Genomic DNA, 53,267 nt, shown 5'->3' with positions numbered 1-53,267 from the left:
TGCATATGAGCTCTTTGAAGCAGGTATTGGAAAGCGATATTATCATTTAGTACTCTGTACAGCGCTTAGCACAATTCTTGGTTAGTCTTTCCGAACATAATCATCGCCGTGCAGGACTGGAAGGGACCTCAATAGGTCGTTTAATTCAGTCCTCTGCACTGAGGCAGGACTAAGTAATAACTAGGCCACAATCATACAATCCTAGCACTGGAAGGGACCACAAGAGGTCCTCTAGTCCATCCCCCTGCACTCAAGGCAGGACTAAGTATTATCTAGTACCTATAATGAATTATAGGTAATAATAGCGGAGTACTAAGTATTAGCATTATTAGCACCCGAGATTATCACAACTGAAACCATTTTTAAAATCTAGTTTAATTTTCTGTGTTTATGCTGTTTCCTTACTGCATTTCTTCCCATTTTGAAAATGGAAACAGACACCTGGGGTTCATTTTTGTTTTCAGGCTGACAAAATTCTCATTTTCCCATCCAGAATAATTTATTTTCAAAAATAATGTCTGCAAAATATAATTCCTCCCCTCCCCCAAATATTATCACTAGCTGCTTAGATTTTCATGACAATCTTGCAAGACTTCCTACCCAGTTTAGGGCCATATCTACACGAGAGAGCTTACAGTGGCACAGCTGTACCGATGCAGCTACACTGCTGTAAGACTGCTGGTGTAGCCACTCTAGGCCAACGGGAAAGAGCTCTCCCATGGCCATCGACATAATGAAACCACCTCCAACAAGCAATGGTAGCTATGTCAGCAGGAGAGCGTCTCACACTGACATAGCACTGTCCACGCTGGCACCTCTGTTTGTGTAACTTCTGTCACTCAGGGTGCGTTTTTTTCACACCCCTGAGCGACATAAATTATGCTGACAAAAGTGCTAGTGTTGACATAGCCTCACTGTCTTCTTCTAATACACTAGGGCAAGGCTGCAAATGCCTTGAGTATCTGGGTTGCAGATGCTCATCTACGCCCGCTCTGACATCCAAATAATAAATGGTGAAATCTTGTTTATGAGCTATTAAGTGTCATAAAACATAATTCAACAATAGCCACAATGTCTATGCTTTGGACTTAGGCTCCCTGGCAATTTCTCTTTTACTTAAATTAACTCCATATGCTCACAACTTCAGGCAGCCTCGGTAGTTTTTGGTTGTACCCCTGGTTTTCAGTATCCCATTTCTTATTTGGTGTGACATCTAGGGGCCACACTCCCCAAGAAGTCCTGAGCACCTGCCTGTTCACCCCCACCCCTTTGTTCTATAATCACCCCAAATTTCCTGTCCCCTCCGCCACCATCATCCACCCACCCGCCTCTTAAACGCTGGGTGCGCCCGCCCCATGCAGCTGCCCGTGTCACTGCGCCGCGTCCAGATCGCTTGAGCTATGGGGGACTCCCTTCCCCAGCCACTTGTTCTGTGCTTGCGCTGCTGGGCCTGGAGGTGGCTCTTTACAGACGCTCCCTAGAAAAAGATCCACCGGAAGTGACTTACTCCCTCCCCGGAGGGTGAGGTTCGCTTCCGGTGGTCGCCAAGCGGGTGCGTTTCCTCGCCTCGACCCTTGGCGTCTCACCGCGCATGCGCTGTGTCCCCGTCTCACCAGCAGCGGCGAAGGAGTTTGGAAGTTCAAAATGGCCGCCGCGGTGGAGTCCGTGCTGCGGGAGCCCGAGTAAGAGAGAGGGTGGCCCCTTTGGGAAGGTGCCTCTCGGGGGGGAAGTGGGAGGGAGAAGCTGTGAGGCGTCTTGTGGCGGGAGGTGGCTGTAACGGTCGCCAAGGCTCATTTGCCGGGGGGGGGGGGGGAGGAGTCGCGAGGGCCCTGGCTGGGCCTTTGGCCTGAGACCCAGCGCGGGCCTGGGCGGTGGGACTGCACGCGGCGTCCGTTTCCCCGGCCCCATTGAGCACGAGCCAGGCCGCGACGGGGAGAGGCCGTGCACGCGCTTGGAGTTCGGGGCTCCTCGTGCTCCTCCCTTCCCGCCTCGGGCGCCCAGGGGTGGTTGCTAAGGTGCCGAGGGGGAGGGTCAGTCCCGATGTTCGTGGTTTTTTTTCATATGGGCGCGTTTTAAACCCCCCCCCCCCCGCCCCCGCGCCGCTATCCCGATTTTTCACACTGGCTGTCTGCTCACTCCAAGGAGGGGTGTTGCTCACCCTCTCCCGCCCTAGGGCTGCTGCTCGCCGGCCTGCTCTCCCCTAGTGAAAGTGAGGCCGGCTCCCGCCGGGTGGGGGTATCCAGAAGCTTGGAGGCTGGTCCATACCCACTGCACTGGCAGCTGCCTTTGGGGAACGCAGGCCGTGCAGCGTTCTGGGGTGAGGAGGGCCAGGGCCAGGCTTGACTTGTGTTTAGTACTGTGGGCGTTAGAGTCAGGGTGCAAAGCATTTTGTGAGAGAGCAAGGAGCTCTTGGACTTTGTTCTTCATCAAAGGCAATCAATTAACCAGACCCTATCCTCCTCCTCCTCCCTTCCCCCCCCCCAACTCCTCCCATGTGGACATAGAGCTAATTTAAATTGGCAATTTAAAATCTGCACCCTTGAGAGACGTGATTATGCCAACCTAACCCCCAGTGCAGACAACACTAGATCGATAGAAATCTTCTGTCGACCTAGCTATTGCTTCGCAGGGAGGTGGCTTGCCTAGGCTGACTGGAGAACCCCTCCTGTAAGTGTAGGTAGTGTTTTCACTAAAATACTACAGTAGTGCAGCTCAGATATGCTGGTGTAGTGATTTAAGGTCTGGGCTACTCTAAAAAGATAGGGGGATCCAGCTACGTTGATTAGGGGTGTGTAAAATCCACAACCCTGAGTAGTGTAGTTAAGCAGACCTAGCCCTCAGTGTAGACAGTATGAGGTAAATGGAAGAATTCCTCTGCTGACCTAGCTATCCTTTCTCAGGAAAAGGAATAACCTACACTGATTGGCAGAACCCCTCCCATTGGTATAGGTGATGAAGTGCTAGAGCAGTGTAGCAGCAGTATTTTATGCGTAGACAAGCCCTAAGTATAAATATATAGCCATACATCAGCCATGCCCTCCCAATCTCTTAAATCCTGCAGTGGTCACTTACTCTGGTGATTTTACCCATCATGAGATGGGTTCATGAGGGCTTCATGGGCCGCAATTTGGGAACTACTAGCTTCATATAAAGGGGAAGGGATTCAGTCAAGGCGTTTTAGACATAGTGTTGGACCTGTCTTAAATTGTAATCTGATTTTCTGGCTGTAATAGTTTGAAGGGCTTTTTCTACCAGTTGCTTTTCAAAGAAATAAAAAACAATACATACTGTTTCTGGGTCACATGAAAATTCATTTTAAAAACGTTATAATGGCGCAAAAATGTTTTATTGTAATACCTAGTTAATAGCAAAATATGTTGACTTTAGTAGGCCCAAGCTTTGTGTATAATATTAGCTATGTGTTCTCATAGTAAAGTAAATTTCCTAAGTATATTAAAAGAATTGGCACAAGAAATTGCAAGCCCATTAGCAAGAATTTTTAATTAATCTGTAAACTCAGGGGTTGTACCGTATGATTGGAGAATTGCTAACATAGTTCCTATTTTTAAGAAAGGGAAAAAAAGTGATCCAAGTAATTATAGGCCTGTTAGTTTGACATCTGTAGTATGCAAGGTCTTGGAAAAAATTTTGAAGGAGAAGGTAGTTAAGGACATTGAAGTCAATGGTAAATGGGACAAAATACAACATGGTTTTACAAAAGGTAGATCGTGCCAAACCAACCTGATCTCCTTCTTTGAGAGAGTAACAGATTTTTTAGATAAAGGAAACGCAGTGGATCTAATTTACTTAGATTTTAGTAAGGTGTTTGATACTGTGCCACATGGGGAATTATTAGTTAAATTGGATAAGATGGGCATCAATAGGAAAATTGAAAGGTGGATAGGGAATTGGTTAAAGGGGAGACTACAACGGGTCCTACTGAAAGGTGAACTGTCAAGTTGGAGGGAGGTTACCAGTGGAGTTCCTCAAGGATCAGTTTTGGGACCAATCTTATTTAATCTTTTTATTACTGACCTGGGCACAAAAAGTGGGAGTGTGCTAATAAAGTTTGCAGATGATACAAAGCTGGGAGGTATTGCTAATTTAGAGAAGGACAGGGATACCCTACAGGAGGATCTGGATGACCTTGTAAACTGGAGTAATAGGAATAGGATGAAATTTAATAGTGAGAAGTGTAAGGTCATGCATTTAGGGATTAATAACAAGAATTTTAGTTATAAGCTAGGGACGCATCAACTAGAAGTAACGGAGGAGGAAAAGGACCTTGGAGTATTGGTTGATCATAGGATGACTATGAGCTGCCAATGTGATATGGCTGTGAAAAAAGCTAATGTCGTCTTGGGATGCATCAGGAGAGGTATTTCCAGTAGGGATAAGGAGGTTTTAGTACCGTTATATAAGGCACTGGTGAGACCTCACCTGGAATACTGTGTGCAGTTCTGGTCTCCCATGTTTAAGAAGGATGAATTCAAACTGGAACAGGTACAGAGAAGGGCTACTAGGATGATCCGAGGAATGGAAAACTTGTCTTATGAAAGGAGACTCAGGGAGCTTGGCTTGTTTAGCCTAACTAAAAGAAGGTTGAGGGGAGATATGATTGCTCTCTATAAATATATCAGAGGGATAAATACCAGAGAGGGAGAGGAATTATTTAAACTCAGTACCAATGTGGACACAAGAACAAATGGATATAAACTGGCCACTAGGAAATTTAGATTAGAAATTAGACGAAGGTTTCTAACCATCAGAGGAGTGAAGTTTTGGAATAGCCTTCCGAGGGAAGTAGTGGGGGCAAAAGATCTATCTTGCTTTAAGATTAAACTCGATAAGTTTATGGAGGAGATGGTATGATGGGATAACATGGTTTTGGTAATTAAATATTCATGGTAAATAGGCCCAATGGCCTGTGATGGGTTTTTAGATGGGGTAAGATCCAAGTTACCTGGGAAAGAATTTTCTGTAGTATCTGGCTGATGAATCTTGCCCATATGCTCAGGGTTTAGCTGATCGCCATATTTGGGGTCGGGAAGGAATTTTCCTCCAGGGCAGATTGGAAGGCCCTGGAGGTTTTTCGCCTTCCTCTGTAGCATGGGGCACGGGTCACTTGCTGGAGGATTCTCTGCTCCTTGAGGTCTTCAAACTACAATTTGAGGACTTCAATAGCACAGATATAGGTGTGAGGTCTTTTTTAGGAGTGGTGGGTGAAATTCTGTGGCCTGCATTGTGCGGGAGGTCGGACTGGATGATCATAATGGTCCCTTCTGGCCTAAATATCTATGAAAAGTATTCTCTATGGGTGTATATATAAAAGGTTAGCTTACTTAAACCTTTTTGCCCAATCTGTGATATTCTAATCTTATAAAATTGGGGCAACACCCCTCCCATCAGAACTACTTTGGGATTTTTTGCCAGAATCCATAGAATTTAGTTAGCAAGAGTTTGCTGGACTGTTTATTTATTTATTATCTTCTTTCTCTCTTTGGTCCTATTCCAACATTTTCCAGTTGGTATTATAAGACAGGAGTTTTTAATTAGGTTATTTTAGTGCCTGTTGTTCTGTACAAAACTTCATAGAAATTCCGTAACACTATGCAAAACCCAGCACAGGAGCCCAAAATCTGGTGACTGAGTACAATGCACACAACGCTTTCATTAACTGAAATATTTACCTAAATTCTTCAAGATTATTTTATTTAAATTATGGGGGCTGTCTGTCTGCTTGTTTTTGTCTCCGGTTAGTACATTGCCCTCCTATGCAAGAGAGCTGAATTCTGTTCTCTTGCTTCCTTATGTTTGACAGGGCCTGGGTGCACTGGAGAAGCAATAGGATCAGGCTGTGCCGAGAAGGTATCATGTTCCCCTGAAGCAGTCAGGATAGCAAAACAACGAGCAGGGTTGATGGGCCCTGGGGTCCCTTCAGCCTTTTAAGTCAGAGGAAAAGATGATGAAAGCAAAGGAGGGCATGAGGATTTTTGGGAGCAGGTGCTTAGGTTGGGAGAACACAGGAGTGTTTGAGTGGTGGTGGGGGCACATCTTAATATGGAAGATCAAGTCGAGGGTTCTCTCTGCTTGGTGTTCTTCCTGGCTTTCCAGTTTCCATCCTTTTACATTCTGTGACTCCTCCTACCACTATTCTGTTTTCTTCTATCTCATTGGGGACCAAGAGTCCACATGCTTTGGAGACAGAACCTGCCAAACTTTCTGCTGATTTAAATTGTGTACTGAAGTCCTAGTCTTTCTCTGCATCAGACTGAGAAACATCAGTCAGCAGATAAAGGTTCAAAACAGTAAATTTAAAGGTTGACAAATGGTACAAATGTCAATTCGTATAAGGTTCCTGGGATAGTGTGGAGATAGAGACTGACAGAAAAGTTCTGTGTTGGGAGTAGAACTTACTAGAACAGAAGTGGGCAAACTAAGGCCCATGTGCCGTATTCAGCCCCTCAGGGCTTTGGGTCCAGCCCGCAGGATTGCCATTCGTGTGACGCCGCAGGCCTCGTGCTGCTCCTGCAAGCTGCCGGCACCACGTCCCAGAGGGAGCAGAGGGCTCCGCGTGCTGCCCTCGCCTGTAGGTACCGCCCCCAAAGCTCCCATTGGCCACGGTTCCCTGTTCCCAGCCAATGGGAGCTTTGGGTTTGGAACCCACAGGTGAGGGCAGCGCTTGGAGCCCTCTGCTTCCCTGCACCCCACCCCCATGGGCCACAGGGATGTGGTGCCGGCCATTTCTGGGAGTGGCTTGGGGCCGGGGCAGGCAGGGAGCCTGCCTTAGTGGCACAGCGCCACTGCCACCCTGGAGCCGCTCCAGGTAAGTGGCGCTGGGCCGGAGCCCACACCCCTGCCCTGATCCCCATCCTGCACCCTGAACCCTTGCCCTGAGTCCACTGCCACACCCCACGCCCCTTCTGCACCCCAACCCCCTGCCCTGAGCCCCTTCCTGCACATCACACCCGCTCCCGCACTCCCTCCTGCCCCAGCCCTACATTCATGCCCTGCATGCAATTTCCCCACCCAGATGTGGTCCTCATGCCAAAAAGTTTGCCCATCCATGTACTAGAACATACATTTGTAGCTAAAATTTGTAGGGCTATGTCTACACTACAGCCTATGCCGGCAAAACTTATGTCACTCAGGGACGTGAATATTCCACTCCCCTGAGTGACATAAGTTGCACCAATATAAGCACTCATGCGCACAGCCTTATGTTGGTGGGAGAGCTTCTCCCACCAACATAGCTTATGCCACTCGCAGAGGTGGGGGTTTTTTCACACTCTTGATGGGATGGGAGATGACGATGGGAGAGCTCTCTCCATAGGCATAGAACATCTTCACTACACGTGCTGCAGATGTACCGGTATACCTGTACCACTGCAGCGCTATATGTATAGACATGGCCTTAAATTCATGTGGATTGTGCATTAGAATGAATGGAAAATATAACCCCCTGGATATACTTGAACCTGTTAGTTCGGTGGTTTCTGCTAAGTGGTTAATGCTGACCTTTAATTCTCATTCGTGGCTTCCTGGTGATCACTGTTGAGATGAATGTAGTGGTTGACACTTCTCCGAGTTTAATTCCCTGCCTATTGAAGTTAATGGAAGGGCTTCCACTGATTTGAATAATCTCTGAATTAGGCCCTAAAACTTGTTGTTTCAGGCTATGTCTATACAGCGCATCTTACAATGGCATGGCTGTGCCGCTGCGGCCACACCATTGTAAGGTGCTCAGGGTAGCCACTCTTTGTCACTGGGAGAGAGCTCTCCTGGTGACAAAATAAAACCACCTCAAATGAGGGGGTATTAGCTTTGTCGCCGGGAGAGAGTCGCTGCCAGATAAGCGCAGTTCACACCAGTTCTTTTTGCCGTTAAAACTTTTGTTGTTCAGGGGTGTGGTTTTTTCACACCCTTGAGTGGCAAAAGTTTTAATGACGAGAGTGCGAACATAGCCTTTGTCTGTCTGCAGATTTGGACAGAAGCATATTACATACTACATGGGGGTTAAATATTGCTTTATTTCAGTGAAGCATATCTACGTTATCCACAGTATGCATCTGATGAAGTGAGCTGTAGCTCACGAAAGCTTATGCTCAAATAAATTGGTGAGTCTCTAAGGTGACACAAGTACTCCTTTTCTTTTTGCGAATACAGACTAACACGGCTGTTACTCTGAAACCTACATTAGGGTTTGCTCTGGTGTAACTACTTAATGAAATTACAATAGTGCATTTGTGAAAACTTTTCTGATATAGACAGATCTCTGATAGTCAGAAGGGCTAGAAAATTATAAACAAAACCTTAATTTTGTAGAGAGCATTTTGTGCATACCAAAAATTATAGGGGAAGATCTGCTTGCATAGAAATTTGCATGCATGGAAAGAGTAAAAGAAAAAACTATGTATAGTTTGAGTAATCAGTGATGGAGAAGGAGGGAGAAAAAGACAGGTAATGTAACAACTGTGACAAATATATAAAGTAAATACACAGCAAGGAGTGGGAGGAAATGTTTAAGGTAGTACAGAGAACTGCAACAAAAAGTAATAGAGTTAAAATAAAGGAACTCTTAACATGAATATCAGGAAAATCTTTCTCATGGTGAAATCTATTAGTCTGGAGTAATTTTCCAAAGAGATTAGTGGAAAATCCACTGTTCATTTAAAAAAGAACTGGAAAAGAAGTTTCTGAAATACCCACTCTCTCCATGAGAGATACCAATACTTATATCATACTCATCCGCAGATTTTTTAAAATGTTATTTTATAAAAGTTTCTAGCCTTTATGAGTCCACATGTGAACTATGTGAAATAAAAGATCAGTCTTTCAAATTGGAAATATTTGGCTGATTCAGTTTACATACTCTCTTATACAAAGAAACACTTCTGACAATTTAATACAAGCACCAGTCAATTTTATGGCAGACTTCTAAATCAGGAGTGCATAAAGGAAAATAGCAGTCAGATCACTATCTACAGTAGAGTGAAGGAAACTGATATACTTTCCTTTCCAACCCAGTTCGTGCGTTACTTTTGTATACAAAGTAATGAAAGCTTATAACTGGGATTGTCAAATGATTAAAAAAATGAATTGCGAATAATCACAGTTTTAATTGCACTGTTAAACAATAACAGACTACCATTTATTTAATTTTTTTTGGATGTTTTCTACATTTTCAAATATATTGAATTCTGTTACAGCAGAGAATGCAAAATGTACCGTGCTCACTTTATATTATTTTTAGTACAAATATTCGCACTGTAAAAAAGATAAACTAAATAAATAGTATTTCTCAGTTCTCATACAAGTACTGTAGTGCAATCTCTTTACTGTGAAAGTGCAATTTACAAATGTAGACTTTTTTTTGCATAACTGCACTCAAATAAAACAATGTAAAACTTTAGAGCCTATAAGTCCACACAGTCCTACTACTTGTTCAGCCAATCACTAAGATAAACAGTGTTTACATTTATGGGGGATAATGCTGCCCACTTCTTAGTTACAATGTCACCTGAAAGTGAGAACAGGCATTCCCGTGACACTGTTGTAGCCGACGTTGCAAGGTGTTTATGTGCTAGATATGCTAAACATTCATATGCCCCTTCATGCTTTGACCATCACGCCAGAGGACATGCGTCCAGGCAGATAACGGGTTCTGCTTGATAATGATCCAAAGCAGAGTGCACTGATGTACGTTCATTTTCATCATCTGAGTTTAGATGTCACCACCAAAAAGTTGATTTCCTTTTTTGGTGGTTTGGGTTCTGTAGTTTCTGCATTGGAGTGTTGCTCTTTTAAGGCTTCTGACAGCATGTTCCACACCTTGTCCCTGTAAGATTTTGGAAGGTACTTCAGATTCTTAAACCTTGGCTCGAGTGCTATAGCTATCTTTAAAATCTCACGTTGGTACCTTTGCGTTTTGTCAAACCTGCAATGAAAGTGGTCTTAAATCAAACAACATGTTCTGGGTCATCATCCAAGACTGCCATAACACAAAATATATGGCAGAATGTAGTATAACCACAGAGCAGGAGACATACAATTCTCCCCCAAGGAGTTCAGTCACAAATGTAATTAATGCCTTATATTTTTAACAAGTGTCATCAGTATGGAAGCATGTCCTCTGGAATGGTGGCTGAAGCATGAAGGGGCATATGAGTGTTTAGCGTTGTCGGCTATCCCTCGAGGTTGAGGATGATCTCTTTCACAGGTTTTATTTTTCATGGGTCCTTTGGTGACTGCGAAGTCCGATTGTTGAGCCACAGGCTCGTTGGCAGACGTTGCAGGTGGTGTTGGAAGACAGGGTTGGGCCGCCATTGCTGCGTGACAGCTGTCTTTCCTTTCTTTTCTGGCGTTTTTCTGCAACCTGGGCAAGGCAATTTTCCTCAAAAGTGGATGTTCCCTCTCTGACAAGTCTTTGCCAGTTATCCCTATCCTGGGCTGCTGTCTCCCAGTGTGTGCCACACCTTTTGATGTTATCCTGAGGGTGTCTTTGAAGCATTTATTTTGTCCTCCCCATTTCCTTTCTCCTTTGGGAAGATGGGCATACAGCAGTTGTTTCGGTAAGCATACATCAGGCATGCGCACACACTGCCCGCTCCACCTCAGCTGGTGCTGGATAGTAGGTCCTTAGCACTGAAGATATTGTTCTCTGTGAGGGCACTGACATTAGTGCGATGATCCTCCCACTTTATATTGAGGATCTTCTGAAGAAAGTGCTGGTGTTCCAGGTTTTTCAAGTGTTATCTGTAGGTCACCCAAGTCTCGCAGCCATAGAGAAGAGTTTGGATTACCACCACTTTATAAACAGCCCTTGATTGCTTCTCTGAATGTTTAGCCTAACTGGCACGTAAATACCTTACAACACTGACTACAAAAGTGCCATGCGAATGCCTGTTCTCACTTTCAGGCGACATTGTAAATAAGTGGGCTACATTATTTCCTGTAAATGTAAACAAACTTGTTTGTCTTAGCGATTGACTGAACAAGTAGGACTGAGTGGACTTGTAGGCTCTAAAGAAGCGTGTCTCAAATGCGGCCACCAGTGGTTTTTCCTGTGGTCACGACAGCCTCTTGTGCAGAGATGAATGAGGGAGGAGGCAAAGCAGCGGTCCCTCCCTGCAGCACCTAGGGGCTCCAGGGGCAGGCTTCAGCCCCCATCCCCTGGTTCAGCTGGAGCCTCCGCCGGTGGGCTTCAGTCCCATCGTCCCATCCCCCCCCACACACACACACTCAAGCCATAGGACTCTGGTGGTGAGCTTCAGCGTCCCTGCCCAGCTTCAGCTGCCGGGCTCCAGGCTCCGGGTTTTAGCATAACCGGGGTGGCAGGGCTCTGGCGTTGGGCTCCAGGCCACACCCTCTTGTCTCCAGCCGTGGGGCTCTGGCTCTGGGCTTCAGCAGGACTGGCCTTACCGGGTGTTGTGGTCAAGAGGCAAGGAGTGGGGTGAGCCTGGGGTGAAGGCCTTCAGAAGGGAGTCTGGGGCAATGGGGGGTTGGGGCAGGGGGGTGAGGGAGGTAGTGGGGGCCAGGGGCACCAAAATACAACTCCAAATTATTTTTATTGAGTCTGCAAAAAACAACAACCCTACATAAATCAATTCCAATGTTTTGGACATGTATATATGCATATTTATTTGTTAATTTAGTATTTTAGGATAATTTGTCAGAGTTGACAACCAGCAAGAGTTGGTGGCTGCACTCTGAGGCCACCAAAAAATTGGTTGTGAGAACTCCTGCTCTAAAGTTTTACATTGGTTTGATATTGAGTGCGGTTTTGTAACCAAAAAAAATCTGCATTTGTAAATTGCGCTTTCATGATAAAGAGATTGCCCTACATTACTTGTATGAGATGAACTGGAAAATACTATTTCTTTTGTTTATCTTTTTACGTTTATATTATTTTTATTACAAATATTTGAAGTGAGCACTATATGCTTTGTATTCTGTGTTGTAATTGAAATCAATATATTTGAAAATATAGAACATCCAAATATATTTGTAATACATTTCAATTAGTATTCTATTATTGTTAAACAGTACAATTAAAATTGAAAATAATTGTGATTAATTTTTTTAATTGAGTTAATTTGTTTTGAGTTAATCGCTATTAATTGACAGCCCTACTTATTACGTATCACAACATGAAAAGTAAGGTCAACCACAGAGTGACCCACATGATGTTGTTAGACTGGTACCTAATTTCATTGTCCAGACCAAAAAAAAGATTTATCCAGTGCAGCACGAATTAATATAGCTGTTTTTGTTGTATTGTTGCTTTTTAATAAGATTATGTAGTACTATTAAAATATTAAGAAACTACTACACTCACTATCTTGCTAGTAGAAAATATTATGATTATATCTTCCAATGAAGAAGTCATTTTTGATATTTCTACACTTATTAATCATACTTAAGGCTATGTATTAGTCTTGGGTATTTTTAGTAAAAGACATGGACAGATCATAGGCAGTAAATAAAAATTCACAGCCTGTGACCTGTCTGACTTGTACTATATACCCTGACTAAATCCTGTGGGGGAGGGAGAGTGTGTCATGGTTGGTGGGGGGTGGTTGAGGGGATGCTGCAGGTGCTCTGGGGGGGAGTGGGGGTGGCCCAGGGGATGCCGCGGGTGCTCGGGGGGAGAGGTCCAGGGGGTGCACAGCCTGGGTGGGCAGGGGCTGGATATTCCACACCTCCCTGGAAACAGAGACATCCCCCTCCCTCAGCTCCTAGGCGGAGGTGTGGCCAGGCAGCCCTGCACACTGCCTCAGCCCTGAGCTTCAGCTCAGCAGCTGTCATTGGCTGAGAACCATGGCCAGTGGTAGCTGTGGGGCCGGTGCCTGCAGGTGGAGGCAATGTGCAGAGCTGCCAGGCCATGCCCCCGAGCTAGGAGCTGAGGGAGGGGGATGTTGCTGTTTCTGGGGAGCCCCCCAAGCTAAGCACCGCCTAGAGCCCTCACACCCTCCCTTGCCCCAGCCCTGAGCCCACTTCCACACCCAAACTCCTGCTGCTGCTGGGGGAGGTGGGTGCGGTGGCGCAGGGGCTGCCTGAGATGCTCAGGCGGCACCTGGGCCAGGCGTACTGGCGGCTGCAGAAGTCACTGAGGTCATGGAATCTATGACCTCCGTCACAAACTTGCAGCCTTAATCATACCATATAGTTCTTGCTTCCTCTCTGAACCTCTTGAATAGCAGTGTCTGATTTGGATTGTAGCTTTTTCTATTCAAATTCCAATTTGCCACTAGGAATTTTAAAAAGTTGTAAACTAGATTTTTTTTCCTTTTTGGCATCTATTGAGGCAGATGTAGTGTAAAATTTGTTTCTCTTGTTATGACCAGTTTCTCCACTTTCTCCGACAAAATTTGCTGCTGTCACAAATTCACAAGCATGTGGAAGAAGCTGATAAGAAATAGAGAGCTGCTCATTTACATACAAGTACCTTGATAATCAGTGGTAATGGGAAAGAATATATAGAGAAAATATGTGATTGAGGTGTGGCTGTAGTCAGATGTTCACATATATAAGTAGTATGTTTTTAACTCTGCTGATATGCTCACTTGTAGCTATACTGGCTGTTTAGTTCTCAAAGTAATAACTGTTACTGACTAAAATTGTTACAGCTTTTTATCATTTTTCTCCTGTTAAAATTAAAGAACCAATACAGCTATTGGAAAGTAATCTGGACTTTTCCATCACTTGTATTAAAAAGAATTGTTAACTAAGTTTTAGCTCTTGGTAAGGGGAACAGTAGTGGGATTTATACCAGGGCTATCTTTGGACCCTATTTGAAAGCTCCATCTTTCATATAAACCTCTGGCTAGTAGGTGTCTTCTGTATTTGGACCTCCGTTCCCCTTTAGCTGTAGAAATATAAAAGGTACTTTGTGTTTTTCCAGCATCCTCAAAAGCCTCTTGTCTGCTAAAATGGGTAGTGGTGGAGAGAGACTTCTGTTATTCTACACTTCTCCCAGCCTTTACTTCTTGGGTTTTCCTCCCCAGTCAATAACTCTAGGATTTGCCTCTGATGCTGTCCCCTGGATTTTCAATACCAGACATAAAATAGTTTTGTTAATTTCACTCTACCTTCACTTGGCAAAACTAATAGCAACAGCAGAGGCACTGGAGCAGTCTGTCTTCAAACTCAGGAGGATAACACTACATTGGTTTGGACTCTGTTACTATTTGTGTTTGTCTAAACTTTTAAAGTGTTGGCTAACACGTTTTAAAATCCTAGCTTACGCAGGGCAAGTTGTGTGATCCCTAAGTCAACCACCTACATGACGACATGTTAAAATAGGATTTGCTTTGTTTACAATAAAGTTTAAGTGTGTTAGCTAACATAATTTTTTGAAAACACCTTTTATCCTCATCTAGACAAGGCCTTGGTGGAAGGTTATCTTTGTCAGTCATAAGGTCCAGAAACTTTTTTAAATAGAAGTTTAGATTCTGCAGAAAGGGATAATGTAGGTTCCTTCCCTTGCTAGGACAAGTGGGTACGTTGATTTTTAAGGTCTGCGTTTATTTATTGCAGTCTAAAATATACTACTGTCTAAGTCTAATATGCAGTTTAAAAAACAACTACAGAATAGCAGTGCTAGCTTAAGTATGTTTAAATAGCCTGGCTAGAAAATAGTTAGGGTATATATATTGCTTCAGAATGACTTATTGGTGGCAAATATTAGTCTTATTTATTGTTAGGGCATGTATTTATGTAAATTGCAAAATTAATAAATGTAGTAATTAAAGTGTTACATTTGCACAGTTAAAGACAGGAAATGTAAATCTTAACTTACCCAACAAATATTTTAACTTTCACAATGTGCATAATACAGCTTCCTGGTTAAATGTGTATCTTACTGTATATATAATAAAACATATACAATATAATGATATATGCAGTATGGCAGAGTTACTGTTGCTTTTTTAATCTTTTCTGTTTTCTGACTTAAATTTTAACAATGTAAGCTTAGTGTTGTATGAGTGATTGTTGGGGGATAGGGTTGCAATTAATAAATAATACATAAAAACTATGAATGAACCCATTTCAGCTTCTAAATAGAATAAAATGGGAGAAAAAACTGTCATCCAGAGTTTTATCAGACTCAGGATGTGCAGAGTATAAAATTGAGTGAGGTTATATAAGAAGCTTGTGGAAAAGCAGTTATAAGAACTATAACTGTATGATAATACAGTGTGTGGTAATGTTCAAAATTTGCCATATTGACACAATTGTAAAAAATTGAAGCAATATTGACAGGATGGTGGCAGTTATTAGAAGGTTCAAGTTTAGAAGTTTCATGACATGGTCAAGCCAGACATGAGAACAAGTAGCATCACAAATGTAACAAAAGTCAAATTGAGTCTGGCATCACTTCTAATGACTGCTGCAACCGATATTACTATTCTGGGGAAAGATCTTTCCTGAAGTGGACTGCAGTAGAGGCTTAGGACTTGTCTACACAGGGAAATTTACCTGCATAACTATAATGGTTTTGTTGAATTTTATGTTAAATGCAATCCTGTTCCCCCAAATCAATATAATTAATCTGGTATAGTTATGCTTGTAAATTTCCCAGTGTAGGCATGCCTATAGTTATTTCTGATTCTGTGGGTTGAAGCTTGCCTGATGAGCTTATCTCTTCAACACTATTAAGGGTATTATATACATTCCTTTTTGTTGTTTGGAGTCCAGAATAATTGCGACTCATTTTGTTCATCCAAAATTCTGTGTTCCTCATTGTGTGAGTAAAGTAAGAAGAAAATTAAGTCCGTGTATAGCTGAGGGTATGAGCAGGACAGGGTCTCCCTTCCTCCACCCCTGTAGGGAGCTATTAATTTTTGTTTTAATTGATGTGATTGCCAGGAAAATTTTTTGCCTACTTTCAGTCAAGAGTGACTGTTTATTTTAAATAATCATATAGTATTTTGTGCAGTCCAGCTTTAAGTGTCCAAAGATTTCACCCTTTACTTGGGAGACAGATAAGCAGATTCATGTGGCTTGCTGTTAGGAAGGTTTTTCTGATACTCATTCTAAATTGTCCTTTTCTTAATTTATCCTGGTCCTTATACTCATTTCTGCCACTTGACAGAAAAGCCTTTGCTTTCGTAGTATTTACATTCTTTATATGCCAAGCTATGTGCACACTTAGGAAGAAAGATTAACACTGCTAAATAAATCAATCCATATAGGATAGTGCAAGAATGGCTTAATCAGGTGCCTTGTACAGTCCTTTGAAACAGAAACATACAGATTATGCATTTTATCATTTGAAAATAATATACATACTTTTAAAAGTTTTAGCCTTGAATACACATGTGGGTGGAATAGTAAGTAAGATACTCTTGGGGGAATTCTGCACCAAAAATTAAAAATTCTGAGCACAATATTTTAAAATTCTGCATATTTTATTTGTCAAAATAACACAATATAATCATGCCAATTTCAATTATTTTTGTAAATTATTTCAAAATACCTGTCAGCAAGTATGTCTGTAACAATACGGACAACAAAAAAAGATTCAGGAAATGTTTTTTGGCAAATAAATCTTTTACTAGGCATATTAATACTGAACTTTGGGTAGTCATTTAAATTACAATACAGAAATGTATTTCCTGCACCCCTCAGAAGCAGTGCAAAGGTTTGGGGAAGTCAGGTTTCATGGAGGGGCCAAGGGAGAGGGAGGTAATTGCTGGGAAGGAGCCTGGGGTGAACCTGGAGAATTATTTGGGTATAGGTGGGAGAAATAAGGAACAGGTTTTTTTTTGGTGGGGGAGGGATTGTCGGGGAGCCTCATCCATGCAGATTCTGGCTAACCCCTAGACTCTCCCATTCAGTCAGGCACGTATGTCCCTGACCCATGTGTCCCTGCACCCCCACTCTCCGTTCAGCCAGGCATATCTGCACATGTCCCCATGTGTCTCTGCATCCTCCCCCAGCCAGACACAGCTGCCCCTGTCTCTGTGTGTCCCTGCCCCCCCACTCAGCCAGGCATAGTTCCGTCCTCCCTCCGTCCTGTCCTCACATGGCCCGTACTCCGGCTCCCATTCAGCCCCTGGTTCAATGTTGTCACCCTACTAGCTCCTGTGTCCCTGCCCTGGTCTGGTCCCTCCCAGCGCTTCTGAACCCCAGTCTGTGTGATTTTCCCCATCCAGCAGCCTTATGTGCCCTGCTCTGTCCGTGCCCCCATATCCCATGCCTTCATACTTGGCTTTACAGACAGGGCCCTTTGAGGAAGGCAGCCTCTGCCCCCTCCCCCTTCATGGCTGGCTGCTCTGGCCCATGAGCCAGCTGCCCTCTCTTCGGCATCACATCAATCCCTGGTGAGCGAAAGGTGTAATTGCAGCTTCCCTTCACCTTCACATCAGAATCAATTATTCTGCAGGGGAGGGAAATAATCTCTGGGGGGACATCAATTCTGCGCTTGTGCAGTGGTGCAGAATTCCCTTAGTAGTAGTAAGAGCTTAATAAAGATAATATTAAGGTGATGCGTAAAAATACTTTGCAGCACAGATGAGTAATGCTAACATATGGGTGCTACTATAAATATGAAGCTTGAAAACTGACACAATTTGGCATTATAAACATGTATGATATGTATCTGCTAATATACTTGCTGGATCTCCCATCATCAGTACCATTTGGACATCAAAATAACCTGTATGGACGTGACGTTTACTTGCCATTACAACTTGGTTTTATGATGCACTCAAGTATGATTCCATAGACAGAAAATAACTTCTCAGTATCCTGAAATTTGAGTGTAATCTAGATTTCTTTATTTTTGGAAAGTTTATACAAGTATCATGTAAATGAAATTATGTCAAGATGCTAAAAGTATAACAACATAATAAGTAGAAATATTTGATAGTTGCTGATGTATGTTTTAATGTACTTGCAGAATTGAAGATGCTGATATTTCTGAGAGAAGTGTCAATGAAGAAAATGGTGAAATATCAGAAGTAGAACAACCTCAGAATAAGCACAGCCGACACAAAAAAAAGAAACACAAACACCGAAGTAAACACAAGAAACACAAACATTCTTCAGAAGAAGACAAGGACAAAAAACATAAACACCGACACAAACATAAGAAACATAAACGGAAAGAGGTTGTTGATGCCTCTGACAAAGAAGATGGACCAGCAAAAAGAACTAAAATTGATTTCTTAGCTCCTCTAGAAGATTTGGAGAAACAAAGAGCATTATTAAAAGCTGAACTTGAGAATGAGTTAATGGAAGGAAAAGTTCAATCTGGGATGGGGTTAATATTACAAGGTTATGAGTCAGGTTCGGAAGAAGAGGGAGAAATCAATGAAAAGGTGCGAAATGGCAATAGGTCTTCAACTAAATCATCAAACACTAAGGGGAAACTAGAGCTTGTGGACAATAAAACAAGTTCAAAAAAAGCAAGTAAGAATGAATCAAAAGAACGGACTAGGCACAGATCTGATAAAAAGAAAAGCAAGATAGGAATTGACGGAGTGAAAGAGAAAGCAACTAGAAGCAAATCAAAAGAGAGGAGAAAATCAAAAAGCCCATCTAAAAGAACTAAATCTCAAGATCAAACAAGGAAATCAAAGTCTCCAACCCTTAAAAGGAGGTCTCAAGAGAAAAATAGAAAGTCTAAGTCTCCTCCGGAGGATAAGAATAAAGCAGATGATAAGTGTAAAGCAAGAGATCGCAGAAGGTCTCCAGTTGTAAATGAAAGCAAAAGTCGAGATCGTGGCAAAAAATCCAAATCTCCAATAGAACTAAGAAGCAAATCCAAAGACAGAAGGTCACGATCAAAAGACAGGAAATCAAGGAGATCGGAGACTGACAAAGAGAAGAAGCAAATTAAATCTCCTTCAAAAGATGCTTCTTCAGGGAAAGAAAACAGGTCTCCTAGTAGAAGACCTGGCCGCAGCCCTAAAGGAAGAAGCTTATCTCCAAAACGAGATAAATTACGAAGAAGCAGATCTCCTCTTCTTAATGATCGCAGATCAAAACAGAGTAAATCACCCTCTCGAACTCAGTCTCCTGGTAGAAGAGCAAAGAGCAGATCAGCAGAAAGGAAACGAAGAGAATCAGAAAGGAGGCGTCTTTCTTCCCCCAGGTAACTTTAAAATATTAAGAAACACCAAAGATGCTCAAGTAAGTGCAAAAATCAGAAGGCTTCAGAATTTTGTACTATCATCTTAAAGTACAGCTTTATCGAAAAATAGCTGAGAAAAATGGCATCATGAGATTGCATATTTATTGTCTTAACTTACAGTTTATGTGTGTGTTCAGTTCACAAATAGATGTATTTTCTAACTTCTAGTCATTCAAGCCTAACCTGGGTTCTGAGACTCATGTGGGTTCTTTTCGTGGCTCATTCATCATCCCTAATAATAAATATTCTGTAGCTCAAATTCTGTTCTCAGTTCTGTCAGTTGGGCACAGAATTTTGCCCTGTATTTAGAAAGTATTTAACAATCCTGTGGAGTGTGTACAAGCTTAAATAAAATCTAGTTCATCCTTCTATAGCAGAGTTGGGTCTGTAATGCTAACGAGAACATTTTAGTAATAAAATCAGCATATATGGCTGAATACACACACCAGACTAAGAAGATGCCATTTTTAGTAATTTATTTAAGAGATTTTCACTTTTAAAGATGATTTTTGCTTGTTTGAGCCATGGCAGCATTTATCTTGCTGCTTTTTTGCATATGTGTTCGATGGTATGGCTGCTTTGCCCTGTGCAGCATCACGCTTCTTAACTATACCTAAAATCAGGGGAGATGGACTTAAATCTCTTATTAAGTGCATTCTGAATTTTATGCTTTATATTTTATTATAATAGTAGGAGAAACAGTTAAGTATAGTTTTAAATATAAATCCATAGAAAATCTGTTTCCTGGTGGTTTTTGTTTCTCTGAAACAGATAAAGCTGGGACAGTAGCCATCCTAATAGAAGAAATCTTCTTTTAAAACATATATTCATTTATTTGAAACTAAATCATTTTAAACAAGAATCAAAACTTGAGGAAAAAGATTTTAATGTTTGGTGTATAGGTCTTTCTTTTTTAAAGAGTGCTTGCAGCTCACCTGGGAGCTGCAGCTGCTGCAGTATAAAGCAGCACATTTTAAAAACATCAGTAAGTAACTTTTAATTTATACCAACGGGTCCAGCTCAGCAGACAGCTGGCCCAGGATTGAGGATGTAAAAAAATTGGTTTAAAAGCTTTGTTTTGCAGACACCCTGTGCTGAGGCTAGGACCTAGTCTAATAAATCTAGGTGTCTAAAATTTTAAAGCCCCTCTAGCTGCTTGAATGGAGAGAGATTTTTTTTTCTCACTGAGCACCCTACTTGCAAGCCTACAGACTAGTGGGGAGATGTCTGTACTGCTCTGTGCCTCTGGGATTGACTCCGCTGCTCAGTGCCTCCAGAAGCTCCTGGATTTTTTCAGAATCCTCCTCTCTCATAAATGTTTTGCTGCTCATAGTGTTCCCAAGCAGTCGCAGAATGATACTGAAGAGTCTTAAGTCTTATATGAGCTGGAGATTTGCTTCAGTAGCTGGTGGCCAGCCTCCTGTGTAGCTGCACCTGCTGCAAGTGGCTAGTGTAGGCAGGCTAAGCTGTTTGCCCCAGTCGCGCTCACTCTAGTTTCAGGTAGAGGAAAGCTCTACCAGTGGAAATAGTGGCTTTGTTTGCCTGCACTCTGGATTTGCACCAGTGAGGGTGCGCTGGTGACTGGTCACTGATGGTGGTGGCCAGGTAAATCCCCATTGTGGACAAGACCTTATTAATCTCACTCTGCCTTTGCTTGTGATAACTCTGGAGCTCCCAGCTTGATGACTCAGGAAGACAACAGTGCATCATTAACAGCTCCTCCACTCAGTGCTTTGCCATTTGCTTTTGCCCTTTGCTTCTTCAGCCAGTTTTCAGTTCATTTGATTGCTCATACTGAAATTAGTTTTGTAAGTAAATATTTGAAATAAGCTTTAGTATTTTTACAATATATACCAACAATTCTACATGAATGCAAGTGAATAGGTATGCAGTGTTTGCATGACAGATGCAATATAATGAAGATATGAGATCTCTGTCGAAACTGTGAATAGTTTTGCAATGAGATTGTGACAGACGATTCAAATGTAATTTTAAACAACTCTGTATTTAAAGTAAAAAAAACTAATGCATTTCAATATTATTTTAAAATTATTTTTAACTATTGTAACGTTAGGATTATAGCTTTCTTTGTTGTTATGGTACCTTATGCTGTGATTCAGTTACACCAGAGTAAACCGATTTGGGCTGGGTTAATAATTGAAAGGGAGACCTCCAAGAAACAATGGTTAAAAATATTTTTAAAATAATATTGAAATATATTAGTTTTTTACTTTAAATATAGAGTTGTTTAAAATTACATTTGAATCATCTGTCACAATCTCATTAGAAAACTACTCACAGTTTAAATAGCTCTCATGTCTTCATTATGTTGCATCTGTCATGCAAACACTGCATAACTATTCACTTGCCATTCATGTAGAATTGTTGGTATATATTGTAAAAATACTAAAGCTTATTTGAAATATTTACTTACAAAACTGTGGCCCTTACCAACAGTACGGAATTGGTTCAGTAATGTCACAAGTGCAAAGATGCCTTCCACAGAATCACCAACACTCCTGCTACAATAGTGTCCACATAATGTTAATTAAATCACGGCTGGCCACATCAGTTTTCTAAATTAAAATGGACTCTACAGTGATTACAGCTAAGTAGTTTAAGCCCAAATTTGAGATATTATTTGTAATGTGGAGGAGAAGATCCTCTGGATTCAATTTTTATTTTATGTATATATTCATTTCAACACTGTTGCACATTAACTTAAAATAGACCAATATTTACACAATACTTAAAAACTTTCTTTTACTTCTTCTAGCTCTGTGATGGTAATTAACAAAGTTTACTGCGAGAGTTGTGCTGAATTAGGTCTGTGTTTGGGCAGATATTTCCAGGGATGGGAGACATGCAAAGCAGACTGGCAGCGCTGAAGTATACTTACCCCTCTGGTGGAGTCTCACTTGCAGTAAGCTTTTAAAGTGAGCTTTAAGAGGGAATTGTGATTTTTGTTTTCAGTTTGTCCCTGATACTAGTTTCTTTCTCTTCTTCTTAATTTCAAGAACCCGACCTAGAGATGATATTCTCTCTAGGCGTGAGAGATCAAAAGAAGCCAGCCCACTCAGATGGTCACCATCCAGAAGAAGATCTAGGTCTCCCATCCGAAGGAGATCTCGTTCACCACTCCGACGTAGCCGGTCTCCAAGAAGGAGAAGCAGGTCTCCTCGGAGGAGGTAAAAACGTCTTGCAGTGGAACTTTTCTTTTCAGTATTGTCTAAATACAGGCCCATTATTCAAATTGGATAGAATAAAAATTAAATATTTTATTAGCTCATTCATAACAGCTCTAGCATGCATATATTCTCACTTCCCCAAAAAGTTATACATTATCACATTCTTTCACTCATCTTCGCCTCCTTCAGAATCTTAACGTTAGTTTAATTGTTAAAGCTTACTATTTTAAAGGGTTGTTTGGTTTGCCTATTTATATATTTCAGTATCAACTAAATATTATGTGGACATAAATCAACACTGTATTTTTCTTCTGTTCAACAGGGATAGAGGTCGGAGGAGTAGATCTCGGCTTAGGAGGAGGTCTAGGTCACGGGGTGGTCGTAGACGTAGGAGTAGAAGCAAAGTTAAGGAAGATAAATTTAAAGGAAGTCTTTCTGAAGGCATGAAAGCTGAGCAGGAATCCTCATCAGATGAGAAGTAAGAATGAATTTCTAATATTTAATTTCCTAACGAGTAAAGATTTGGTTCCATTAATGGGGAGAATTAATTATTGAAAGCTTTGTATTGTGTCCATTTAAGCAAAACCAGTGTAATGACCTATTCTTTCATGTTAGCCAAGGGCACTGACTCTTGCATTGTTTCAGTACTAATCTGTGTGGTAAACTGGTTTTGTGGTGATCAAAATCTTTTTGCATAATTATAGAGAATTTAAAAACTAGCTGGGAGTATTGGCCCGTGGGCAGGAGAGTGCTCTGTTCCCAATCCTGAGTTGCTGTGTTTCTGGAGCAAATCCCTTAGGCTATGTCTCAGTAGAGACCTAACAGTGGCACAGCTCCCATGTAGCCGCTCTGTGACGGGGGAGAGCTCTCCCGTTGGCATAATTAAACTACCTCCAACAAGTGGCAGTAGCTATGCCAGAGGGAGAGCATCTCCCATCAACATAGTGCTGTGCATGCTGGCACTTTTGTTGGTGAAACTTATGTCAGTCAGAGTGTGTTTTTTCACACACCTGACCAACAAAGTTTTACCGACAAAAGTGCTAGTGTAGACATGGCCTTAGTCTTGCTGTACCTCAGTTTGTTTATTTTGGGGGCGGGGAGGAGTTTAGAATAGTACACCACAGATGTAAGGCTCAATAAAACCTCATAAATTGTTTTGAGACCCTCTTAAAAAGATATATTTATATTTAACATTCAGATTTTCAAGGAGAAGTGGAGCTGAGAAGAAAATCAATAAATATTTGATTATTCAGCTCCTAATTTTTTTCATGGATTTGCTGGACATCTGTTTCAATTTAAAATATAAAACACTGGAAGTATTAACACCATTGTACAAGGTACAGGTTAGACCTCATCTGGAATACTGTGTATAGTTCTGGCTACCCATGTTCAGGATAGTTAATTCCAAAGCAGACTGCAAAGAGAGCACACAGTACTGGGTGACTGGGCAACAAAATGGCAGTGAAATTGAGTATTGATAAATGCAAAGTACTGCACATTGGAAAATGTAATCCCAAGTATATCTGCAAAATGATGGGGTCTACATTCACTGTTACCACTCAAGAAAGAGATCTTGGAGTCATTATGGATAGTTCTCTGAAAACATCTGCTCAGTGTGCAGTCATGTTAGGAGCCATTAGGAAAGTGATAGATAATAAGACAGAAGATATCATAATACCACTCTATATATCCATGATATGCTGTGTGCAGTTCCGGTCGCCCCATTTCTAAAAAGATATATTAGAATGGGAAAAGGTACAGAGAAGGGCAACAAAAATGATTAAGTGTATGGAACAGCTTAAGGAAACGAGGAAAGATTAATATGAGGAAAGATTAATAAGACTGGGACTGTTCAGCTTGGAAACGAGATGAGTTTTGGGGGGATAGGATAGAGGTCTATACAATCATGAAGGGACAAAGTGGATAAGGAAGTATTATTTATCCCTTCACATAACACAATAACCATGAATTCAAACAAAACACATATTCCAAGAAGCCCCAAAGCCATATTGGCACATACAGGATACAGAAGCATCCTTGTGTCCGCTTCCTCATGAGTACTGTACAAGTCTTGAGCTTTTTTCAACACCTCTACTGGTGATGGACTTTGCTACTTCACCTTTGGAAAAGCCCCCAACAGGGAGTATTTGTGTTGGGTGTGCTCCCACACTCTCATGAGCATTTTGAACAATAGTCACAGAGGAATTTTACAGGTGACTGGCTGTTGGATCCGGTATTTAGAAACTTTTTCCATGGAGGTACAGGATGCCCACCAATCACCTGGTATTTCTTGGCATCCAACCTTAAGTCCTGTCTGGCACTGACTTTCTGTAGTTTTCACAGAGTTATTGTCATAGAATTAGCTTTGTCAAATCTTTTTAGGACCTGCCTCAAGTACTCAGCATCCAGTTAATCAAATGTGTGGAATTTGTTTCCTGCCATTATTTCTTTCACAGCCAGGGCATCTCTGATGTACACTGTGGTTTCTTTGCTGGATGCTGTTAACTGATGGATTCTTTCAGGTTGAGCTTCCAGCTGTTATCCTAATTCAGCTTTGTCCTTATGTTTCCATCAGCATGGAAGAGGGACATAGGCACAGGTTCTTATTGGGTGAAGAACAGTTGGTGTTGAAATATCATCTGTGCATCTTGCTAAGGAGAGCGCTTTTCAGAAGACAGTTTCTGGACTGATTGCTGCTGTTATCATCCCTCCGTTGCCAGATTTATACTTCACTTGCTTGTCCATGTTGGCAAATGTTTTGATGCCAGATTTCTTGACAAGGCTGGAAAAGCTGCATGTCCCATCAGAATCACAGATCTCTCCATTTGTTCTTCACCACCCTTTGCTATTCTCAGTACAGTCTGTTGTACATCTCATGTTTCATGCAGTCCAGTAGATATGTTGGTAAGTGCCTCTGGATGTGAGTCAGGGTCAAATAGGTTGGTCATATTGTTGATGACATGGTTGGTAAGAGCTGTAACGTGATCTTCTTGCGTCTGCAATGAATAGGGACGGACTTGTTTGTGGACTTTGTCTTCACTACTTTTTGTTAGGCCACTTATTTCTCTCATAGCTTTTGCATATTCATAGTATGAAACTGTATATTGTCATCTATAACACTAATCTGACCTGTGCAGAAGTGTCACTGAATTAAAAAACTAGTTTCTGGAATATTTCAAAGGCTAGTACTGCATGCATAGGCACTACAAATTAAAACATTTTACCAGGCAGACTAGATGTTTCATCATATGTAAAAAAGCTTCTGAAGGAGAATTACATTAGGAGTTTGCATACATTTATATCTACTCACGATGCAGTACAAATTAGGGACATGCAATCTACTGCTACGGGTGCACAACCTTCATCATTTCTGAAAAAAATAATGCTTCCACAGGCAAAACCAATAAAAATCTTTTAATACATTGTCGTTTGGCAACTATGATTAACAGGAACGCCATTAAGATATTATAATTAACGTGAACATTAAAAATTGTAGTCCTAGTCATGTTGTGGTGTTTCCGGAATTGACCAAAAAATGACTTTCATTTTGGGTACCATTGTTTCACCTCACCTACAGGTTTACGGCACCACTTGACAGCTCCACGTTGTACCTCATCCAAGCGTGCATACAATAAGCTTTCAAATGATATATGATGTGGGTATATGTAAGGAGGGTACATTAAACTCCAAAAATATGGCTGTTTTTGGAGAATTGCCGCACACCGAAGAGCATATGTTTTCTCATAAAGGAGCTTCAGAAAACTAATTTTGGGATTTCCTTTGCTTTGCCTCAAACAGTTGAATCTGTAGTAAGACTATAGAGGAGTGAAGTTTATAGTTATTCCTATGCTTCAAAAGAATCTGTGTTCTTGTTTCCAAGTATTTTGAGGCAAAGAGTTGTGTAATTACTCTTAATTTCAGATTGTAAACTCTCTGGGGCAGGGACTACATCTTTACTCAGTTCTGTAAAGACCCACATATTTTTATGGTGCTATACAATTATTAATAATTAATTATTCACAGCCTTGAAGACTTTGATGTAGAAGAAGAAGATGAAGAAGCACTGATAGAGCAGAGAAGATTACAGAGACAAGCAATTGTTCAGGTAGGCCACTGTATTAAAACCCTCAGATTACTGAAGTTGTCTAAACATGTACAGTAAAAACCTTTTTTGTCTTACTGATTCTTTTAAAATAAGATTGGAGACAGTGATATTTTTCAAGTGGACACTTACATTAATAAAGCTAAGGCTGTCACTATCTGTCACTTATTTTTCAATGTGGTTGTAAAAATATTGTCTGGGTTGAAACTTACATTTTTGGTGCACAACTTATTTTTAAAAACTTAAACAACCTACTCCAAATGAGTCATTTTTGTGAGAGTTGGCTTTTTTTTAGATTTTGTGTAACTTAAATGACTATAAAATTATATAGTAATTGCATCAAAGGATAAATCATACATTTATTGTCTTCACTGGTATATTGCTGATACCACAATGACAGTAGAGTGGAGGTTAAGGCTCAGAAATATTGATTGTAATCTGATTAGTCAGTTTTATTTGAAATGAAAGGTTTGTCTTCTATGTAAGCATCCAGAAAGCTGAGCAGAACTGGTGTTATTTTTGCCTGTTGTGAAACTGTTAGGTACCATGTATGCGGTTATCTGATATTCTTAGCATACTGTTGTTTATATTTTAAACCCTTAAAATAAGTGTTGATAACAGCAGGTGCTTAATAATAATTAATAATGTTACCATTCTGTGTGGTTACACATAAAGATGCACTGGTGCTACCTTGAGAAATGTTACAAAAATGTTTCAAAATTGAAAATAACACTTGAGATTTCTGTACTTTCAAACTAATATAGAATAGTAAATGTTTTAGGTTGCAAGACTCAAAGCTCTTATTTTCTCCTTGAAGCATGAATTCACTTCTTATACACCAGAATATTAGTAATGGACTTCTCAATGCTGACGTTTCGCCACACATGGTCAAGTGCTATCCTTCTTGCCTTGCTTTCTTCATCAATAAATCAGTTTTTACAAAGGTTTTATCAATAAATCTAAATGCCTAAAAAGGTATTTTTGAAGTATTATAAATCAAGCTTGAAGATTTGGACAATAATGTCTTGTCTCAGGGTATATTTTGACAACACATGTTTCTTTCTGTATCTCACAACTAGCATGCTTCACAATTTGATTAGTGTTTCAGATAATGTATAAAGAAAAGATACAGATTAAGTTTTAGAATGAGCTAGTTAGATTCAGGAAAAAGTATGCCCCAAAATACACAATAGAATTAGATTGGGACAAGTCATGATGCTGAGAATAACTTGATAAAGTTTCTTTGCAGAAATACAAGTACCTGACTGAAGACAGTAACATGTCTGTGCCATCTGAACCAAGCAGTCCTCAGAGCAGCACACGTAGTCGTTCAAATTCACCAGATGACATTCTAGAACGTGTAGCTGCTGATGTTAAAGAGTATGAACGGGAAAATGTTGATACATTTGAGGCCTCTGTAAAAGCCAAACACAATCTCATGACAGTTGAACAGAATAATGGTAAGAATCTGAAATTTCATTATGCAATTTGAAATGAAATACCTAATCTGTTTTGCAGGCATATTTTGTTCAGATTTCTTAATATCATAATTTCAGACTTGTGAAGGAAGTTAATTCTTAGACAGTGTTGAAAATGTCCCCCCAGAAAGTTATAGAACTGAACTGTTAAAACACTTTCTGAGGAATGGTGGTGTGAATGTGAGAGTTTTTCATTGTTCCTAATTACCACTTTAAGCAGTCAGTGCTGCAAATTAGGACGAACAGACATTAATGTCTTCCTTTATATTTAAGAAGGAACCGTCAATTTATTTTAGTTTAATATATTTTTAAATCTCCAAGATATGTGACATTTTCTTGGAAGATCGCAAATTGTTTTTCTGCTGATTTTATTTTTTCCTTTTCTGTTTGGCAAACCTTGACTTATTTTCATCTTAGTCATTGTCATTGAGGAATGTGCACAGATCTGTGAATGTTTTAATTGCCACAAAGCCAGAAGAAACTTGTACCAGGATTGTGCTTTGCTACACAAAATATGGCTTTTATGGGTGGAAGTATTTGTTTTGTTCCCAAAAAAATGTGTAGCAAAGTAATGTTGGCTTTAAAATACCATCATAAAGGCCCTACTGGGTAAGACCAAAGGTCCATCTACCCCAGTAGACTATCTTCCAACAGCGGCCAGTGCCAGGTGCCCCAGGGGGAATTAACAAGACAGGTAATCATCACGTGATCCATCCCCTGTTGCTCATTTCCAGCTTCTGGCAAACAGAGGCTAGGGACACCATTCCTGCCCATCCTGGCTAATAGCCATTGATGGACCTAGCCTCCATGAATTTATCTAGTTCTTTTTTAAACCTTGTTATGGTCTTGGCCTTCACAACATTATCTGGCAAGGAGTTCCACAGGTTGACTGTGCGTTGTGTGAAGAAATATATTTTATAAATATAGGACCAAAGCTTGCCATGGCTGCTTCAGCAAGAGAAGCAAAGAACACCTGTCTTGTGCATCCTGTGCTAAAGCGTGTTACTCCTGGGGGAATTCTGCATCACTGCACACACACAGAATTCATGTCCTCTGCAGATTTCTTTGCTTCACCACAGAAAAATTACTTCTGATGGGGAAGCAAAGGGAAGCTGCAAGAGTGGTCACATGCCCCTCACAAGCAGCACGGGCGTGTCATTTTGGGTTCCCAGAGCAGCTGGTGGAGGGGTAAATCACTGCGGGGGGGGGAAGGGGGCAGGGCTTGGCTGGTGACTCCTACCCTGCACCCTAGGCTCAGCTGGTAGTCCCGGGTGGGCACATGGGAGGATGGGACTTCCTCTTCCCCTGCATGGAGTGGCTGGGCGAGAGCCAGGTCAGACCCATCCCCAGGAAGCTCCACACCATGCCGATGCCCCACTCCCCTGCCCCTTGCTTCCTGCCCCCATCACTCATCGGCCCTGAGGGAGGGGTCACTGTATGGGGAGCTGCTCCCGCGTCTGCCCAACTCCATGCATCCAGAGCCCCCCTGCATCCAGACCCCACCACTGAGCTTCATCCCCTGCATCCGGAGCCCCCTTGCGCTCAGACCCCCACCACTGAGCCTCAACCTCCCTGCTTCCAGACCCCCACCTCTGGACACAGAACATCCCCTGCTGAGCCTCCTGCACTCGAACCCCCACCCCAGTGAACCCTGCTGTCCAGTACCTGGACCCTCCCTGCTGAGCCCCAACCATCTTAACCTGGACCCCCTGCTGAGTCCCATTTCCCCCTACACCTGGAACCCCCCAATGAGGGGGGTGCATTCAGATCCACCCTGCACCCAGACCCTCCATCGAGCTACCTGCACCCAGATTGCCCCACACAGAACCTTCTCATCCCACACCTGGATCCTCCCACACTAAGCCCTTCCACACTTGGATCCTGTCAGGCTTAGTCTGCCTGCTCCACAGCAGGATTGGGGGCCAGGGTTGGGTGTGCGTGCGTGCAAGACTCTGTCCCTCTTGCTTGCTACCTTGGTGTGCCTGGCACAGAGGGGCATGGCCTCGGGGTGTTTGTGGGGCAGGCCCAGTCCTTGCGCAGTGTCAGGATCAGCTCCAGCCTCACCATTGAGTTCATGTCCTGGGGCGGGGGAGGGATGCACGGTGATCTCCCATCTCCCTGCAGCCAGTGGCCTGTGCACCCCACAGCCATGCTGGAGCCTCCACATTTATTTATTGGCAAATAAAATATGTGGAATTTTGCAGAACTTTAATTTTTTTGGCGCAGAATTCCCTCAGGAGTAGGGTGTTAACTAGGGCTGTGGAGCACACTTTGTTCTTTTGAGCAAGATCAGAGTGCAATTCAACCTGCTGTTGCATGCAGCAATTGTACTAGCTGGCTTAGAGGCTAGGTGCACCCTCTGGCTCACAGACTGCACACCTCTTAGGGATGCATCTCATTGAGGTTGGTAGTCTAGCCTAGCGCTCCACTGAATATTCTGAAAAGTTCTTGTCCTATTGTTAGTGTGTTTAGGGAGGCCCCCCTGCCCCAACAAACTGGCTTCCTCTTCTTTTATATCAGTGTAACAGAGGGACTAGATGGCAGAGTTTAGCTCAGTGATTTCTAGCACGTAGCATTTTAAATAGTGCTTCCTTGCTGGTTTTATAACCCTTGATTAACAAAATATTTTTTTTAGAGCTGTGTGCAACTCTGTCAAATATTGCTGATTGTGGTAGGATTATCTGTAAAGAATAATCTTGTTTCAACTCTGAAAAATACACCAAATCATCAGTTTGCTAAATTGAAAAGCTAATATAAAAATAATAGTATTTAGAAAGCACCCTGCCAAGACACACTTTTGTGTACTACACAAACAGTTAAAATACTAAATAATTAAAATACAAAATACACAATATAAAAACGAAAGAAAATACAGTTAGAGAAAGTCATAGTAGTAGTACTTAAAATTAAAAAGCGTTAAATAATTTTGTTCTAGGATTTTAAGGGTGGGTATTAAAATAAATAGAAACATAAAATGAAAGACAATTTTAAAAGATTGTCCTGCTGCTTGTCAGAGCCAAGTTTTATCTGTGTTGTGACCTCCTGTGGAGGCAGTATGATCTGCCATCAGTGGACTAGCAACTGGCCAGAGTTCAAATGTGGGATGCGATATGTTCAAGGGGCAGGCAGGGAGGGGGGAAAGGGAGACTAAATGAGAAGAGGCACAAAAAATTATATATGAAGAAAACTTAATATTTTGGATTCATCATTTTGCATAAACAGCTTTTGTATAATCTCAGTTTAATTCTCCTTTATTTCTGATGTAAATGTTGTTCAAGAGTAGAAGTGTAAGGGAACACCAAATTCTGTGGAATGTAGGTAACTTTGGGACTCAAATGAAAGACATTTTGAGAAGTATGGTGAAGTGCCCTCTATCTCTTAATGGCACTCTCTGCTTGATTACGGGACCTACATTGGTTTCAATTGATTCCAGTCCAGTCATCTATCATAAGGAGGCTGGTGGCTGTCATATGGGGCCTTGAAAGTGCAGGATTTTGGGGTGTAATGCTGGGGGAAGTGGGTTCCTCAATACTCTGGCAGGGATGCATGTAACTTACTCCAAAATATTAAAATGATCATACTTTAATATGTTATGAAATAATTCCAGTTTTGTCTTCATTAACATGTACCCTTAATGAACTTTTCTTTTACGTTATCAACCTATAAAATGTTTTTGGGACATTAAAGATGATTAAATGGTGAGAAAGGGATAATCTTGCCTGCATTTTAAAATGTTTCTTTTAAATAGAACAATTAAAAATACCATCAGCTATTTTATCTATCCAGTCAAGAAGATTCTTTTCTGGCTGTGAGAGAGAAACTTCCAGGGAAAGAGTTTTGGGGGTTTAAAATTTTTAATAAAGTACCTCATATTATTGGCAAAAAAAAATAATTCTAAGTTATGTACTCAGTCTACAGGTTATGCATAGGAATGTGTAGAATACAGAATTTTTCCCTGTTATGTGAATTGTTAGAAAGCCATTTCAGTTAAGTCTTCAATTGAAATATTTGCTTTTTTTTTAAAGCAAATGAAAGATTTTAAGCTCTGTGTTGCATTTTTAAACAGGTTAATTATGTAAAAGAATATACCATAAACCAACATAATCTAGGAGAAATGGTAAAAGAAGTGCCTGGTTGTAGTCTTATATAACTAGTAAATAAGTTTAATGCTGTATAATGTAGATTCTCAATATAGAGAAGATAACTGCTAACACACCAGAATACCTCTGTTTGTTGGTAATCTGTGCTTTTAGTTTATTTTTTCCTTTTCAAATTGAGTAATGTAAATTTCCTTTTAAGGCTCAGCTCAGAAGAAGTTATTAGCTCCTGACATGTTCACAGAATCGGATGATATGTTTGCTGCATACTTTGATGTAGGTAATTTTAGAGAGATAATTTATGCACGTTATTTGCTCGCTGCTGTGTTATTAAAGGGACACTGTCAAGTCGTTTATGCCTGAACTTTGGCTCACTAAAATTTGTAAAATCAGGTGGATAATATCTTTTGAAAACTTTAATAAAAGTCCATTGAGCCTGATCTGGAAATTCTTACAAGTACCATCCAGGAAAGCTCTCACTGAAGTCAATGGGAGTTTTCCCTGGAGAAATACTGGGGGATTTTGCCTACTGTTTATGCAGGACCTGCAACGGCTTTTGTGCATTGTCTTTGCAGAGGAAGCACAAAGTAATATAAGAAAAAACAAAAAAGCTACTCCCAGAATTTGTGCAAAAATGTCATAAATAGGACTGTAAGTTTGTCATCATAATTGGGAAATGTAGTGAGGTGGGCATTATGGTAAGTGTCACCTCAGAAAAAAGGTGACAGGATTGTTAGTCACAGACGGGTTTTGTAGTTACAACATTGCCTTTGGAAAAATGCTGTAGGATTTAGTTAATCTACAATTACTTGGTTCTCCTTATAGGTTCAGGATATTTTTATTTTCTCTCAATCTTCATGACATAGTTTAGGTGGCACTTAGCATCCTACCTCCTTTCATGTATGCTGTTGTCTTGGACATAGATACATACTTGGACAAACCACATGTTGTCCTGGTGGCTTAGTGTTTGAAAGGGTGGATGTGTGCCTCTGTAACAGAGCAGGCTCCTCTTCTAACCTGAGATCCCACACAGTGTTCGATGCTTTCTGTTTGTTAGCACCACTGTGAGTTTTATTTATATTATCTCCACAAAACCACGAGCATGATCCTGTGTATCAACTCTGTCTACAGTTTTCTCCAGTCCTTAGCCCTTTCTCCAGGGGAAGGGAGAGAGAAATATCTGACCACACTGATCTTATGTCCTCTGGGCTCTGCTAGCTTCCTCCTCTTTCATTTCTTTTTTCCAGTGCTTTTTAACTGTCCTCTCAGCTAGTGGGTTAATTAGTGTCTTAGCTCTGGAGCCTTCCCCACTCCTCAAGTCTGATCAAATAATTAAATGTTCCACTCCTCCTTTTGGGAGGTGTGGCAGCTAATTACTGCTTAACTTATCCTCCCAGCACTCTGTCACAGCCTCCCATATAGCAAACATCAGTTTAGTCCTTAGTGTTGTCATTTCTGCAGTATTTTCACTAAATAATTTACAATACATACATGCAATCTAATGGGATATTTGGGGCTTTGAAAGCATCATGTTTGCATGTACATTCAGTGACCTGCTTATTTACATGCAAACATCCCAAAATGTGTTAAGGATGGATTTTTCTTTTAAGGAAACAAAACATAAAAATCATGGAATTAATGATTCATACCAAATGTCATTCTTTAATTATAAGTGATGTCACCACAAACAAGGGGATAACAAAAAGCCATTGTAGTGCCACTCCATTAACAACAAAAGAAAACCCTTTAAAATGGAAAAAAGGTAAAATTGTTGGGAAAATATTTTTATTTTCAAGATTTTACAACCATGATGTAAACAATAGAGATAAAGAATAAAAATAAAATGTAGGAAAGTACTTGATGTTGTTCCATTTAAAATAGCTTATAGATGGTTGACAGTTTCTGGAAGGGAAATGCTTATCGCTTAATTGAAAGTGCTTTTTTAGTTTTGTATATACACCGGACCCTCGCTAGAACGCGGGGTTCGGGATCCATGCGCGGTACCTCGTTAACGCGGGGACTGTGTTATAGCAGGGGCCTCATTACCATGGATCCCAATTTAAATATTTAAATTTGGGATCCTTCGGCGTGACTGTGCTATATGCGAATCTGCACTATAGCGACACGCGCTCTAGCGAGAGTCTGCTGTACTTTTTAAATTTGTCATACTGATATTGATGGTTATATATTGCTTGTAGTTGTCTCTTGCTGATTCACAGTATTGATAGTAATATCCATTATGAATGAAGTAAGAAGCAATTTCACAAAAAATTCAAGCATACCACCACCTCAGAATATCCTTTTCTAATTTTGACAATTATATTTTAGTTTTATTTATAATTGATAATTTACTAATAAATATATTGTAGTATTTTTTGGTAAAAATATCGAACTCTAAATAATATGACACTGTAGTATTTTGCAGTTAAACTTTCCGAGAAGCTGGGGGAGAGACCACAAATCTTGTGTGTTACTAGGAGTGTACATTAATGATTTACTAAATTTTACTTATGGTAGCAACAAAAGCTTTATGTATCTCTATATTTAGTAGTAGTTCTATTGATTTTTCTCTCATAATTCTCATACATTGGTGCTTAAGGGATATTGTGTGTTTGATACTTCCTTTCCTGAAAGGTCAATTTATTATTTGAACTGTAGAAATAGAAGAATATTTGTTAGGAAAGAGATGATAGATAACTGAATGGATTTCTAGTTTTCATAAGTAAGTGTTATGAAAAATCGCAGTTATATACAAAAAAAGTATTTTGAATATAATAAAAAAGCTAATTCTCTGCTTTATTTCAGAGTGCTCGTCTTAGGGCTGCTGGCTTTGGAAAAGACTTCAAAGAAAACCCCAATCTCAGGGATAACTGGACTGATGCAGAAGGCTATTATCGTAAGTATTTTTTGCCAACTTAATTTATATTGTTGTCTAAAATAGGGTTGCTAAATGTAAAAGCACCTTATTGAAAAGATCTGCAAAATTATTTTGAAATTGCATACCACAGTGCCATCACTTAAAGTGTGGCTCACCCAAAGCAGCTGCATGTTCCTGCACTATAGTGCTCTGCCAAACTGCTCACAGGTGTGTCACAGAATCTAACAGTCAAAGTAAAATTAAAACCTATCCAAAGTTATTTACAGCCATGAGACCTCCCTCCAGAAGGAAGGGTTACGTCAGCACGCTTGCCATGATCTGAAACCAAGAAAAACAGCATGAAAAGAACCTTGATGCCCATCGTGCTGTAGTTGTCACCCAGGACTCAGAATGGAAGCGCTTCAGTGAGCACATTTCTTCACTACTCAATGTTAAACTCAGCAGCAGTTAATAAAGACCAACAGAACCTTTCTTGTAATGGGGTGAAATGGGCATGCAACTTCTAACATTGTTTATGAAAAGACTCCTGACCAAAGGAAGCACAGTTTCACTTCCCCACAATTTCCACAAACCTAGCTACAAAGCTCTGTAGACTTGACACAATAATTAAGTGACTGCACTGTGTATTTTTGTTTTTTTCAGAACTATACAGAAAATTTTTTTTTCAATTATTCTATGTGTGTGTACGTAGCTCAGAATTTATCTTATTTCCCTGTTCATTTTCTTTCCTAGGTGTTAACATAGGTGAAGTTCTAGATAAACGTTACAATGTTTATGGTTACACTGGCCAGGGAGTTTTCAGTAACGTAGTGCGAGCCAGAGATATGGCAAGAGCAAACCAAGAAGTGGCAGTCAAAATAATCAGGAACAATGAACTTATGTAAGTCATGTTTTGTTAAATAGTAAAATAATGGGATTTACAGCACTAATAATCTAATCATAAAGGTGGGGCTAATAATAATCTTATTAATTATATGTATTGAAAAAATTTCTAGAAAATCTTTCAGTACTTGGTTTTATTCCCACTTGATGTTTCAAGTGAAATAATCTCAGGTCTATCATAGTCAATAGAAATCAAAATCCGATTGATTACATAATTATACATTTTAATAAATATTTGGTATCAGAGGAGTAAGACTCTGCCTACGTGGAAAGTAAATTATTTGCAGCTCTTTTGAGAGCTGGAGTCCCTTGTTGGGTAATATAAATGTTACAGTAAACAATATTATCCAGCATAGTTGCAATACTGTGAATTTAAAGTTCACTGCTTTTGTAATTTTCTTTCCTTTCTCCATGAAGAGGATTTTCAGTGTAAACCTCCCCTATCTATTTTAACTAGCGGTCTCTCATTTTGTTACTTTGTTTTCCATTAATTAGCTCACAGATTATATTTAAATGTGAATCTGGATGTGAATTTAAATATTAAGTGAACTCTCTGTATCATGTGCAACCCATTCAGCAGAAGATCTGCTAACAAGTATAGTACAGTTTGTTAAATAGATATTGGATTGATTTTTTTTTTTTTTTTAAACAGCAACTCTCTCAAAACCTAGCATTGAGTCAAACCTCACAACCCTGGGTGGTAGGGCGAAGTCTTACCTCCATTTTACATATGGGAAAAGGCAAAGAGAGGTTTTATATGGACATATGAAACACAAAAAGGTCCAGTCATTTGTCAAAGACAATAGATGTTGAGACTAAAACTCAGATCTTTTGACTTTTAGGGATGTGTTAACCATAAGACTGTTACTGCCTTCCTAACTTTTTGAGAGCCAGCCAACATAATGTTCATGTTGGATGTGATGTATAGAATGTCAATAAGTTCTGGGCCCAAAATGTATTTCTTTGTTTTTAGGCAAAAAACTGGTCTCAAAGAACTGGAATTTTTGAAGAAGCTCAATGATGCAGATCCAGATGACAAATTTCATTGTCTGCGATTGTTCAGGCATTTTTATCACAAACAGCACCTCTGTCTGGTATTTGAACCACTCAGGTAAAATGAATATGTACTGAATTGTGTACAAAAATGAAAGTAGATTTAAGTGCATTTTAATCTTTTGTACTCTTAACTTGTACATTTTCTTTACATTTGGACTTTTTACATTCTGCTCTTAATATGTCGGTAAACTTACTTAAAGAAATCAGTTCAAAAACTGATTCACAAATATACCGAGTACCACCACACTATTTTAATCTACTTAAAATGACAATGTCAGGGTGACATCTGGTCCGGACAATTGGCAATTCTTTTTACCACTATATTTTTCTTTCCTAACATTCATAGTTCCTTCTTCATCTGGGATGGTTTCAGAGGTTCAGAATGCATTCATATCATTTGCTAAGTATGTCTGAGGACATGTTACCTGTGTGTATACAACCATGTAGGATACATTCAGAGAAAAACAATCAATAGAGTGATTCAACCTTTAATTTTTCCTCCAAAATGGTATAAATGTTCAGATTTCTTGTGACAGACTAGATTCTGTACTTTGTATTTTATGACAGTGGACTCAAAAATGTGTACTATGCAACTCTTTTGGGGTTACATTTCTACACCAAGACTATCAGAGTACTATGAATCCTAAGCTTTGTATGTGTACAATCAAGTAATTTTCCATGTATCCTGGGGAAAGTAATATTGAGGTTTATGAAGTAATAATTGTATGCTGTGACGGGATCCCTGGGGTATACCTTGGAACTGCGGCACTGCTGTGCCCTCTTAACTCTTTAGCTGTCTCTCAACTCTGGGCTGTCTCTCACACTCCTTTGCTAGTGACAAGCAACAAACCCCTCCAGGCACTGTTATCACTCAGTACAACAGCATGTGGAGCCCCACACCTAGCTAAGTTGTGTGAATGCTCCCTGAGCCCCTCTCAAATCACACAGAGAAAGCCACCAGAAAATCTCCCAATCCCCCAGCCTTGCACCCCAGAACTGTATCATCTTGCCCTGGTCAGAAGCCTAACCAGTATAAGTGCATTGCCCAGTCTGCCCCTCCCTCAATGTGGAGAGGACACAAACTAGCCTTTGTAAACTCAGCTGAGATTTCCCAAGCACTTTAACCAAAACACACTGTTTTAGGTAAAATATAAAACAGATTTATCTACAGAAAGATAGAATTGAAGTGATTATAAGTGGTGGGCACAAAAGGTCAGAGATAGTTACCAAAGAAAATAAAAGGTAAGTGTGTAGTCTAAATCTTAAACCTTGTTAGACTAGGTACTATTTGGATCAAGCAGTTTTTCTCACCCACTGGATATTGTAGGTAGGCCACAGATCTTAATGTACAGGCTTCCCCTTTTAGCCTGGGACCAATCTCCTCAGTTCAAGTCTTTGTCTTCCCAGCATTCTTGTTGCTTCCAGTGTAGGTTGGGGAGGAGAAGGGTAAAAGCATGATGCCACTCTCCCTTATTTTATATCCTCAGTCATGTGCCTGGAAAACACTGGCCGAGACATGTCCTTGTGGGCTTTGCTGAGTCACCAAGTTGAGCAATCTCCCATTGTGTGATGCTTGCTCAGCCCTCTTACAGCATTGTAAATCCCTTGATTACAACTCCCCTGCTCATTAATGGTCTTTCAATGCCTGTCCAGGTGTTGGTCACCTCCTTTGTTGTCACTGGAGAACTAGCAGTGGACAACTTGCAAACTTACAACATATTTCAATAACAGCCATGCAGCAAAATCTCATAACTTCATACACTCTAATGATATACATATTCTGACAGAACAGTGGGTTTCAGTGGATCGTGACCTTTCATATGAGATCTTACAATGCATGCTTTGTTTTAAATATCACAACCATATATGAATGATGAATATGGAAGTTGCAGGATGCTACTTGGAGGTACAGCGTGTCACAATAGACTAATAACCTGAGACCAAAGGATGTTGTTTTATGGAGCACCCAAAAGTTATCAGCATGCAGAAATCTTTTTGTCCTCAAATTCTCTGCTGTATTTGGCTGTTAAGTCCCTTTGATCTGCTAGTTTGATAAATATTAGCCAATCTATTTGCCTATGCCAACAACCAACATGGCCACCTCAACTTCTGTATTTCTCCTCCCCAAGTCCCAGTCAATATGTTTTCCTGCCCTATTTTGTCCCTTGAGAAAATTTACAAAAGACCATACAGCTGTTGAGAAACTATCATAGTTTTTACACAAATGAGACCCTCCGTGAATCCTAATGAAGTTGCATAACTGTTAGAAAAGCACAGTCATGTCAGTAACTGTATAGCATCTCTTGCTCTGAATGGCTACTATTTCAGTATATGGCCTGATGACAAGGAATCTATTTCAAGTTGGTCTGGTTTAAGTGATTTTTTTCCTACTGCCTAAAAGAGAATTAGTTTATATACATTAAAATTGATAATTAAAATATAAATATGCTATTCCTTGTTTAATATTTTTCCTATAATTTTTATATACATAAATAGTATGAATTTACGAGAGGTACTGAAAAAGTATGGAAAGGATGTCGGTCTCCACATTAAAGCTGTACGGTCCTACAGCCAGCAATTGTTCCTGGCATTAAAACTACTTAAGAGATGTAACATCCTACATGCTGATATTAAACCAGACAATATTTTGGTAAGTAATATTTAACACTATAAGACAGCCTGTGCAAAATACATTTTTGTTTGAAAAGGGTGTTATCTGAATTTTAAAGTCCAAATTTTGTCATCCTTTTACTCGGAAAAAAAGCTTTTGATTTTGTATTAGGACAAAATATAATCATCATGGTATAAATAGTAAATAAGAAAATAACTGTAATTCAATCAAATATTCTCTGCTTCCAATTAAAAAACTTTAACACTAAACATAACCTGGTAACCTGGGATTTTATCCTTTAAACCAGCACAGTGACTGCCCAGATCCCCCTTCATGTTCCACTCATACTTCTTTAAAAAGAGGGCTTCAGTATTGCAAAGTAAGGAAGCATTCTTTCTGATAAGAAAGATTTTTGACTTCTTTAAAGATAATGGAAGAAAATGCTCCCTTTTTGTGAGTGTGCTAGCAAAGACATGTCTGCTGCAAGAGCCAAACATGCTAGCTGGCTCTAAATTGAGATGATTCCTTTTGTTCGTATGAGGGAAGTGGGAAAGACTCCTTAAACTCTCTTCCCTGTACCCTTGCAGCAGAGGATAGGCATAGCGTCATGGGAGTTAAACACCAGAACACAGGTTGCTTTTGGTTCACTTGATGTATTTGTGGGCCATATGACAGATTCAAATCCTACAGAATCTGAGCTTTCACTTACTTAAAAATGTAAGTTTCTAGTCTTCCTGGTTGTGAAAATAACCTAAATATGAACCTAGTGTAAGCAATTAACTGTCTTTTGAGTGTGCATCAATTTGAAACAATATCTAGGATCCATTAACTCCTTGTTATCCTTCATTAATCCTATTGGGGTGTTAACTCTAAAGCAGAGGTTCTCAAACTTCATTGCACCACGACCCCCTTCTGACAACAAAAATTACTACACGACCTCAGGAGGGAGGACCAAAGCCTGAGCTCACCTGAGCCCCACTGCACTGGGTCCGGGGGCCAAAGCAGAAGCCCCAGGACTTCAGCCCCAGGCAGCAGGGTCTGTAACCTGAGCCCCACCGCCCAGGGCTGAAGCCCTTGGGCTCAGACTTTGGGCTTGGGCTTCAGTCCTGGGCCCCAGCAAGTCTAACGGCAGCCCTGGCAACCCCATTAAAATGGGGTCGCGACCCACTTTGGGGTCCTGACTCTCAGTTTGAGAACTGCTGCTCTAAAGCATAATCATGGTATTTTAAATAATAACATTAACTATGTAACTGCTGATTACTTTAGTGGATGGGAGGGGGTGGACGCAAAACTCTAAAAGTAGGAATTTGGAATTGCTGTAGGGAAAGAAATGCAGGGGATAGACAGAAGGAGAATAAAAGAATGGGAAGGTAGAGAAACAAAATTAAGAAAGCAACAAAGGGCAGAAATAAGTAGCTTTAAATGTGAGCTTATTTTTTCATGGAGGGATGCTGAGTAGAACAATAAGATACTGAACAAATAATAGAGAATACCTGAAAGTTTAATAAGTAAAAACCATATTCTACCCTTGAGTTTTATGCAAATAACTGACTTGAGGGCCATACAGGGTCTTAAATTTATACCCTGGCCGTTTAAAAAAAAAAAAAAGATAGAGAGAGAGAGGGCCAAATTTATATGTAGTATAACTTCTTTGAAGCCTCCAATAACAAATTTGGCTCTGTTTCTGTAAAAACACGTGTTAAAAAGCTGTTTTTAATGGTCAAGTTAACTTAGGCTTGGTCTGCAGAAGTGGTTTTCAACCTCTTTTCATTTGCGGACCCCTAAAAAATTTCTAATGGAGGTGCCAGACCCCTTTGTGAACTTAGACATATTCTCAAAAACAGCAGGGGGTCTGGTGGCACCTTAAAGACTAACAGATTTATTTGGGCATAAGCTTTCTTGGGTAAAAAACCCACTTCTTCAGGGTGCATCTGAAGAAGTGGGTTTTTTACCTATGAAAGCTTATGCCCAAATAAATCTGTTAGTCTTTAAGGTGCCACCAGACTCCCTATTGTTTTTGAGAATACGTCTAACAGATTTATTTGGGCATAAGCTTTCATAGGTAAAAAACCTACTTCTCAGATGCACCCTGAAGAAGTGGGTTTTTTACCAAAGAAAGCTTATGCCCAAATAAATCTGTTAGTCTTTAAGGTGCCACCAGTCTCCCTGTTGTTTTTGTGGATACAAACTAACACGGCTACCCTCTGATACTTAGATGTATTCTGTGGATCCCCAAAGGTCCATTGACCACAAGTTGAAAACCACTGGTCTACACTACAAACTTTTGTTGATATTACCATGTCATTCAGAGGTGTGGAAAATCCACACCTCTGAGTGATGTAGTTATACCAACCTAGTCCCCAGTGTAGACGGCGCAAGCTCTCTCCTGTCAGCATAGGTAGCGTCTTCACTAAGTGCTAGAGCAGCGCTATAACTGTAGACAAGCCCTAAGGCACAGCTAGGGTTAACTTGATTCTTCCCTCCCAATTCTGAGCTTGCATGAATGGAAAATCCAGTTTGCCTAATTATCTTGTTTAATTTGACTGTTCAAAGAGATTAATCTTTTCTAACCCGACTATATTATAGATATGATACATCTCTCTCTGGCTGAACTGTGTTAAAATAACTTTGCTTTTCTTAAATACATTTTTAAAAATCAAATATATTGAGTTAGAATCCCCTGAGGGAAATCTGAATTGTTCCCTTAATGTTATCTAAGGTGAGAAGTCTGACTAATTTGAACTGATGGATGGCTTCCCTCTGTTCTCTTGAAAGCATCAACTAAGAAATAATGTCAGTGCTTAGAAGCATGACTTATAATAGTATTATAAAGGATTATAAAGACTTGAAATAATGAAGAGGATTAAGTTAAATGGAATAAGTCCAAAAACTCCTACTCTAGCTCTCCACACAAGTATCCAGAAACCAATTTAAGTGCTCAGATTGACAGGTTATATTATACATTTTAAGGTTCAATCAGGACTTTCTTCTATGTTCCCTACAAAGTTTGAGCTTGGCTTAACTAATCTGTGGTCTGCCAGCCACAAAATGAGAGTAGATTTTTTTTCCCCAAGATGATTATATCTCTTATTAGCATGGTTGAAATAATCTGTAATAAATTTAACAATGTAGTATAATCATTTTAACCAAATAGATGTCTGAAAAAAGTGAGCAGGCAAGAACTTAAGACTTTCTCTATTTCTAAAATTTCCTATTTACTCAATGACTGAAAGAGGTTTCCACCTATAACATAGTTAAAATATTGAGTTTTAAAAATTGCCCACATGAGTAAGAATACAACTGTTCAAATATTTTAAAGCTAATCTTTAGACCTCTTTGTGAAAAACAAAGGCTTTACGTAAGGAATCCTAAAATAAGCATTCTGTCTTTCAGTTTGTCTGCCCAAGAAGCCTTAAGTGCACCCTTTCAAAAAAGGAAATCAAACTGTGAAAGATCTTAAGGCCTCATTTCCCATCCAAGTATGATTTAAAAAAAAAAAGTAATGTCCTTTTATGAGTTGTCAGCAACCCCTAGAAATTATAGCGATCCAAGCCATCAGTGCGATCCTCATTTTGATAAAGGAATTCTCTATGGCATCCAACCATTTACACACACATACAGGACAATGTGTTCTAATAGAAAAATAAAGTTCTCACCTTTATGATGATATCTTCAGTTTATTCAGGGTCATCTCCAGCATTCGCAAATATTTCTGAATAGAACTTCAAAAATTCTTGTATGCTTTTTCCCTTTGGTGTTTTTTGTATTAGTCATACTAGAAGTTCTGGCTCAATTTAGAATTTTGCTTTTTTCAGTGTATAAAAGTTAGTTTTCACTTTTCCATTCATTCTACAAACAGAAACAAAAAACTACATGCACATGCAACTTTACCCCTTTTTTCTGAGAGAAAATCCTGCTATCAAAAAATTCCAGAGGCGAGTGACTGTAAAGTTAATCTCTGGAGTGCAGTGCGGTCTCGTACTTAAACTTGTGTGAAAAGTAGTGAAGTGCATTGCTTTAATCTTAGCAAATGCCTGTTCAACTTGTGAAAGCTGAATAATATAACAAATAATAAAATAACATGTTTTTTGACTACTTGAATATATATATGTCCTACTGGAATATTTTTTCATATTAAAGATTCTAAATTTTATTACAGTACATACAAAATGAATACTAATGTTCGTAAATGACTTCAACAAATGTTCTAACTTTGTATTGGAGGCATGAATTCTATTCCAAACAGTCTAAAACTTTGTAGAATATTTTTTTTGGCTAGTCCTTATAGTTGATTCATTTCATTTAATATGAGGTATTTAAGTCTTATTGGTGGTGTGGTAATCTAATAGAGGCTGTATGTTTCCAGCTATAAGAATATTTACCCAAAAAATGACATGAACTATGTAATATTAATTAGCTAATAAGTACTAATTCCGATGTGCATTGTTATTACTGACACAGTAAGTTGATATATGAATACCAGATTTAGAGAGTGAGAATTTTAGCCAGCTCTCTGGATTGGCAACAGAGCTGAGTGCTGCAGTTCATGCTATCCAGGTATGGAAGTGACTTTTGTTTGCTCTGTTCTTGGGATCATTGGAACTTGGCTGCATTGCAGAAGTGACTCTCTTGCGCTCTGAGTGGAAAATTATGTGCCTTCATTACATGAGCACATTCTGGACTGATCTTCAGACAGGGAATGTTGTCTAGTTCTGCGCAGGCTGCTACCCTGTCTAATTCTCTGGAGCAGGGATTCTCAAACTTCTTTTTTGCTGGGCCCTGCTTTGAAAATATTTCAGGCTGTGATGACCTTCCCCACCCCACCCTTGGTACTGGACATAACTTTCACTGCATCAGTGCAGATCCCTACAGAGCTAAGTAACCATATCGTTCCCCCACTTACTTCTGCACTGCTGCTGGCAGCAGCACTGCCTTCAGAGCTGGGCGGCCAGCCAACAGCCACTGCTCTTCGGCTGCCTAGCTGTGAGGCAAGGGAAAAAATGATCCCAATAGCCTTGCAACCTCCTTTTGGGTCAAGACCCCCAGTTTGAGAAACTCTGCTCTAGAGAAGTAGATTGGTGAAGATTTAGGGGATCCTCAGGACCTTTTATATGACCAACTTTTGATCAAGCCAAATATGGCAAGGAAGAGCCATTTCTCTGATGACGGGGAAGAGTGACTAGGACTCTACTACTATTTGAAATGTGTATTGGTTCTGTATTTGGGGGAGGCGCACTCTGAGTTTGTGCCAGCTCAGAATTTGTGTATGTTTCTTTTGAAGACACATTTGAATGTAAATAATCTTCACTTATTAATCTTGCACATTGTTCGGGCTCAAGAATGGCAGCCTGGGGAGCAGATTCCAGCCTTTCTCACCAGGTGTCATTCTTACTGTGTACCTAGAAGAAATCTTTTTTTAAAAAAAATTGAACACACAGTTCTTGGACATATTTGTCCATGGTTTTAATTTTTTTTGTCAATCATGTTAACTGATTATTTTTGGTGGGCTAATAGCGCATGCATTTGATATAAGTAGAGAGAAAATATAAATTTGGAAATGTTATTTAATAGTCTCTCAGTTTATAGATAAACAACTGTAAAATTAGTCATATTGATCAGTAAAAATGAATTTTAAAGTCAGTAGTTTTTATGATGTAGTGCCATTCATTGTCATTTCCAGTTTAAGAAGGAATTACAGTTTCATTAGAATACGAGGAACCAAGATAGAGTAAGGGGAACAAATGTTAAAGTTAGTTAAGGGGATTATTGGATGATTTGAGATTGTCTTGTTACTGGTGTGTGACAGTTTATGTACTATCACAGCATCAGTGACAATCTGTGTACTGTCACTGTGCCAGTAAAGCTTTTATTTAATTTGCAGGTGAATGAATCTAAAACCATATTAAAGCTTTGTGATTTTGGATCAGCTTCACATGTTGCAGATAATGACATCACACCATATCTTGTCAGTAGATTTTATCGAGCTCCTGAAATTAGTAAGTTTATCTGACGTATTTCTCTCGGTATTTAAATTACGTAAATACTTGACTGGTAATTATCATACATGGCCATATGTATTTGGAACATTGATGCTTCATAGATAATCTAAAAACTAAAACCAAAGTTAAAACAATAATCTTAATGTAGCCAGTCCCGCGATCTATCAGTAGCAGAACACACTAGCATCTGGTGAAAGAGAGCTTGAGATGCTCATTGTTTGGTCCTAGTCGGGCAGGGATTTGAGATGTTGCAGAGGCAGAACAGACGGACTTTGGTGAGCAGAAGCTCACATGACCTTTCCAGGGGGGAGGGGTAATTTTGGTTGACAGTTTCCACTGTTTTTTATTTTGTGGTGGCCAGGGCAAGATACAGTTAAAGCCCACTGTCATGGGAAAATGGAAAGACTTTCTTTCTCTTCCTTTGATACTTTATTCTTCTTAGGAATATGAGTTTTAAGGTAGTTCCTAAATCAGGGTTTACAGGATCTTTTTGCTCTTGCGGGATGTTATGTTTATGCCTGCTTTTGTGATATTAACTGATATAATCAGAAAACTCTTCTGTTTCAGTTATAGGAAAAATCTATGATTATGGTATAGATATGTGGTCAGTAGGCTGCACGTTATATGAACTTTATACAGGAAAAATACTGTTTCCTGGCAAAACCAATAACCATATGTTGAAACTTGCCATGGACCTCAAAGGAAAGATGCCAAACAAGGTAAGAAATGTGTAAACTGTTTAAAATCTCATATGAAATTGCAGTAATGGGCATCATAGTAAACACTGAATTTGGTTTGATGTCTTAAAAGCCAGCATATAACAACCTTTTGACTGTAGAATTTGTATTGATTATAAATCTTATGACGTGAAAGTACATGACTTCTTTTTCTTAGACTATATGTGTTAAGTGAAAGCAGAAACCTCTTTTATACACCGACCTGAAAAAATAAAACACGTAAGTAAACGGAGAATAACTGTGTGTGTTATCCAACTGGTTTGAGTGACGTTTTATTCAGTTTAGTCTTGCCAGAAGCTGGGAATGGGCGACAGGGGATGGATCACTTGATGATTACCTGTTCTGTTCATACCCTCTGAAACACCTGAGATTGGCCACTGTCAGAAGACAGGATACTGGGCTGGATAGACCATCGGTCAGATTCAGTATGGCTGTTCTTATGTTCTAGTCATTTCTCGCTGTTCTCTGAACAAGTGTTAAAAGTGTTAAGTAATTCATATTACTGTAAGGCAGTAGATGTAATCTTCAGTTATGATGAGTCTGAAGTTTTCAAGACAAAAAACTGTACAAAACTCTTGCCTCTGTTTTATTTTCAGATGATCCGAAAAGGTGTATTCAAAGATCAACACTTCGATCAAAATCTCAACTTCATGTATATAGAAGTAGACAAAGTAACAGAAAGGGTAAGTTTTAAATGGACTAACTGAACTATAATTTTTTAAAAAGTTTTTTAACTATAATAATGTTTATGAAATTCAGTAATTAATGCCCTATTAATTAATGTCCTAATTAGTACCAAGATACATTGTGAAGGCTGTTTAAAATATTTTTTTCCCCTGCAGAATGCAGAGAGTTTATTGTGATAGGTTAAATTATGTTCTAGCAACAGGGAATTTCCCTCAGGCTTTGTATTTTAATTTTTAAAAAAATCTGGTTATTCTCAATCATAAACTGAGTGCACTCCTTCATATAATTTAACTTTCAATAAACTTAACTTGAAATTATGAATAAATCTTAATGCTGCTGCCTTCCTTTGTTTTATTAAAATTAGAAAATGTGCAACTTTTATGTGAAATGTTTGTTATAGAATACTCCCTTAAGCCTGGTCTACACTACAGAGTTAGGTCGACGCAAAGCAGCTTACTTCAATTATAACTATGTACGTGTCTATGCTAAAATTTCGCTTCCTCAACATAACTGCCCCACTATCCCAACTTAAAAACCACCTCCACAAGAGGCATAGAGTCAGTATCGATGTAGTTAGGTCGATGCAGCGTCAGTATAAATATTGTGTTGCTTACATCGACTGTTACTGGCTTTCAGAAGCCATCCCATACTGACAGTACAGTCAGTACAAGCGCTTCTGATGAGGACATGCACCACCAACACAAGGAGCATAGTGTGGACTACAAAAGCAATTCAATGACTGTGATGGCTGTATACCGACGTAATTTAGGCCAACATAATTTTGTAGGGTAAATATGCCCCTAGGGATTATAGTGTGTACCACTGAATGTTAGAGTGCACCCTAAGAATGCGTCAAATTGGCAAATATAGAACATGCTTTCTCACTTAGAATTCTCAATATACTAATCCACTGAGTCTCAAATGAAGAGAAGCGGATCTTAAATGAGATGTGCAAGAAAATGAATGCATTTGGCATAAAGCACATTTACTAGTCTTACGTTCAATTTTCAGTATTTCTTTAAGTAACATTTACAGTAATGAGAGTTACAACACTAAATTTGTGTTGGACAGCAGTAAATTTAGGAGGAATAACATCAGAGAGAGAGTGAGTTCTTTAACTGGAATATGTGCTTGTTACTGTGCTCATAGTGGTTTTATTAACTGTGCTAATTTATGTAGAAGTAAATGTTGGTTGCACTTTTTATATTAGGAAAAAGTTACTGTCATGAGCACCATTAATCCAACCAAGGACCTGTTAGCAGACTTAATTGGGTGCCAACGACTCCCTGAAGACCAGCGGAAAAAAGTACATCAGCTAAAGGACTTGTTGGACCAGATCCTAATGTTAGACCCAGCCAAACGGATTAGCATCAACCAGGCTCTGCAACATGCCTTCATCCAGGAAAAAATTTAATTCAGATGAAGAAGTCCAAAGGGTTTGAGTAGTTAAGATACAAAGACTGAAGAAATTTCACAGCAGTTTATTAATGTATATAAACATAAATATTTCCCCTGCAAAGTTAAGGAAGAATGATATATTTGAATTAACACCAAGGCTGATATTTCTTTTAGAAATGTTAGAGTAATTCTGTTTGTGTCTTATGTGAAAATTTTCACTGTAGAACTGTTTTAATTGCCAAGACTGCACACAAGTACAATGCTAATGTATATGGTTGCAGTTCATATATTATAAAAAAAAAAAAAAAAAAAAAGCTTGTTATAAAAGAACAGTAATACTGGGTGGTTGATTTGTTTTTAGCAGACTTGGCTTCATTTTTGTCTTTAAAAAATGGCCAGCATAAATGCTGTTTATATTCACGTTTTCCTAGGTGTGTGTGTGCAGGCCACAGCAGCATGCCCTTGGTGTAGTCAGTGCCGAAGGGGGTCTGTTCCTTCTTGAGCCTGCCTGCAGGGATGGTCTCCTCTTTTAAAGCAGGTTGTGTACAACTTTCAGTACACTGAAGGTAAGCTAAACCATCAACATCACCGGTGTTTAAGATGTTATTTTACTGGAACAACTGACAAATGAGAGACAATAGCTTTATGGCAGAATTCCCTGCATGTTTGATAAATGATGTTTTATTTTCTGGCATTGCAACTGTGGCATAGTTACGACTTCTGTTCTGTTCATCACATTTAAAATTTGGAGAATGCGCACTTGATGGATAGAGCGCCTTCAGTGTACTGTTCTTATTACTTTAATTTTTTTAATCAACTTGCTATAGACTTTGTATACATTTTGTTAAATATAGTTCACTATGACATAGAACCAATACTTACAGAAGAGTTTTCATTTACTAATTACATATGTTGGGATCTGATTCTGAAAGACCTTATATCTAAAGGATAGATAGACAACATAATGAAATTTTTAACTATTTGTATGTCATTTTGAAAGTGTACTGCTTTATGCTAAAAGTGTTTCATTTGTTCATTGTTTTCATTATTTGTGATCATGTTGTCTTTCAATACAGGCATAAACCTTCCACTCTTGAACAAAGCAGCTGCTTTTTAAAAGCGGTAATTGCTTCTTTACCTTTTATTTCTTTTGTAAATGAAGCTTTTCTTTAAGAAATGTGACAGTGTTGTCTCTTGCATAAAACAGTTGACACTCACTTATTGTAAAGTGAAGATTGTTCTGCTGCATGTAAAGTGGACCATGCAGATTTCTGTATGTTTTCAGTATGCATCATTAGATAATAAAGTCTTTTGTGAACAAGGCATTTGTAGCCATTTTTAAAAGATTTTGTCTTCAGTGCTGGTAAATCAGGTAATACGTAAGAAGAAACCCTTCATTTTTCTGTAAATCCTTTAATTAAAGGGATTATTAAAAGTTATGATCTTTGGAAGGCGATATTAGACTACATTAATTAGATCTCTAATTATCATCATTGTAAAAGAAAGAAAACAAACCAAAAACCTACAGATACTGTCTATCTGCTTTCATTGTTATGAAATTATTCCTGTAGGATATATGATTGAATTCAGGCTTTAACTAATGTTTGTGCTATTTTTCTCACTTTTCCTTTTGATGGTGCTGAAAGAGAGAAAGGAAAGCGAGGCACAGGCCACTCTACGCCTACTCCATGGGTCTGATTTGATGAGACACCAACTTCACCTTCCTAACAAGGTTATTTCTGACAGCATGTGTAGATAAACATTTAGCAACCAGTTAAAAATAGTTTGAAACATTTGAGTTAGTTATGCAACATGAAGAATCCAGAATCAAACTTTTCCAGTCCATACTGATGTTTTAAATATAATTTGAGACAATAAAAAATGCATCTTTTTATTTCCATTTATTATTTGCATAAAAGGTATAGAAAAAACAGGGATTCAGGGGTTTTTTTGTAATACCCGTTTCAAATTGTAAATAGGACTTCTTTATCCATCTAGGCACAAACATGCACACTTAGTGCAATCAAGGATGGAAAATGAGACTAAGCAGTCATTCTGCTGGTGGGGTGTTCCCCACCAAGGAGATGTAATGAACTACAAAGCAGGCAGGTGATGGGTGATGTTACATGCCTATTTTGAACCTTCAACCTGTCTTTTCTCAGTTTTTATTTTCATTTTTAATGAAAAGTAAATCTGTTCCTACTTCAACGTATTAAGTTTCTTGTTCATACAGGAAATAGAATGCAGATTTCACTCTTACTGAAATGAAGAACTAGATACTTAGTTAATTCCACACAAAGAAATTTGCACTGTTCTGGTGACGCCTATAACATATCCAGCACTTCTGGTGGCAATTTTACACAGATGTAGTGAAATCCTATTGTTTCTGTTGATTTTGACTATTATTTTGTATCCCTATTTAAGAATAATGAAATGAGTTGTCAACTCCAATAGAAACAATGCACCTTATACCTACAGAACTTTTAAAAACTATTCTAAAGAAGAATAAAGTTGCTCGTTTACTTGTTCTTTGTGTTGTAGGTGCCGCTCAAAAGAAGATGATGACCACCAGAAGACATGAACAAAGGTTTCTGTCCTATAAAAGATATGAAAATATTTTTTATGTCTGTCTAATCTTTCTGTTTACAGCATTCATTAGCACTATTGGTAATTTTAAGAATAGTTCTGTTGTGATGGTATTTATATGTAAGATGTGCTTGTTTCATTTCTGGTCGATGTGATTTTGTTGTGATCAAATGTAGGAAGATACACAATACTGTATCTGTTTGCTTTCTTCTTGTAAGAGAAATATTGGGTATGATACTTTTCCTTTAGGAAGGAGTCAACCAAATTTGACGGTAAAATATATATATTTTAGCATCACTGACGTTTTTAAGATTTTACTAGAAGAGGATACAAAATTTTGTTCCCATATTTTATTGTAGCACATGCATTATATATGCTAATACTATCTCTTACTTACCTTTAGCCAACAGAGCAAACATTGTAACTAGGGAGGTGGGTTATGAGAAATTGTTGAAAAACAAGTGGATCCTGGTCCTTGGCCCTCCTCCAGCTCCCTTTGTGCTTTTCTGGCAGAACAAAGGAGTTGTAATTCTGGCTTGAGCATCCAGCTAAATGGTTCCCCCAGCATGGAAGATTCCTGAGTGGTATAGAGACATAGTTACCTATTTGCCACGCCTCTCCCTCTCAACCTTTAGTGTAGGGGAGAGTTGGATGTGTGACTGGAGTGGTGCTGAACTCTGCTGATTCCCAGCTGTGGCAAACTGGTACAAAATAGAAGAATCCCTGAAGCTGCCATTTGCAGTTGGCTTTTGGATGAGGGTGGTATACAGCTATATTTGCTGCCTCCACACCTCAGGCCCTGTGCGACGTGAAACTCGGCTGAACCCAAGCATTTAACCCATGATCTGTGTCTCATGGTGACTGAAAATCAGCAAAAAACAAACTAAAAGTGCTTTTGAATCTGGGCCCCCTGATGAGAATTAAATGCAGTGGGAATGTATATTAAAAAATCTCTTTACTACTTATATTTGTTATGTATGTTGCTTAGGTGAATACATATAGGTTGACATAATTGAAAACCATTTTAAAATAAAATTGTTAATGAATTTTGATTTTGAATCGTCACATCTTTTAATAATGTTTTTCCATCCATATATAGGGTAAGTGGCCGTAAACCTCTGAAGAACCTTTGAATATATTGATCCAGAAGGCTGATCATTCTGTGAGAATGCAGGAGATATAACTTAATCTTCTACAGTGTATTAAGTCATCAACTGTAACTCATAGTTATAGCAGCAAATGTTCAAAGTGGCAATTGCTTCAAGTTAATAAAATAAGATTTTGGAACTTATTTGCATTTTGTGTTTTTTACTTTTGCTCTGTTTATAATGTTGATAATATAAAGCTTTAAAATACTTTTTTCAAATACTTGCATACACTAAATCATAACATGCCAGTGTCATTCTTCAGATTCCGTTTTCTCTGTTCGAGTTTAGGCCAGCACTGAGGTACCAGAGGTGTTCAGTTACCTGCTCCATCACACACTTTCTGTGTGACCTTGAGCAAGAGTCATTTAGTCTCTTTGTGCCTCAGTTCCCCATCTGTAAAGTGGGGTAATAGTGCACAGGATTTTGTGAAGATAAATACGTTAAAAATTGTATCACACTAATGGGGGCCGTTAGTGACTAAGATAGATGGCTGTAGCTTAATTGGGATAAGAGTGTAAAGATTGTAGGATGGGAAAAGCAGCCTGATGAAATGGCGAGGATTATGTTGCCTCTTTAATTCAGAGGTTGTGCTTGCCATTTGTTTTTAAGTGTATTGTTGATTCACTAGCTTCTTGGACAGGATGGCTAGCTGTCTTCATCTAGCCAAGAAGTTCTAACTCTTTTGGGTGCAGACCTTATTCACCATGTCACTGTGTCACTTTGAGGTTACAGTATAGCAATGTAATCTAGATGGTACAATACCTTAAATCAACTTAAAAGTAATGCTGAATGTGGTGGCTTACTTGTTAATTGGAGTTTCTCACTTGAACACATGAAATTGGTGCTCTGTATTGGCTGCCTGTTAATTGCCAGGTGGAACTTGGTATTGACCGGTCAGTTTTTAAATGGGTTGGAGCTGCCTACTTGAGACCATCTTTCTTGCTAGGTGATACCAATGGTGCAGTTTTGATTAGAAGTGGTTGAGCTGAAGCCCCCTCTGTTTAAAAGAGGAGGGAGCTGCTGGAAGGGCATTGTCTGTGAAGGGCCTTGAACTTCAGAATTTATTCCAGCCTTGACCTTGGGTCAAAAATCACCCAAATCTGATGATCTTCAGGGCATGCTGCAAAAAAACTTTTTGAGGCTTTCAAGGAGGAAGTGTGCAGTCTGGACTGGGATCTACGTGCAAAGGGATGGTGTTTGCAGCTAGGGTGGACTTTTTCCCCACGTCCTAATTTTGATGAGTCTGTATTTATTTTTGTCTGTACTAGAATGTTTATAT

At 39.5% G+C, this 53,267-nt stretch overlaps 1 protein-coding gene across 6 annotated transcripts; it reads left to right on the top strand.

Annotated features, from left to right (window-relative positions):
• Positions 1–1,574: 1,574 nt before the first annotated feature.
• PRP4K (pre-mRNA processing factor kinase PRP4K) lies at positions 1,575–52,131 on the top strand. Of its 6 annotated transcripts, none has more exons than XM_073332158.1 (19): positions 1,576–1,682; positions 17,906–19,102; positions 22,159–22,329; positions 22,652–22,807; positions 26,353–26,434; positions 27,681–27,891; positions 32,209–32,282; positions 34,812–34,902; positions 35,617–35,764; positions 36,740–36,877; positions 39,319–39,472; positions 45,315–45,429; positions 46,000–46,151; positions 46,766–46,852; positions 48,067–48,820; positions 49,331–49,376; positions 49,901–49,986; positions 50,796–50,841; positions 51,940–52,131. In XM_073332158.1, the coding sequence occupies exons 1-15, from the start codon at positions 1,645–1,647 to the stop codon at positions 48,268–48,270; spliced, it is 3,018 nt and encodes a 1,005-aa protein (XP_073188259.1). In that variant the 5' UTR covers positions 1,576–1,644; the 3' UTR covers positions 48,271–48,820; positions 49,331–49,376; positions 49,901–49,986; positions 50,796–50,841; positions 51,940–52,131. The 6 variants fall into 6 exon arrangements, with proteins under 6 accessions (XP_073188260.1, XP_073188259.1, XP_073188256.1 ...); XM_073332155.1 differs by having other exon boundaries at positions 50,253–50,841; XM_073332157.1 differs by having other exon boundaries at positions 49,901–50,359.
• The last annotated feature ends 1,136 nt before the right edge of the window (positions 52,132–53,267 follow it).

Source organism: Lepidochelys kempii, chromosome 2 (genome assembly GCF_965140265.1).
Source record: "Lepidochelys kempii isolate rLepKem1 chromosome 2, rLepKem1.hap2, whole genome shotgun sequence".
Classification (NCBI taxonomy): domain Eukaryota; kingdom Metazoa; phylum Chordata; order Testudines; family Cheloniidae; genus Lepidochelys; species Lepidochelys kempii.
Note: the sequence above shows the minus strand (reverse complement) of the source record. Positions and strands in the feature narration are given on the sequence as shown.

What these genes read in the sequence shown, in the direction of transcription:
- PRP4K (XM_073332156.1), top strand. Translation starts at nt 1,645, where the DNA reads ATGGCCGCCGCGGTGGAGTCCGTGCTGCGGGAGCCCGA. An exon ending in GAATCCTCATCAGATGAGAA is followed by an intron (nt 22,808 to 26,352) that starts GTAAGAATGAAT and finishes AATTATTCACAG; the next exon opens with CCTTGAAGACTTTGATGTAG. An exon ending in TTATCGAGCTCCTGAAATTA is followed by an intron (nt 45,430 to 45,999) that starts GTAAGTTTATCT and finishes CTTCTGTTTCAG; the next exon opens with TTATAGGAAAAATCTATGAT.